General features: G+C 42.9%; 3 protein-coding genes across 12 annotated transcripts in view; 2 read left to right on the forward strand and 1 right to left on the reverse strand.

Annotated features, from left to right (window-relative positions):
• Positions 1-1,123: 1,123 nt before the first annotated feature.
• LOC115113004 (E3 ubiquitin ligase RNF157-like) lies at positions 1,124-42,158 on the reverse strand. 2 transcript variants are annotated; one of them, XM_029640166.2, is made up of 18 exons: positions 41,667-42,158; positions 39,014-39,132; positions 33,350-33,438; positions 32,943-33,092; positions 32,516-32,633; positions 32,246-32,356; positions 31,836-31,883; positions 31,545-31,616; positions 29,344-29,503; positions 29,002-29,114; positions 16,834-17,066; positions 15,216-15,318; positions 15,025-15,133; positions 14,712-14,920; positions 9,709-9,757; positions 7,477-7,584; positions 5,986-6,020; positions 2,033-2,120 (listed from the first exon to the last, which is right to left on the reverse strand). In XM_029640166.2, the coding sequence occupies exons 1-17, from the start codon at positions 41,752-41,754 to the stop codon at positions 5,986-5,988; spliced, it is 1,914 nt and encodes a 637-aa protein (XP_029496026.1). In that variant the 5' UTR covers positions 41,755-42,158; the 3' UTR covers positions 2,033-2,120. The 2 variants fall into 2 exon arrangements, with proteins under 2 accessions (XP_029496025.1, XP_029496026.1); XM_029640165.2 differs by lacking the exon at positions 5,986-6,020 and having other exon boundaries at positions 1,124-2,120.
• A 7,210-nt stretch (positions 42,159-49,368) lies between these two features.
• srsf2a (serine and arginine rich splicing factor 2a) lies at positions 49,369-54,727 on the forward strand. 6 transcript variants are annotated; one of them, XR_003861065.2, is made up of 3 exons: positions 49,369-49,877; positions 51,319-53,148; positions 54,153-54,727. XR_003861065.2 is itself a non-coding variant. In XM_029640171.2 (3 exons), exons 1-2 carry the CDS (start codon positions 49,516-49,518, stop codon positions 51,566-51,568), a joined length of 612 nt encoding a protein of 203 aa, XP_029496031.1. In that variant the 5' UTR covers positions 49,369-49,515; the 3' UTR covers positions 51,569-51,601; positions 53,055-54,727. The 6 variants fall into 6 exon arrangements, 4 of the variants coding, with proteins under 4 accessions (XP_029496031.1, XP_029496029.1, XP_029496027.1 ...); XR_003861064.2 differs by having other exon boundaries at positions 51,319-52,787; positions 53,055-54,727; XM_029640171.2 differs by having other exon boundaries at positions 51,319-51,601; positions 53,055-54,727.
• A 2,111-nt stretch (positions 54,728-56,838) lies between these two features.
• LOC115113006 (matrix-remodeling-associated protein 7-like) overlaps positions 56,839-72,089 on the forward strand; it is a 22,462-nt gene continuing 7,211 nt past the window's right edge. Inside the window, exon 1 of one of the 4 annotated variants that reach the window (XR_003861066.2) lies at positions 56,839-57,555. Coding sequence is in view for 3 of the 4 variants with exons in the window: in XM_029640172.2 (XP_029496032.1) it covers positions 57,151-57,555 (405 nt within the window). In the remaining variant the exon portion in view is untranslated. Of the gene's footprint in view, positions 57,556-61,023; positions 61,238-72,089 lie in introns of those variants that run through there. The other 3 variants (XM_029640172.2, XM_029640173.2, XM_029640174.2) reach the window with 3 other exon arrangements.

A 72,089-nucleotide genomic window follows, 5' to 3' on the forward strand; every position in this document is an offset into this window, starting at 1 on the left:
GGGATGTTAATGGACGTCCAGCGTGTCAGCGGTGGATGGGCAGGGGCTGCCACAGGAACTGAGCTTGGCTAGTTTTGTGTGTCTAAAAATAAAAATAAGGTCGTAATACAGTCACATTGGGTGAGCAGGTTTCTGGGTATAAACAAATTAAAAGGGCTGTATCTGTTCTTGTGTCATGCTATCTAAAATGGTATACAAGGCAGGAAGTTACTTGAAAGAATAGACCAGGCATCCTCAACTGACGGGATGTACCCGGGCCAGGTCGATTAGAAAGGCCTGCTCATTTTAGGGTGAGCGTTTGAAGGTATAAACAGTGATGAGGGTTCCTTTGAACAGTTAGCGAAATAGATGGATCTTTGGCGATGTGGGGTGAGTCTGTTTGTTTATTCCTCTTCATCGCGGAGCTGGAGATACAGCGAAGCCTGTTGAAACCCCATGGACTATCACACCAGTCGTGATGGATCTCCGTGTCGGCAGCAATCGCCATCCCATCCAAATTTCTTTTGGACCTCTTCGGGTAGTCGGGAGATTTTAGCTCATTTGTTTTGCTCTGGGACAGACAGGAGCCATGGACCCAACACACCTCCAGGCAGTGTAAGGGTTGTCTATTTGACCAAGAAAGCTAGAGTGATGGAGTGCTGCATCAGATGACCTTGGCCTCAGCCTGTGGTTGGGACCCAATTGAGATCAAATCTAATTTTAGAATTTAACCAACATGACTATCACAGCATTTTTTGTTTTTCAACATGACCCAACACCTCCAGGCAGGAATACAACAGGTGTAATAGACCTTACAGTGAAATGCTTACTTACAAGCCCTAAACCAACAATGCTGTTTTAAGAAAATACCTAAGAGTGTGCAAAGCTGTCAAGGCAAAGGGTGGCTACTTTGAAGAATCTAAAATCTAAACTATATTTTGATTTGTTTAACAGTTTTTTTACGACATGATTCCATGTGTTATTTCATAGTTGTTTACTATTATTCTAAAATGTAGAAAATAGTACAAATAAATAAACATCCTTGAATGAGTAGGTGTGTCAAACTTTTGACTGGTACTGTATAATCATCCACATAATAAACAACACATTTTTGCTTAAACAAATAAAACACAAGAACATGTGACAAAATTACCAGGAGAGCTTTACCCTAAAAACAACATCAATTGTTTTTGTAGGGTGGTGTATGTGTTGGGAAAGGTGTGCAAGGGGTACATGGGGTAGTTCAGAGGTCATTCCTCTATAGTTAATAATCCCAAAACAAATCATTACATTCCCCTCTGAGTTACACATACTCCATCGGCATCGTACATTCTCCCGTCTCCTTTACAGTTCAGTATCTACCACCATTTTGGAGCAAATCAAGTCCTCCATTTTGGATCAAATCCTCCATTCACCACCACATACAGCCCGTCCAGTTTCTTAGCTAACAAGGATAATCCCATTCAGACCAGGTAGTTGTGGGAGGACAGAACACTGCTGAGTACAGTAGTGCTGCTTGGAGACATCAGAGCGCTGCATGCAAAACCACGGCCAGAGATTTCTGGTTCATGGACCGGAGTACACTGACCCCTGACTGGTTGGTTGTTAGAGGCAAGGGGAGGCATCTCAAAAGACGAACTCATGACACAAAACACAAGAAAGACATTATGACACATTGAGGGAGGGAATGGTCTAACTCTACCAGTCTCCTTCTTGGACTGTGGATTGGTTAAATCCTCGTCTTCAAAACTTCCCTTTTAGAATTAGCAACTGAGATAAACGCTCCTCCTCTTTAGTCCAGAGTGAAGAGAAGTGTGGGATGGTTGAGTGAGGACACTGCCTCAGGATGGATGAGGGACATGGGAGTTGGTTAATCAGGTGAGGAGATGCAGTAAGGAAGGTCTACTGCGCAATCATGAGGTTGCCTAAAATGAATAACATATCAGTGTGTGCTGTTATAGCACTGAGGTCGAAATTGGACGCGTGTGTGTGTGGTCAGCGGCGTAGTGTGGGAGGTATGTGTTTGGGACTCTGACTGTCCATTGTCTCCACTCTCTGCTCCTCCAGGTTGATATTACTGGTGGAGGCGTGGTGGGAGAGGGGCTCCAACACTGGCCTATATCCTCCCAGATACATCAGACCTGAGAGAGAGAGAGAGAGAGAGAGAGAGAGAGAGAGAAAGAGAGAGAGAGAGAGACAAAGAGCGAGAAAGAAAAAAGGAAAAAGAGAGAGAAAAATAAAGGATGTAAAATAAAAACAACATGCAAGGCCCTTGTGTTGAGGACTGCTCGCTGGTCTCTCTCCACCTAGTGGGCGATAATGGTAGTCTAAAGTCTGTGGCTGGCCAGTCTAACATGCTGACCAGACCGCTTGCCCGTGCGCGCCCGCCATCGAGTGCATGTTAATTTTGTCCACCCACACCAGACGTGATCAGGACACGCAGGTTGAAATATCAAAACGAACTCTGAACTATATTAATTTGGGGACATGTCAAAAAATCCTTAAACATTTATGTAAATTTAGCTAACTAGCTTGCTATTGCAAGCTAATTTGTCCTGGGATATAAACATTGGGTTGTTATTTTACCTGAAAAGCACAAGGTACTCTATTCCGCGGTTTTAATCCACAGATAAAAGGGTAAACCGAGTTTGTTCCGAGTAATCTCTACTCCTTAGGTTTCTTCTTTTTGTTTGGACTTTATATGGCAGTTGGCAACCAAGTTTAAGGTGCATTACCACAACCAACTGGACTGGATTGGGGACCTCAGTTCATCTTTCAATCACCCACGTGGGTATATGCTCCTAAAAACCAATGATGAGATAGGGGAGGCGGGACTTGCAGCGCATCAAGTGTCACAAATAGAACCAAGTTGTATTTTAGCGCCTGGCTAAGCAGACGCTAGTTGACGCCCTCGAGCAGTGTGGGTGCAATGATTGAATAACATGTAGAGTGGCAAGAAAAAGTATGTGAACCCTTTATAAATACCTGGATTTCTGCATAAATTGGTCATGAAGATCAGATCAAAATTTATCGAGGTCACAACAATAGACAAACACATCCTGCTTAAACTAATAGCACACAAACAATTATACGTTTTCATGTCTTTATTGAACACACCATGTTAACATTCAAAGTGCAGGGTGGAAAAAGTATGTGACCCCTTTGATTCAATAACTGGTTGACCCTCCTTTGGCAGCAATAACCTTAACCAAACGTTTTCTGTAGTTGCGGATCAGACCTGCACAACGGTCAGAAGGAATTTTGGCCCATTCCTCTATACAAAACTGTTTCAGTTCAGCAATATTCTTGTGATGTCTTGTGTGAACTGCTCTCTTGAGATCATGCCACAGCATCTCAATCGGGTTGAGGTCAGGAATCTGACTGGGCCACTCCAGAAGGTATATTTTCTTCTGTTGAAGCCATTCTGTTGTTGATCTACTTCTGTGTTTTTGGTCATTGTCCTGTTGCATCACACAACTTCTGTTGAGCTTCAATTGGCGGTCAGATAGCCTAACATTCTCCTTCAAAATGTCTTGATGAATTGGGAATATATTTTTCCGTCGATGATAGCAAGCTGTCCAGGCCCTGAGGCAGCAAAGCAACCCCAAACACTGAGGCTCCCTCCACCATACTTTACAGTTGGGATGAGGTTTTGATGTTGGTGTGCGGTGCCTTTTTCCTCCACACATAGTGGTGTGTGTTCCTTCCAAACAACTCAACTGTAGTTTCATCTGTTCACATAATATTTTGCCAGTAGCGCTGGAACATCCAGTTGCACTTTTGCAAACTTCAGACGTGCAGCAATGGGTTTTGGTCCGCAGTGGCTTCTTCCGTGGTGTCCTCCCATAAACACCATTCTTGTTTAGTGTTTTACGTATCGTAGACTCGTCAACAGAGATGTTAGCATGTTCCAGAGATTTCTGTAAGTCTTTAGCTGACACTCTAGGATTCTTCTTAACCTCACTGAGCATTCTGCACGGTGCTCTTGCAGTAATCTTCACAGGATGGCCACTCCTAGGGAGAGTAGCAACAGTACTGAACTTTCTCAATTTATAGACAATTTGTCTTACTGTGGACTGATGAACATCAAGGCTTTTAGAGATACTTTTGTAGCCCTTTCCAGCTTTATGCAAGTCAACCATTCTTAATCTTAGGTCTTCTGAGATCTCTTGTGTTCGAGGCATGGTTCACATCAGGCAATGCTTCTTGTGAATAGCAAACTCAGAATTTGTGAGTGTTTTTTACAGGGTAAGGCAGCTCTAACCAACATCTCCAATCTCTTCTCATTGATTGGACTCCAATTAGCTTTTGGAGAAGTCATTAGCCAAGGGGTTCACATATTTTTTCCAACCTACACTGTTAATGTTTAAATTATGTACTCAATAAATAATTTCTGTGTTATTAGTTTAAGCACACTATGTTTTGTCTATTGTTGTGACTTAGATGAAGATCAGATCAAAGGATTCACATACTTTTTCTTGCCACTGTATGTGCACAATTATTTTGCAATGCACGTGACTTGAGCAGTGTGGTCAGCATGTAACTGGTCATAGAGATGGGTGGTTAAAGTGAGGCCTGCTGGGCTGGATGCACATTCAATAAGGGACCAATCCCAACTTCAGAAATGTGCCCAAAACACTTTTACTAGACGTGTTTCTCAAGTTGGATTCGTCCCTGAAAAACAGGAGAGCTGCGGTAGCTAGATGCAGGGTTTTGTACCAGCCCAACACTGACTGCACCTGATTGAACTAATCAAGGTGTCCTTGAGGATTAGTCAAAATGGGTGATTGAGTGCTGGACTGAAACTAATATAAACTCTCCACACCATTTGACTCTCCAGGACCATGGTGATAGGTCACTGCTCTACATCATGCAGCTACTAGTGGTTAATAACAGGTAGTGCATCTCCTTTGTTTTGTTGAGGTTGAGTGAGAGGTTATTATCCTGACACCACACTCCGAGAGCCCTCACCTCCTCCCTGTAGGCTGTCTCGTCGATGTTGGTAATCAAGCCTACCACTGTAGTGTTGTCTGCAAACTTGATGATTAAGTTGGAGGCGTGCATGACCATGCAGTCATGGGTGAACAGGGAGTACAGGAAAGGGCTGAGAACGCATCCTTGTGAGGCCCCAGTGTTGAGGATCAGCGGGATGGAGATGTTGTTTCCTACCTTCAGCACCTGGGGGCGGCAAGGAGTCCAGGACCCAGTTGCACCCAGTTGAATTCCCAGTTGAATGCTTAGCTGTAGTCAATGAACAGCATTCTTACATAGGTATTCCTCTTGTCCAGATGGGATAGGGCAGTGTGATGACGATTGCATCGTCTGTGGACCTATTTGGGCGGTAAGCAAATTGGAGTGGGTCTAGGGTGTCAGGTAGGGTGGAGGTGATATGATCCTTGAATAGTCTCTCAAAGCACTTCATGATGACAGAAGTGAGTGCTACCTGGCGATAGTCATTTAGTTCAGTTACCTTTGCTTTCTTGGGAACAGGAACAATGGTAGCCATCTTGAAAAATGTGGGGACAACAGACTGGGATAGGGATTGATTGAATATGTCCGTAAACACACCAGACAGCTGGTCTGCGCATGCTCTGTGGACGCGGCTAGGGATGCCTTCTGGGCTGGCAGCCTTGCGAGGGTTAACACGTTTAAATGTTTTACTCACATCAGAGGAGAGCCCACAGTCTTTGGTAGCGGGCCATATCGGTGGCACTGTATTGTTCTCAAAACAGGCAAAGAAGTTTAATTTGTCTGGGAGCAAGACGTCGATGTCCGCGATGGGGCTGGTTTTCTTTTTGTAATCCGTGATCTGTAGACCCTGCCACATACGTCTCGTGTTTGAGCCATTGAATTGTGACTCTACTTTGTCTCTATACTGACGCTTTGCTTGTTTGATTGCCTACTTGCCATGATTAAATGCTGTGCTTCGCGCTTTCAGTTTTTCTAAAAGTGCAAAGTTTAGTGAACAATCTCTAACCTATCAGCTAGCCACAGCTATAGCCATACCTATTCCTCAATGTGCACAGGGCATGAGTCCACATCTGTCCATCCGAAAGAGAGATAGAGAGGAGGGGCATCGAAGAGGAGACAGAAAATATTAAATGATGGAATAGAGAGAAACAAAGAGAGAGAATAGAACACATTTACGGCACAGAGAATTAATCTGACAACAACCACAGTAGGGGGAGCGAGGTGAGGGGGCAGTGGGGGAAATACGTTGGGAGTTACAGGAATGGGAGGAGCTAAGGCTTCGTCTGCAATTATATTATAATATTTTTAAATTTAGGCAGAGTCCTTAAAGATTGACTTCCTTTTAATACACATTTTTGAGAGTTAACGACGTGGTCTCTTCATTGAAAGAACAGACATCCGTTAAAATAGGGAATGCTCTCAAGTAGCCAGACCTCTAAATCTCTGCGTTCACTCTGCGGCCTGAGCTTTTTGATAAAAAGGCCGGAAAACAGGGACTAGTCGTTTGAGAGTTGGTGGCCACAGAAACAGCACCCATGTTAGAGTGCTACAGACTTAGAGAAACAAAGCCAAAGGGCAGTTTTTACACCTGTTTTTGGATACTAGTTGTTCTTGCCAAAACCAGCACCTGGATCTTGACAGACTGCACTGGGTTTTCTCTTGCTCTTTGCATAGAGAAAAAAGCCTTTCACTCCCCTTCCCTCACTGTAACTTGCTTCAGCACAGCAGAGAGAGGACATCAGGCAAGCGAGGGAGAAGCAAAGGAGAAGGAGAGATGGAGGGATGAGTCGCAGACGATAAGCAAAGCGGCTCAGAGCTGGCAGACACTGAACATGAACTTGGAACTCTGGGATGGAGCATAGAGAACAACCACACACCCACGCTCTCACACACACACATGCTCTCACATACACGCTCTCACACACAAATGTGAAGACACACACACTTTGTCACACACACAGGAGCTTTTTCTGGGAGGAGAGGAGGGAAGAGAATGCATAACTACCCACTACTGAGAAAAACAACAAGAACGAACAACAACCACGGCAGTGAAGGATGGGGGGATGATGAGAAGAAAGAAGTCTCCTGTTCTAACTGCTGAGAAATATACACTGTCTTGTGTTTGGTATGGATAGATCACCAATTACAGCCTCATTTATTTTGGGTCAATATTTTCTTCCTTCAATGTCACTGAATCTATTTCCTGAGCCATTTGAGATGAAACAACTCTAGTAGACTGACATTTTATGGGGTATATAATCCGAATATCTCCCCTCTTCACTTTCTCCATTTATAGTAATTCAAATCTTAGCTAGAAACATAGGAACCTCAGTTTTGACTAAAAACGGTCTCCCTCTCGCTCCACCCTCTCCATTGTCTCTCTACCCTGACTTCTGTTCCACTGTTTCTCCTCTCCATGATCCCTCGCTCCCTTCTTATTTCCTTTCACTGACATCCCCCCTCTCTACCCCGCCCCATGCCCAGTCTCAGCTTTGATTGGTCCATGTTCAGTAGGTTGCCACTCACCGGCGAATCGGCTGTCGGGAACCTGCTCATTGTCCAGCCCCCCAAAACAGGGTGTGTCACAGAGGGCGTGATTGTTATTGGCCAACTCTGGACACCTGCTCCGCACACCTGCAAGCGGGGGCAAAGGTCAAACAACAGTAGCCAGGCACAGCAGGGGGGAGGGAGAGGGGGTGTAAATGGGGGTCAGTAGCTTTTTGATGACTTTGCTTGTGTGTGTGTGTGTGTGTGTGTGTGTGTGTGTGTGTGTGTGTGTGTGTGTGTGTGTGTGTGTAAAAGAGGGCATGGGTGAGATCATGTGATGATAGTTAGCATGTGGCTCAGGCTCAGAGGATGCACACAGAGAAGCAGTGACACAAGCTTGCAAACATACGTCACATGCACATGAACATATAGAGAGACAGGATTCCTTTGGTTTCCTTATTAACTCATTTATTCATTGTTTGTTTATTGTTCACCACTCCACACATGCACACATCCACTACAACTGGACTGGAGAAAAATACATATTAAGAAGATGCATGGTGATTAAGATAATGTCACAAACAAACACACACAAAAGACACACAAACATGCAGACATAGTATTTAAACACACATTCATAAATAACACACACACACACTCTAACTCTGGACAAACAAACACACACATTCACACACACACAAACTCTGAGGACACTGAGAGGCAGGGTTAGAGATTCAATCCCAATGTATCTGACTTTTGAATGGTGGAATAGAGAAGGGAAAGCAGAGGAGGAGAGGTGGGGAAGCTATGACTCCAAACATATACACACAAAAAGAGAGAGGGAGAGACACACACACACAAATATACTGTAAACACAATTGCATATCAGATTGTGGAATCTAAGCAGTGCAATGCAGAGCACAGCAGGCAAATATACACAAGCATTGGCAAACCAACGACACACACACACACACACACACACACACACACACTAAACCAAATGCATATGTGCAAACGGATGATTAGTGATGGTTTCACCGATGGTCAGTGTTGTAACACTTTTCGGATAGTCCATATGTAGATGCTCTAACCCTAACCCTAACCCTAACCCCAACCCCTAACTCTAACCCCAACCCTAGCTCTAACCCCAACCCTAACTCTAACCCTAGCTCTAACCCTAACCCTAGCTCTAACCTTAACCCTAACTCTAACCCTAGCTCTAACCCTAACTCTAACCCTAACCCCTAACCCTAGCTCTAACCCTAGCTCTAACCCTAACCCTAGCTCTAACCCTACCTCTAACCTTAACCCTAACTCTAACCCTAGCTCTAACCCTAACTCTAACCCTAACCCTAGCTCTAACCCTAACCCTAGCTCTAACCCTAACTCTAACTCTAACCCTAACCCTAGCTCTAACCCTAACTCTAACTCTAACCCTAGCTCTAACTCTAACCCTAACCCTAGCTCTAACCCTAGCTCTAACCCTAACTCTAACTCTAACCCTAGCTCTAACTCTAACCCTAACCGTAAGCTAGGCAAGCAGTTGCTTATCAACAGGTAGTTTGTTGATAGTATGACCATTGTTCGAGCATCTACAGACGGAAATTCAGGTCTAGCCAAATAAAGTGTGACCAGTATTTTAGCCTACATGATCATTTACAATAGAGAGAATCTAGCATGGCACCCCTTAAAACACCCTGCCACCTCACCAATAATGAGCTTTATATGGTAGTTTACAGGATAGGGTGCTGTAACAAGGTAGTCAGTCACTAAAAGGACATGTTAGAAAGGACAAAAGTGGAAATATTGTAAGAAATGATGAGCGAGTAAACCCAGAGGCATTTTTTACTTAAATATTTATAGTAATTTGAATTCAAAGTCAATGAAAGGTAATTACTACTTAAAATGTATATGTGGTACTGACTCAAAACTAAATGAGAAGTATAATAACAAATTAACTTTTTCCCAGCATGCTCTACTGCAGGTATATTTTTTGGAAATGTTTTTTAATATCTGTGTTTTTGCATGTACATTTTGTGATGACAGCACATTGGAGTTTACAGTGCAGTGTACAGGTGATATTTGTTCCCCAATGTAGGGCTTAGGCAAGGAGTTAGTTAGGGTGAGGCTTTAAGTTAGGATTAGTGGGTAACATTGTATTAGTGCTTAGACTGCCACGTACTTCTGTCCTTTCCAGCATGGCCAGATAGTGAGGAGGGTAAAGCAGAGAGAGGGGTCAGAGGTGAGAGGTCAATGAGAGGTCCTATTTACCCTGCTTGTGGAAAGGGGAGGGGCAGTGTTCCTCTGTGACATCATTTCCCTGTGAGAAGGAGAGAGACAGATTCATGTTGTGTTGTATTGTATTGTATATTTGATATGTTTAAAAAAAATCTATAGCCATTCCTATAGTTTAGGTACAATACGATATATGTAACTCTGAATCCTGCTCTTCTGACACAGTGACTGAGAAGTTATGTTCTTTTGGCTCTATGGGTAGTTCCTTCACTATGAGGAAACACTAAAACAGTACAGAAATGCACTAAGAAAAAATAAGGAACAGCATGTCAGAAAGCTCAATGTGAAGGAAGAACCCATAGAATCAAATCCCTTCTGGGAAAATTGGAACACAAACAACAACACGAAGAGCTACCTATGGATAAAGATGTATGGATGAAATACTTCTCCAACCTTTTTGGCCATTTAACAAAGAACCAAGAACAGAAATGTATACATGATAATTTATGAATCAGTTATTAAAAAGTACTACCAGAACCCATTGGATTCTCCAATTACATTGGATAAGCTACAGGACTAAATACAAACCTTCCAACCCAAAAAGGCCTGTATGTTGATGGTATACTGAACTAAATGATAAAATATACAGACCCCTGAATTCAAATGGGCTATTCTTAAACTCAATATTATCCTCAGCTCTGGCATCTTCACAATATTTGGAACCAATCCACAAAAGTGGAGACAAATTTGACCCCAATGATTACCGTGAAATCTGCGTCAACAGCAAAATCTTCTACAGTATCATCAATAGCAGTGAAAACAATGTCCCGAGACAATGTCAAATTGGCTTCTTACCAAAATACCGTACGACAGACCACATATACACCCTGAAAATCCTTACAAATAAACAAAACAAAAGCGCATTTTTCTAATTTAGTTTTTTTTTTTTTATTAGTTTTGACTCAATTTGGCATGAGAGTCTGATGTACAAATTGATGGAAACTGGGGTTGGAGGAAAAAAATATGACATTATATAATCAATGTACACAAACAACAAGTGTGTGTTAAAATTGGCAATAAACACACAGATTTCTTTCCTCAGGGCCATGAGGTGAGCCAGGGATGCAGCTTGAGCCCACCCTCTTCAACATTTATATCAATGAATTGGTGTGGGCTCTAGAACAGTCTGCAGCACCCGGCCTCACCCTACGGGACTCGGAAATAAAATGTCTACTGTTTGCTGATGATCTGGTGCTTCCGTCCCCAACCAAAGAAGGCCTACAGCAGCACCTACAGTCCTGTGAAAAAGTATATTTGAGATTCTTCAAAGTAGCCACCCTTTGCCTTGATGACAGCTCTGCACACTCTTGGCATTCTCTCAACCAGCTTCATGAGGTAGTCACCTGGAATGCATTTCAATTAACATGTGTGCCTTCTACAGGAGAATGTCAGGCCATCCGTCTGTGAGCTGAAGCTGAAGCACAGCTGGGTCAAGCAGCAAGACAATGATCCGAAACACAATAAAATCTGCATTTATTTCATTTATCAATGAAAATGGATAAAAAGCAACTAATTTGAAGTTTTGGAATGGCCTAGTCAAAGTCCAGACCTAATCCCAATTGAGATGTTGTGACAGCACTTGAAACGAACAGTTCATGGTTGAAAACCCACAAATGTCGCTGACTTAAAGCAGTTCTGCATGCATGAGTGGGTCAAAATTCCTCCACAGCGACGTGAGAGACGGATCTACAGGAAGCATTTGGTTGCAGTCATTGCAGCTAAAGATGGCACAACCAGTTATTGAGTGTAAGGGGGCAATTACTTTCACACACAGGGGCATTGGGTGTTGCATAACTGTGTTTATGAAATAAATCAAATAAGTATCCATTTTTTGTTTGTTAAATGTAAACTCAGTTTCCCTTTATCTAATCATGGGTTTCGGTTGAAGATCTGATAACATTCAGTATCAAAAATATGCAAAAGTAGAGAAAATCAGAAAGGAGTCAAATACTTTTTCACGGCACTGTAGATCTTCTGCACAGATTCTGTCAGACTTGGGCCCTGACAGTGAATCTCAGTAAGACAAAAATAATGGTGCCCCAAAAAAGGTCCAGGTGCCAGGACAACAAATACAAATTCGATCTAGACACGGTTGCCCTAGCGCACACAAAGAATTATACCTACCTCAGCCTAGACATCAATAACACAGGTAACTTCCACAAGGTTGTGAATGATCTAAGAGACAAGGCAAGATGGGCCCTCTATGACATAAACTCGACATCCCAATTAGAATCTGGCCCAAAAATACTTCAATCAGTTATAGAATCCATTGCCCTTTATGGTTGTGAGGTCTGGGGTCCACTCGCCAACCAAGAATTCACAAAATGGGACAAACACCCAATTGACACTGCATGCAGACTTCTGAAAAAATATACTTTGTGTACAACGCAAAACCCCAAACAATGCATTCAGAGCAGAATTAGGACTATAGTTATCAAAATCTGGAAAAGAGCTGTTAAATTCCACGATCACCTAAAAGGAAGCGATACCCACACATTCCACATCAAAGCCCTCATATACAGATGAGAAGTTCTCATCTACCTAGAGAATTTCCCTCCGCCAGCTGGTTCCGGGGCTCTATTCACACACACAAACAGAACCCACAGAGCCCCAGGCCAGCAACACAATTAGACCTCAACCAAATTATGAGAAAGCAAAAAGATTACTATTTGACACACTGGAAAGAATCAACCAAATAACAGAGCAAATTAGAATGCTATCTGGCCCTAAACAGAGAGTACACAGTACACACTGAGACTGAAAATGATTGACTATGTACAGACCCAGTGAGCAGAGCCTTGCTATTGAGAGAGGTCGCCATAGTCAGGCCTGGTTCTGAAGTGCCCACTGTCCACAAAAGGAAACTGAGCTACACTTCCTAACCTCCTGCCAAATGTATGACCACATTACCACAGATCACACAGACCCACAAAGAATTTGAAAACAAATCCAACATTGATAAACTGCCATACCTATTAGGCGAAATACCACAATGTGCCATCACAGCAGCAAGATTTGTGGTCCGTTGCCATGACAAAAGGGCAACCAGTGGAGCACAAACATTCTAAATACCACCAATATTTATCTGTTTATTTATCTTCCCCCACTATTCGTACTACAACTATTTGCACATTGCTAAAACACTGTACATGGCTGATAAATATAACACTTGAAATGTCTTTATCTTTTTGAAACCTTTTTGAGTGCAATGTTTACTGTAAATTTTGAATAATTTTTTGTTTATGTTTAAATGTGTTTCTTGTCACTTTTGTGTATTGTTTATTTCACTTGCTTTGGCGATGTAAACATACAGTGCGTTCAAACAGACCCCTTGACTTTTTCCACATTTTGTAATGTTACAGGCTTATTCTAAAATGTATTAATCTTCTTTTCCCCTCATCAATCTACACATATCCCATAATGACAAAGAAAACAGGTTTATTCACTCTTTACTCAGTACATTGTTCAAGCACCTTTGGCAGTGATTATAGCCTTGAGTATTCTTGGGTATGACGCTACAAGCTTGGCACACCTGTATTTGGGGAGTTTCTCCCATTCTTCTCCGCAGATCCTCTCAAGCTCTGTCAGGTTGGATAGGGAGTGTTGCTGCACAGCTATTTTCAGGTCTCTCCAGAGATGTTCGATTGGGTTCAAGTCCGGGCTCTGGCTGGGCCACACAAGGACATTCAGAGACTTGTCCCGAAGCTACTCCTGCTTTGTCTTGGCTGTGTGCTTAGGGTCGTTTTTCTGTTTGAAGGTGAATCTTTGCCACAGTCTGAGGTCCTGAGAGCTCTGGAGCAGGTTTTCATCAAGGATCTCTCTGTACTTTGCACCGTTCATCTTTGCCTCGATCACGCTTAGTCTCCCAGTCCCTGACACTGAAAAACATCCCCACAGCATGATGCTGCCACCACCATGCTTTACTGTAGGGATGTTGCCAGGTTTCCTCCAGACGTGACACTTGGCATTCAGGCCAAAGAGTTCAATCTTAGTTTCATCAGACCAGAGAATCTTCTTTTTCATGGTCCAAGAGTTTTTAGGTGCCTTTTTGAAAACTCCAAGCGGGCTGTAATGTGCCTTTTAATGAGGAATGGCTTCCGTCTGGCCACTCTACCATAAAGGCCTGATTGGTGGTGCTGCAGAGATGGTTGTCTTTCTGGAACGTTCTCCCATCTCCACAGAGGAAATCTAGAGCTCTGTCAGAGTGACCATTGGGTTTTTTGGTCCCCTCCCTGACCAAGGCCGTGCAGCCAGCTCTAGGAAGAGTCTCGTGGTTCTAAATTTCTTCAATTTAAGAATGATGGAGGCTACTGTGTTCTTGGGGACCTTCAATGCTGCAGAAATGTTTTGGTACCCTTCCGTAGATCTGTGCCTCGACACAATCCTGTCTCGGAGCTCTACGGACAATTCCTTCAACCTTATGGTTTAGTTTTTGCTCTGACATACACTGTCAACTCTGGGACCTTATATAGACAGGAGTGTGCCTTTCCAAATCATGTCCAATCAATTTAATTTAACACAGGTGGACTCCAATCAAGTTGTAGAAACATCTCAAGGATGAGCAATGGAAACAGGAAGCATCTGAACTCAATTTCAAGTCTCATAGCAAAGGGTTGGAATACTTATGTAAATAAGGTTTTTCTGTTTTTTTATTTGTAATACATTTGCAAAAATGTCTAAAAACCTGTTTTCACTTCGTCATTATAGGGTATTGTGTGTCGATTGCTGAGGAAAAACATTTATTTAATAATTTTTAGAATAAGGCTGTGACGTAACAAAATGTGGTAAAAGTCAAGGGGTCTGAATATTTCCAAAGGCACTGTACGTTTCCAATGCCCATACATCCCCATTGAATTGAATTGAGAGAGTGAGAGACAGAGAGAAAGAGAGGGGGGTATTCTATATCACAACAAGCCATTTTTCTAGGAGTACCCCACTCTCTCCTCTCTCATCCCCCTGTTCCCCCTCATATTTCTCACCTCCCCGTCCTGCTGTGAGGGTCCCCGGCTCTCCATGGGTGCGTCCTGGATCTTCTCCCCCTCTGTGTCTCCCCCCTCCACCTCTCCCTCCGGTCCGGAAAGGTAGGAACCAGACATGGAGGACAGGGTGTCAGTGCTGATCTGAGAGTGCTGGCTGTGGGAGAAAGCCATGGACATGACTGACTGAGCCAGGCTACTGCTCACTGGGTCTGTGTGGGAGAGAGAGAGGAGGAGACAATTAACAGTGTTTTATAATTTGACACATTGGACACATTTTCCATTGCCCACCCCCTGACAGCCCCAGCAGGACTACCTTCGGGGGAGGTGATGGTGGAGGAGAAAGGTGTTCCAGTACAGGAGGACTGGTCTATGGCTCCAGACGAGGATAGAGTCAGGTTCTCACTCTCTGAAGTTACACCACTCTGGAACAGAGAGAGTAAGGTCAAACATACACCGGACACAGACAAACACGCATACACAAACTGTGTCAGAATGTCAGTGTACCTCAAGTTGTTGTTTCCGGCGGCAGGCCTGAACCTCTGATTCACTGTGTTGTGACTTCTTTCCCTCCTCCCCTGGCAGCACTGAAGAATTCTGGGAGATAGACCTGACACATCCCACAATGCAACAGTCAGAATCATAAACACCACAGCAAACACTCTAACAACTCTCCCTTTGTCCGGACATAAAAACACTACATGAATAGTAGCAGGTGTCCATCTGTGGACACATGCTCGTTGAACATCTCATTCCAAAATCATGGGCATTAATATGGAGTTGGTCCCCCCTTTGCTGCTACAACAGCCTCCACTCTTCTGGGAGGTTTTCCACTAGATGTTGGAACATTGCTGTGGGGACTTGCTTCCATTCAGCCACAAGAGCATCAGTGAGGTTGGGCACAGATGTTGGGCGGTTACGCCTGGCTTGCAGGCGTTCCAATTCATACCAAAGTTGGTCGATGGGGATGAGATCAGGGCTCTGTGCAGGCCTGTCAAGTTCTTCCACACCGATCTCGACAAACCATTTCTGTATGGACCTCGCTTTGTGCACGGGAGCATTGTCATGCTGAAACAGGAAAGGGCCTTCCCCAAACTGTTGCCACAAAGTTGGAAGCACAGAACCGTCTACAATGTAATTGTATGTTGTAGCGTTAAGATTTCCCTTCACTGGAGCTAAGGGGGCTAGTTCGAACCATGAAAAACAGCCCTAGACCATTATTCCTCCTCCACCAAACTTTACAGTTGGCACTTTGCATTCGGGCAGGTAGCGTTCTCCTGGCATCAGCCAAATACAGATTTGTCCGTTGGACTGCCAGATGGTGAAGCGTGATTCATCACTCCCGAGAAGACGTCCAATGGCGGCAAGCTTTACAACCACTCCAGCCGACGCTTGTCATTGCGCCTGGTGATCTTAGGCTTGTGTGCAGCTGTTCAGCCTTGAAAACCCATTTCACGAAGCTCCCAACGAACAGTTCCTGGGCTGACGTTGCTTCCAGAGGCAGTTTGGAACTCGGTAGTGAGTGTTGCAACTGAGGACAGAGACAATTTTTTCAGCACCCTGCGGTCACGTTCGGTGAGCTTGTGTGGCCTACCATTTTGTGTGGCCTACCACTTCACCGCTGAGACATTGTTGCTCATAGACATTTCCACTTCACAATAACATCACTTATAGTTCACCAGGGCAGCTCTAGCTGGGCAGAAAATTGACGAACTGACTTGTTGGAAAGGTGGCATCCTATGACGGTGCCACGATGAAAGTCACTGAGCTCTTCAGTAAGGCCATTCTACTGCCAATGATTGTCTATGGAGATTGCATGGCTGTGTGCTCGATTTTATACACCTGTCATTAATGGGTGTGGCTAAAATAGCCAAATCCACTAATTTGAAGTGGTGTCCACATACTTTTGAATATATAGTGTATTTTCTATTAGCTAAAACTTTAAAAGTCATAGGAAATTAATTCCTATTCAAATGTTTTCAGTATGTTTGCATCCCAAATGGCACCTTACTCCCCATGAAGTGCACAACTTTTGAACAGACTTTAGGTCAAAACTAATAAACTTTTAGGGAATATGGTGCCATTTGGGACACAACCTATGTCTCCAGGTGTTTGCTCCACTTACTTGGAGCCGCTCTTCTTCAGTTTGAGTCCCTGGCTTGAGGTGGAGTGGTCCAGGGGGGACATGGAGTGTGCCGGGGAGGGGTGGGTCTCACTGCTGTAGGGGGGCAGGGTCCCCGAGATGTGGCCCCCAGAGAGGTCCTGCAGAGGGGGGGCAGAGGGAGACACACTCAGGGGCCCGTTCAGAGCCTCCAGGAGGGACACGACCTCATAACCTGGGGGAATGTGATCCGACACCTGGGGAAGGGTGGGGGGAAAGGAGAAAGATGAAGGATGGGACAGGGGTAGAGGGAACGAAAAAAGAGATGAGCTTTTATGTTGCTATACGCCAGCGGTCACCAACTTGTCGATCGCCAAACGATTAAATCTTTTCGTGTTGCTCTGTTGGCGGGAAGGTGCACTTCATTCAGAAGCCCTCCCCAACCGGGTAGGCAAAGTGTTCCCATTTTGGACCATTTCATCTGTCTGAAAAGACTAACTCCACCTACCCTGTGGACCGGGAGATCTGTGGCTAAATCGAGTGCGCCTACTGCCCTGGCCAATCGGATAGCTAAAATCACCATGCCTACAGCTGTATATACAGTTGAAGTCGAAGGTTACATACACTTAGGTTGGAGAGCTAACCATGTCTTGCTCCCAGACAAACTAAACAACTTCTTTGCTCACTTTGAGGAAGGACAATGCTCGCTTTGAGGACAATAGAGTGCCACCGACACAGCCCGCTACCAAAACCTGCGGGCTCTCCTTCACCGCAGCCAACGTGAGTAAAACATTTAAACGTGTCAACCCTTGCAAGGCTGCCGGCCTAGACGACATCCCTAGCCGCATGTGCAGACCCGCTGGCTGGTGTGTTTACGGACATATTCAATCAATCCATATCCCAGTCTGCTGTTCCCACATGCTTTAAGAGGGCTGCCATTGTTCCTGTTCCCAAGAAAGCGAAGGTAACTGAGCTAAACGACTTCTGTCATCATGAAGTGCTTTGAGAGACTAGTCAAGGATCATATCACCTCCACCCTACCTGACACCCTAGACCCACTCCAATTTGCTTACCGCCACAATAGGTTCTCAGATGACGCAATCGCAATCACACTGCCCTAACCCATCTGGACAAGAGGAATACCTATTTAAGAATGCTGTTCATCGACTACAGCTCAGCATTTAACACCATAGTACCCTCCAAACTCATTAACCTCAAGACCCTGGGTCTCGACCTCGCCCTGTGCAACTGGGTCCTGGACTTTCTGACGGGATGCCCCCAGGTGGTGAGGGTAGGAAACAACATCTCCACCCCGCTGATCCTCAACACTGGGGTCCCACAAGAGTGCGTTCTCAGCTCTCTCCTGTACTCCCTGTTCACCCATGACTGCATGGCCATGCACGCCTCCAACTCAATCATCAAGTTTGCAGACAACACTACAGTGGTAGGCTTGATTACCAACAACGACGAGACGGACTACAGGGAGGAGGTGAGGGCCCTTGGAGTGTGGTGTCAGGAAAATAACATCACACTCAAAGTCAACAAAACAAAGCAGATGATCGTGGACTTAAGGAAACAGCAGAGGGAGCACCCCACTATCCACATCAACGGGACAGTAGTGGAGAAGGTGGAAAGTTTTAAGTTCCTTGGCGTACACATCACGGACAAACTGAAATGGTCCACAGACACAGACAGTTCGGTGAAGAAGGCGCAACAATGCCTCTTCAACCTCAGGAGGCTGAAGAAACTTGGCTTGTCACCAAAAACACTCACAAACTTTTACAGATGCACAATCGAGAGCATCCTGTCGGGTTGTATCAAAGCCTGGTACGGCAACTGCTCTGCTCACAACCGTAAGGCTCTCCAGAGGGTAGTGAGGTCTGCACAACGCATCACCGGGGGCACACTGCCTGCCCTCCAGGACACCTACAGCACCCGATGTCACAGGAAGGCCAAAAAGATCATCAAGGACAACAACCACCCGAGCCACTGCCTGTTCACCCCGGTAACATCCAGAAGGTGAGGCCAGTACAGGTGCATCAAAGCGGGGACCGAGAGACTGAAAAACAGCTTCTATCTCAAGGCCATCAGACTGTTAAACAGCCATCACTAGCATTGAGTGGCTGATGCCAACACACTGAATCAAATCTCTAGCCACTTTAATAATTAAAAATGGGATGTAATAAATGTATCACTAGTCACTTTATATAATGGTTAGATATCCTAATTTACTCATCCCATATGTAGATACTGTATTCTATACCGTCTACTGCATCTTGCCTATGCCGTTCAGCCATCGCTCATCCATATATTTATTTATCATCCTTATTCATTTCTTTACACTTGTGTGTAAAAGGTAGTTATTGTGAAATTGTTAGATTACTTGTTAGATATTACTGCATGGTCGGAACTAGAAGCACAAGCATTTCGCTACACTCACATTAACATCTGCTAACCATGTGTATGTGACCAATAAAATGTGATGTGATTTGAGTCATTACATTTCATTTTCCAACCACTCAACAAATTTCTTGTTAACAAACTACAGTTTTTGTCAGTCGGTTAGGACATCTACTTTGTGCATGACACAAATCATTTTTCCAACAATTGTTTACAGACAGATTATTTCACTTATACTTCACTGTATTCCAGTGGGTCAGAAGTTTACATACACTAAGTTGACTGTGCCTTTAAACAGCTTGGAAAATTCCAGAAAATTATTTCATGGCTTTAGAAGCTTCTGATAGGCTAATCGACATAATTTGAGTCAATTGCAGGTGTACCTGTGGACGTATTTCAAGGCCTACCTTCAAACTCAGTGCCTTTTTGCTTGACATCATGGGAAAATCTTTTTTAAAATCAGCCAAAACCCCAGAAAACAAATTGTAGACCTCCACAAGTCTGGTTCATCCTTCGGAGCAATTTCTAAATGCCTGAAGGTACCACGCTCATCTGTACAAACAATTGTACGCAAGTATAAACACCATGGGATCAGACAGACGTCATACCGCTCAGGAAGGAGGTGCGTTCTGTTTCCTAGAGATAAACGCACTTTGGTGTGAAAAGTGCAAATCACTCCCAGAACAACAGCAAAGGACCTTATCAAGATGCTGGAGGAAACAGGTACAAAAGTATCTATATCCACAGTAAAACAAGTCCTATATTGACATAACCTGAAAGGCCGTTCAGCAAGGAAGAAGCCACTGCTCCAAAACCCCCATAAAAAAGCCAGACTACGGTTCGCAACTGCAATTGGGAACTTTTTGGAAAAATGTACTCTAGTCTGATGAAACAAAAATAGAACTGTTTGGCCATAATGACCATTGTTACTTTTGGAGGAAAAAGGGGGAGGCTTGCAAGCCAAAGAACACCACCCCAACTGTGAAGCACAGGGGTGGCAGAATCATGTTGTGGGGGTGCATTGCTGCAGGAGGAACTGGTCCACTTCACAAAACAGACGGCATCATGAGGTAGGAAAATTACGTGGATATATTGAAGCAACAGCTCAAGACATCAGTCAGGAAGTTAAAGCTTGGTCGCAAATGGGTCTTCCAAATGGACAATGACCCCAGGAATACTTCCAAAGTTGTGGCAAAATGGTTTAAGGACAACATAGTCAAGGTATTGGAGTGGCCATCACAAAACCCTGACCTCAATCCAATAGAAAATGTGTAGGTAGAACTGAAAAAGTGTGTGCGAGCAAGGAGGCCTACAAACATGACTCAGTTACACCAGCTCTGTCAGGATGAATGGGCCAAAATTCACCTAACTTATTGTGGGAAGCTTGTGAAAGGCTACCCGAAACGTTTGACCCAAGTTAAACAATTTAAAAGCAATGCTACCAAATACTAATTGGGTGTATGTAAACTTCTGACCCACTGAGAATGTGATGAAAGAAATACAAGCTGAAATAAATCATTCTCTATACTATTTATTATTCTGACATTTCACATTCTTAAAATAAAGTGATGATCCTAACTGACCTCAGACAGGGAATTTTTATTAGGATTAAACGTCAGGAACTGAGTTTAAATGTATTTGGCTAAGGTGTATGTAAACTTCCGACTTCAACTGTATACAATACCAGTCAAAAGTTTGGACATACCTACTCATTCAAGGGTTTTTCTTTATTTTTACTATTTTCTAATAATAGCAAATACATCAAAACTATGAAATAACACATATGGAATCATGTACTAACCAAAAAAGTGTTAAACAAATCCAAATATATTTTAGATTTTGTAGCCACCCTTTGCCTTGATGACAGCTCTGCACACTCTTGGCATTCTCTCAGCCAGCTTCATGAGGTAGTCACCTGGAATGCATTTCAATTAACAGGTGTGCCTTGTTAAAAGTTAATTTGTGGAATTTCTTTCCTTCTTAATGCATTTGAGCCAATCAGTTGTGTTGTGGCAAGGTAGGGGTGGTATCCAAGATGGCGTAGCAGTCAGACGTCGTGTCGTGTCCCTTGTATATATCGTTTTTTTTAAAACATATTTTTCTTTGCATATCTTTTAAAACATTTTGCTAAACCTCAACTTCTAAATACTCTCCTGCAACCCGCCTCACCCAATGTAGCTATTTTTTCTAAAGTAGGGTTTATATTTACTTAGGATCCGGAACCCCTCAACTGAAGCTAGCCAGCTAACTACCAGCTATCACTACCAGCAAACCATTGCTAGCGGTCTTCAGCTAACCGGTCATCAGCTAACCTTTAGCTCGGAAAGCTCTCGCCAGTTCGAACAACGCGACTCTAACCAGAGCATAACGGACCTATTATTTTTTTATCCCCGGATTCCCACCGCAAACGGAACATTTTCAGCTGGATCTTCACAACTAGCTAACTAGCTAACCGCAACCCCGGATGATTACTCCTGGCTAGCGTTTCCACCCACTTAGCTTGAAGCTAGCCCGGCCAGAGCTCCTGTGCTACCTCCGAAGCATACTCCTGGGCTACAATATCCGGACCCACGACCGGTCTATCGATGTCACCGCATGAAGAGGCATAAACAGACTCACCCCATCGCGACGCCCACCAAAGGCTAACTTTCTAGCCCTTGCTATCTCCTTGCTTGCTAATTCGGCCTGCTAACTGCTAGCTTGTTTAGCCCCGGTCCGCTAACTGCTACCTTGTTTAGCCCCGGCCTACTAACTGTTAGCTTGTTAGCACAGGCCTGCTAACCGTCTGAATCGCCGCGTCCCAAACACTCACTGGACCCATATTTACTTTCAATCTCTTTTCGATTTTTAATTTGTTTATACCTTCCGGTAACCTGCCTCACCCAATGTGATATGGAATTGCTATTATTTTTAGAACACACTCAAGAACCTCCAGAAGCTAACCAGCTAACTAGCTACAAGCTATTTAGTCATTGTTAGCCACTGCTAGCGGCTTTTTTTTTGGCACAGCCAGACAGTTTTCTTTTTACCTGGATAATACTCGCCAGTCCAGCTTCCCTGCCCCATCCACCGCTGCCCCCTGGACACTGATCACTTGGCTACATAGCTGATGCATGCTGGACTGTCCATTAATCACGGTACTCCATTCTGCTTGTTTATGTTTTATCTGTCGGCCCAAGCCGCACTCAGGCTCTGTGTGTAGTTATTCCGACCCTCTCTGGCTAGTCAACGCCATTTTACCTGCTGTTGTTGTGCTAGATGATTAGCTGTTGTTGTCTCACCTACTGTTTTAGCTACTGTTTTAGCTAGCTCTCCCAATTCAATACCTGTGATTACTGTATGCCTCGCTGTATGTCTCTCGCAAATGTCAATATGCCTTGTATACTGTTGTTCATGTTAGTTATCATTGTTTTAGTTTACAATGGAGCCCCTAGTTCCACTCTTCATACCCCTGATACCTCCTTTGTCCCACCTCCCACACATGCAGTGACCTCACCCATTACAACCAGCATGTCCAGTGATACAACCTCTCTCATCATCACCCAGTGCCTGGGCTTACCTCCGCTGTACCCGCACCCCACCATACCCCTGTCTGCGCATTATGCCCTGAATATATTCTACCATGCCCAGAAATCTGCTCCTTTTATTCTCTGTCCCCAACGCTCTAGGTGACCAGTTTTGATAGCCTTTAGCCGCACCCTCATTCTACTCCTCCTTTGTTCCGCGGGTGATGTGGAGGTAAACCCAGGCCCTGCATGTCCCCAGGCACCCTCATTTGTTGACTTCTGTGATCGAAAAAGCCTTGGTTTCATGCATGTCAACATTAGAAGCCAAACAGTTCGAACTACTAATTTTGAAAATTACTCTCTCCAGAAATAAGTCTCTCACTGTTGCCGCCTGCTACCGACCCCCCTCAGCTCCCAGCTGTGCCCTGGACACCATTTGTGAATTGATCGCCCCCCATCTAGCTTCAGAGTTTGTTCTGTTAGGTGACCTAAACTGGGATATGCTTAACACCCCGGCAGTCCTACAATCTAAGCTAGATGCCCTCAATCTCACACAAATCATCAAGGAACCCACCAGGTACAACCCTAAATCTGTAAACAAGGGCACCCTCATAGACGTCATCCTGACCAACTGGCCCTCCAAATACACCTCCGCTGTCTTCAACCAGGATCTCAGCGATCACTGCCTCATTGCCTCTATCCGCTACGGAGCCGCAGTCAAACGACCACCCCTCATCACTGTCAAACGCTCCCTAAAACACTTCTGTGAGCAGGCCTTTCTAATCGACCTGGCCCGGGTATCCTGGAAGGACATTGACCTAATCCCGTCAGTTGAGGATGCCTGGTCATTCTTTAAAAGTAACTTCCTCACCATTTTAGATAAGCATGCTCCGTTCAAAAAATGCAGAACTAAGAACAGATATAGCCCTTGGTTCACTCCAGACCTGACTGCCCTCGACCAGCACAAAAACATCCTGTGGCAGACTGCAATAGCATCGAATAGTCCCCGCGATATGCAACTGTTCAGGGAAGTCAGGAACCAATACACACAGTCACTCAGGAAAGCTAAGGCCAGCTTCTTCAGGCAGAAATTTGCATCCTGTAGCTCCAACTCCAAAAAGTTCTGGAACACTGTGAAGTCCATGGAGAACAAGAGCACCTCCTCCCAGCCGCCCACTGCACTGAGGCTAGGTAACACGGTCACCACCGATAAACCCATGATTATCGAAAACTTCAACAAGCATTTCTCAACGGCTGGCCATGCCTTCCGCCTGGCTACTCCAACCTCGGCCAACAGCTCTGCCCCCCCCGCAGCTACTCGCCCAAGCCTCTCCAGGTTCTCCTTTACCCAAATCCAGATAGCAGATGTTCTGAAAGAGCTGCAAAACCTGGACCCGTACAAATCAGCTGGGCTTGACAATCTGGACCCTCTATTTCTGAAACTATCCGCCGCCATTGTCGCAACCCCTATTACCAGCCTGTTCAACCTCTCTTTCATATCGTCTGAGATCCCCAAGGATTGGAAAGCTGCCGCAGTCATCCCCCTCTTCAAAGGGGGAGACACCCTGGACCCAAACTGTTACAGACCTATATCCATCCTGCCCTGCCTATCTAAGGTCTTCGAAAGCCAAGTCAACAAACAGGTCACTGACCATCTCGAATCCCACCACCAGGTACTTCTCCGCTGTGCAATCTGGTTTCCGAGCCGGTCACGGGTGCACCTCAGCCACGCTCAAGGTACTAAACGATATCATAACCGCCATCGATAAAAGACAGTACTGTGCAGCCGTCTTCATCGACTTTGCCAAGGCTTTCGACTCTGTCAATCACCATATTCTTAACGGCAGACTCAGTAGCCTCGGTTTTTCGGATGACTGCCTTGCCTGGTTCACCAATTACTTTGCAGACAGAGTTCAGTGTGACAAATCGGAGGGCATGCTGTCCGGTCCTCTGGCAGTTTCTATGGGGGTGCCACAGGGTTCAATTCTCGGGCCGACTCTTTTCTCTGTATATATCAATGATGTTGCTCTTGCTGCGGGCGATTCCCTGATCCACCTCTACGCAGACGACACCATTCTATATACTTCCGGCCCGTCCTTGGACACTGTGCTATCTAACCTCCAAACGAGCTTCAATGCCATACAACACTCCTTCCGTGGCCTCCAACTGCTCTTAAACGCTAGTAAAACCAAATGCATGCTTTTCAACCGTTCGCTGCCTGCACCCGCACGCCTGACCAGCATCACCACCCTGGATGGTTCCGACCTAGAATATGTGGACATCTATAAGTACCTAGGTGTCTGGCTAGACTGTAAACTCTCCTTCCAGACTCATATCAAACATCTCCAATCGAAAATCAAATCAAGAGGCGGCTTTCTATTCCGCAACAAAGCCTCCTTCACTCACGCCGCCAAACTTACCCTAGTAAAACTGACTATCCTACCGATCCTCGACTTCGGCAATGTCATCTACAAAATTGCTTCCAACACTCTACTCAGCAAACTGGATGCAGTTTATCACAGTGCCATCTGTTTTGTTACCAAATCACCTTATACCACCCACCACTGCGACTTGTATACTCTAGACGGCTGGCCCTCGCTGCATATTCGTCGCCAGACCCACTGGCTCCAGGTCATCTACAAGTCCATGCTAGGTAAAGCTCCGCCTTATCTCAGTTCACTGGTCACGATGGCAACACCCATCCGTAGCACACGCTCCAGCAGGTGTATCTCACTGATCATCCCTAAAGCCAACACCTCCTTTGGCCGCCTTTCGTTCCAGTTCTCTGCTGCCTGTGACTGGAACGAATTGCAAAAATCGCTGAAGTTGGAGACTTTTATCTCCCTCACCAGCTTCAAACATCTGCTATCTGAGCAGCTAACCGATCGCTGCAGCTGTACATAGTCTATCGGTAAATAGCCCACCCATTTTTACCTACCTCATCCCCATACTGTTTTTATTTATTTACTTTTCTGCTCTTTTGCACACCAATATCTCTACCTGTACATGACCATCTGATCATTTATCACTCCAGTGTTAATCTGCAAAATTGTAATTATTCGCCTACCTCCTCATGCCTTTTGCACACAATGTATATAGACTCCCCTTTTTTTCTACTGTGTTATTGACTTGTTAATTGTTTACTCCGCTGACTCGTCCGGCCCCCACGCCTCGACCGGGACGTCAGGCTCGCTCGGGTGGCGCCCCTAGAAGGGGGAGTACGGTCACGCCTGCTCCTGCTCCCCTCTCTGGCGCTCAAGGGCGCCAGGCTGCTATCATTACACACACCTGTCACCATCATTATGCGCATCATTGCTTCATTGGACTCACCTGGTGCCACGGATCTCTCCGTAACTTTTATTACGCACACCTGTCCCCTATTCCCACTGATTAGTACTTGTATAAGTGTGCCCTTTGGTTTCCATTGGGCTGTCGTTTATTGTTACTATGTCCGTTGGTGCGTGTGAGTACCTGTGTTTTGGCTTTTTTGTTTTTTTTTGTGTGGATTGTGCAGATGATTACAGGTCTCGTCCCGTGTGTTAATCATTGTGCGCATGTGTTATTTATTTGAGGTACTCCTCACTCTTTTGTTTTGGGTTTCTACCCTGTGTTTTGTTACGTGTTTGTATGGTATTCGTCCCAGTGCCTTTACACAGCACACCGTACTTTGGGCTTAATTTAAATAAAATATTACGTAGTCCTGTGCCTGTCTCCCGAATCTCTTCATACCAACGTGACACCTGGACTTCTTCACTTTGTTGATTGCCCCCTCTATATCTGTCTGCTCCTCAGTTTGTTCCCCATGTCAGCATTAATGTTGTTTTGTTGTCCCTGTCCGTGTTTTGTTTCATGTTCGTTATTTATTAAATGTTCACTCCCTCTACTTCCTTCTCGTCTCCCAGCGTCTGTCCTTACACAACCCAATTGATATGGTTTGGGATGAGTTGGACTGCAGAGTGAAGAAAAAGCAGCCAACAAGTGCTCAGCATATGTGGGAGCATTCCAGGTGAAGCTGGTTGAGAGAATGACAAGAGTGTGCAAAGCTGTCATCAAGGCAAAGGGTGGCTACTTTGAAGAATCTCAAATATATGTTTTATTTGTTTAACACTTTTTTGGTTATTACATGATTCCATATGTGTTATTTCATAGTTGTGATGTCTTCACTATTATTCTACAATGTAGAAAATAGTAAAAAATAAAGAAAAACACTTGAATGAGTAGATGTGTCCAAACGTTTGGATGTTACTGTATGTATATACACTGCTCAAAAAAATAAAGGGAACACTAAAATAACACATCCTAGATCTGAATGAATGAAATATTCTTATTAAATACTTTTTTCTTTACATAGTTGAATCTGCTGACAACAAAATCACACAAAATGATCAATGGAAATCAAATTTATCAACCCATGGAGGTCTGGATTTGGAGTCACATTCAAAATTAAAAGTGGAAAACCACACTACAGGCTGATCCAACTTTGACCATGGTGCTTGCCTACGGAGCTGTGAGGGGAACGGCACCTCAGTACCTCCAGGCTCTGATCAGGCCCTACACCCAAACAAGGGCACTGCGTTCATCCACCTCTGGCCTGCTCGCCTCCCTACCACTGAGGAAGTACAGTTCCCGCTCAGCCCAGTCAAAACTGTTCGCTGCTCTGGCCCCCCAATGGTGGAACAAACTCCCTCACGACGCCAGGACAGCGGAGTCAATCACCACCTTCCGGAGACACCTGAAACCCCACCTCTTTAAGGAATACCTAGGATAGGATAAAGTAATCCCTCTCACCCCCCTTAAAAGATTTAGATGCACTACTGTTCCACTGGATGTCATAAGGTGAATGCACCAATTTGTAAGTCGCTCTGGATAAGAGCGTCTGCTAAATGACTTAAATGTAAATCTTAAATGTAATGTCCTTAAAACAAGTCAAAATGATGCTCAGTAGTGTGTGTGGCCTCCACGTGCCTGTATGACCTCCCTACAATGCCTGGGCATGCTCCTGGTGAGGTGGCGGATGGTCTCCTGAGGGATCTCCTCCCAGACCTGGACTAAAGCATCCGCCAACTCCTGGACAGTCTGTGGTACAACGTGGTGTTGGTGGATGGAGCGAGACATGATGTCCCAGATGTGCTCAATTGGTTTCAGGTCTGGGGAACGGGCGGGCCAGTCCATAGCATCAATACCTTCCTCTTGCAGGAACTGCTGACACACTTCAGCCACATGAGGTCTAGCATTGTCTTGCATTAGGAGGAACCCAGGGCCAACCGCACCAGCATATGGTCTCACAAGGGGTCTGAGGATCTCATATCGGTACCGAATGGCAGTCAGGCTACCTCTGGCGAGCACATGGAGGGCTGTGCGGCCCCCCAAAGAAATGCCACCCCACACCATGACTGACCCACCACCAAACCGGTCATGCTGGAGGATGTTGCAGGCAGCAGAACGTTCTCCACGGCGTCTCCAGACTCTGTCACGTCTGTCACATGTGCTCAGTGTGAACCTGCTTCCATCTGTGAAAAGCACAGGGCGCCAGTGGCGAATTTGCAAATCTTGGTGTTCTCTGGCAAATGCCAAACGTCCTGCATGGTGTTGGGCTGTAAGCACAACCCCCACCTGTGGACGTCGGGCCCTGATACCACCCTCGTGGAGTCTGTTTCTGACCATTTGAGCAGACACATGCACATTTGTGGCCTGCTGGAGGTCATTTGCAGTGCTCTGGCAGTGCTCCTCCTTGCACAAAGGCGGAGGTAGCGGTCCTGCTGCTGGATTGTTGCCCTCCTACGGCCTCCTCCACATCTCCTGATGTACTGGCCTTTCTCCTGGTAGCGCCTCCATGCTCTGGACACTACGCTGACAGACACAGCAAACCTTCTTGCCACAGCTCGCATTGATGTCCCATCCTGGATGAGCTGCACTACCTGAGCCACTTGTGTGGGTTGTAGACTCCGTCTCATGCTACCACTAGAGTGAAAGCACCGCCAGCATTCAAAAGTGACCAAAACATCAGCCAGGAAGCATAGGAACTGAGAAATGGTCTGTGGTCACCACCTGCAGAACCACTCCTTTATGTGTCTTGCTAATTGCCTATAATTTCCACCTGTTGTCTATTCCATTTGCACAACAGCATGTGAAATTTATTGTCAATCAGTGTTGCTTCCTAAGTGGACAGTTTGATTTCACAGAAGTGTGATTGACTTGGAGTTACATTGTGTTGTTTAAGTGTTCCCTTTATTTTTTTGAGCAGTGTATATCATTTTTTTAAAGTGTTTGTATGTGTACATATTACCGAGTGTTCCTCTGAGTCAGGGGTCTGGCAGGTGATGACGGGGTTAAATCTGGCAGGAGAGAGAGGACTCAGCTTCTTCTTCATGGCTCGGATCTGCAGCAGCGCCCGGAATGCTGAAGATGCATTATAACATGCTTAAGTATTGATGTGAAGGTCTTATGCAGCATTATAGACTCACAGAGTCTGCAGATAGGGCAGCAGTTAGCCTGATAACTGAGCATGTATCACTGTAGGTATTGCTATGAAGATCCTAAGCATCTAAAAACTATTGCTATGAAGGTATTAGGAATGCCAACATATGGCTTACAAAGGTCTTATGTAGCATCATAGACATAAACTCACGCAGTCTGCAGATGGGGCAGCAGTTGGCCTGGTAGCGGAGTGTGTCTGCACAGGCATTGCAGAGACACAGGTGTCTGCAGGGCAGGATGAGTGTGTCGCGGACATCCGACAGACACACCACACACTCCGCACTGTTATCACTGATCTCATCATCCACAACCTGGGGCCAACATAGTCAATCAATCAATACATAATTTACATTCACAAAGCAGTATGGTAGCTTGAGCAAGCAATATTGTAAAAATAATTGAATTCCTTTGCATATTCATAGGAAACAACTTTGCCAGCATTATCATGTCATAAAATAGCCAGATGGAAATGTCATTAGCTAGCCAAGTTTGTCAAAAATAGCTAGCAATGCTAACGTTAGCTGGCTAAAATCCGGTGGCCTCAGCTCAATCTTAGCAAGCTAGCTAATGTTATACTGCATATAAAGTCAATCTGGAGACATCAAAATGATGACAAAGGGGTTTCCTACTAGTTATTTGCCTTCCTTTGAATGTCATTGTATTTCAAAGCCACTGTAATGAACTTTTGATGAAATCTTCTTCAGCGCTAATTGACAATGTATTGAGTAGAATGCTCAGTCGGTCATCAGTCCAAAACGAATGTTCAAAACAATATTGTGACGAAACATGCAACTTGAATGAATACTCTAACCAATTCTACAGAGAGTGATTTGGAAAGTTTTTATCAAAAAGCATTGTGGTCACTACACTGTAACGTAAAACTGTAAATGATACGGTAATTTTGGGTATAATCAACAGTAAAATACTCTGAAACGTTTTAGTGCAGCATACTGTAAATTATGGTGCATTGTGGGAAAATGTTGTGGAATTGCTGTATTTCGATTGGTACTCTAATTCTACATCACAGAAGACAGTACTGTACCATATCTTTGGAATGACAAAAATCTTTTGACCACTAGTGGATACATGATATAGCTTCTGGCTCATTAACATATTTTGAGGGGCACCTTGTAAGAGGCTATATTTATTGCACCCGTGAGAGAGAATACAGTTCGAATTGATCTCCTATGTGGTTATAATGCCCCATTTAATGATACAAGGGGAAGAGTTACAGGGTGTGTTGAGTGGTGGTGTCCTGTCCTCCCAGGCTGTTGGTCTGGTGTAGGACCAGATATAATTAAATTAGGGTGGTGGGTTTTTAATGATGGCAGGGTAAGTTTTTTCCTTATTTTGTGTCTTAAAGTATAATGAATATATACACCTGTCCTGTTGGTGGTGGTAATGAGAAGAAGAAGAAGGGCATGGGTTCCCAAACTTTTTCACTTAGGCCCCCCCTTCTAGCACTGGGGAACATCCCACCCCCCTGTGCTGGTGTGTGCCAAGTCTATTTCTATGGGCACAAGCACTGTTCTTGACTCAAGTTGTTCACATCCCTCTTTAATTTTCTTATAATGCTATACATTTTGCCATGTCTAATGTGTATTCGTGTGATATTTGAGTGACAGGAACATTACTACAAAATCTATGGCCTACAAAAACTAGCTAAAAAATGTTAGCAGACATGGGCTAGTTGATCGGAACATTTCTGATAAGTTATAAATAGCTCTCTAAGGTATGCAAAGACTGACATGATAAGAGGAAAACTGATGATGCACTACTCATGAGTATGATGCATCCCCGAATCCCCCTGCCGCCCCCTCGCCCCTCCTAGCGGGCACGCCCCACAGTTTAGGAACCACTGGTATAGGGGAAAAATTGGAGTGGCAACAAGTCTTAAACCTTAAATGGTTGAGCATTTTGCCATGTCCTTTTGGTCTGTTTTGCCCTGTAGTCACTACCAGTTTGGAAGCCTTTGTGAATGCCTCTAGAAGTGCAAGTGATATAAACACCAAATATTCATGAATAAACCTGCTGTAATGTGTAAACACTTCACCTAGCAGCCAACCTGCTTGCACCAATCCCTTGTAATTACAGTAAAATACTGTGAAAAGCAAACTCCTCCCCTCCGTTCATTCATTCATTTATTCCGATGTACTTCTTTTTTTACAGTAAGATAAGGTCAATTTTACAGTATTGTACTGTGCTTTGATATCCTATTTATATTACAGTAGGTGAACTGTAATATGACACACATCATTTTACTTGCCACTGAGCTGCCTGTAAGCTACTGTCAAATTCATAGGAACCCCTTTACAGTGTAGTCCCTAAACAACCAAATTCTCAGCTGTGTACCTTTGATTCTTGGCTGTTGTACTTGTTCTCGATGCCGTAGATCTCTTGAAGAAGGTAACTCACTCCATCTACCTGGAGAGGACAGGAAACATGTTGGGGATGAGAGAGAAGGTTTCAGTATAAAACATACCAGGAATGATAGTGAAAGGGGGAGCGAGAGATTGGAAGAGAGAGGGGAAAGAGAGGTAAGCAAGGCAGGAAAAAGGGATGGTAAGGTACAGTTCAGAATGAGATGAGATGAGAGCAGGAGGAGAGAGAGAGAAGAGGAGAACTTGGTGGAAACAAACTCACCACTTGTTTCTGCTTCAGAGGTTTGACACAGTAGCTTCCGTCCATGTGCTGTGGAACAAACAGTAGATACTTAGCCAATGCTTATACCAGTCCAGTCCCACTGGACAAAGACATCAGTTCAACGTCTAGTTTTGATTGAAATTTTATTGGGTTGTCAACTAACATGAATTCAACGTGAAATCAACATAACATTTAACCACGTCACTGGGTTTTAAAAGTTGAATGAAAAAAAGACAAACATTCCTCAAATTCCTTTAAGTTAAGTATGTGTTGAAATGATGTGGAAACAACGTTCATTCAACCAGTTTATGCCCAGTGGGATGCTTTTAAATCCAGAGTCAACTGCATCTCAAAACATGATAGACAAACTTTAAATTAATTGAACACACATCCGATTCCAAGCTCCTTACCTTTTCAAAGGTGGCCAGGAGGACATGGGAGTGACCCATGTGATCTTCCCCCTCGTCTACTGTCGCTTGAATGACCATGGGAAACACATCCTTATCCATGTCAAACAGCAACTTTTAAGACGGAGGGAGAGAGAGAGAGAGAGAGGGAGAGAGGGTGGAGGAAGAGAGAGAAAAGAGGGAGATAAAGATAGGTTAAACACTGAAACACACACACACACACATACTTCCTACTAATATGAATAAACACACTCACACACACACAGCCCATACCTCCTCATCGGCCCACTCTGACAGGTTGACGGAGTGCGAGGGCAGACAGAACTGCTGACAGACTCCTCTCTTAAAGTGCACCATTTCTGACTGGAGAGAGCTGTCCTGAGGAAGGTAACTATAGGAGATACACACTCTTAGAAAAAGAAGATGATATCTAGAACCTTAAAGTGTTCTTCAGCTGTCCCCATCAAATAACCCTTTGAAGAACCCTTTTTGGATGCAGGTAGAACGCTTATGGTTCCAGGTAGAACACTTTTGGGTTCCAAGTATAACCCATTCTACATGTTACCCAAAAGGGTTCTACCTGGAACCAAAAAGGGTTCTCCTATGGGGACAGAGGAAGAACCCCTTTGGAAGCCTTTTTTTCTCAGAGTGCAGAAAGATAAACACACAAGCATGCACACACACGCACACACAGACTTACATTGGCACTCCGTTGTGGAACTCCTCTATAGCTTGATAGTAGATGGTGATGGCCACCTGTGTGTCAGCATCGAAGGTGAACTCTATGTTGTAACAGGCTTTGCTTTTCCCTGCCACTTCCTCCCCTGGCAGCTTCAGGCAGTCAATACACCTGCCATACCACACCGAAACACAGATAGCATCATCTACACACCGTTACAACTAGCATAGTAAGAGTAAAGGGAGTAATCACAGGACCCAGAACAAAGCTTGCGAAAGCCTCCGGCCAGCTACTCGACTTGGTTCTGGGGGGAATAAGTGGAGATGTTGGACTAGTGCAATAAAACACAGGCTAAGTGTAAGTGAAATAATAATAGTAAAAGGGATATAAATTACAAATCAATTGTGTGTTTTGTGAGAGATACTCACCGTACAAGCCTCAGCGTATCCTTACGGATGTTTATAAGGCTTCGTAGCGTCTTCACTGGCTCCTGAGGTGGTGGGGCTGCATAGGGGAACTGTAAAGGAACCAAACACAAAAGGTCACATCAACAACAATATCAACAACAACAAAAGGGTCACATGATCTGATTTACTAATCCCCAAGCCCTTGATCAGGTGTGTTGGTGCTGGAAAGCTTGCCTACTATCTGCACACCCTATCTGCATACCCACTTAAAACATTAGATATCTTTTCTTTACACAATTGTTTTACTGTACTTTGCACAATCTTTGCACAAACCGTGTTTTTATTGCTGACTCTGTGTAAGAAGGAAGTTGAGTGGGTCAGACGCTTAACTATTTCATTGACATTATTCTTTATTCTTACTGGCACTGATCTTCCTGATACCGGGCTATTAAAAAAAAATGTTTAAAGTTCAGTGATCTGGATCTGTGGTTGTTATACTGTACCTGTTTTAGAACAATACACTTACTGTGCACTTAAGTCATTTTGGATAAGAGTCTGCTAAATGACTGAATGCACTGTAAAAATGTGTATAGAAGAACCTTTGAAACCCTATTGAACATGCCGTCTAGTAGGAATGGAGGATGTGGTTAGATACCTCCACAACCCTCTTCTGGGACTAAGGGGAGGTGTGTGTGTGGTTTACAGGAAAGGTTCCTGATGGGCCCAGATGTGTTATTATACTGAATACTGTACCATTCATTAAAACACACACACACCAGGAAAATTCTGCTATGGGATCTGTAGAGTAGGAACAAGGCTGTTTTTCAGTACAGGGAAGACACACGCATTCATGCACACACTCACATAAACACTCCCTTCCATCTCTCTTTGCAGTCTGAATATGACTTTATTACAGCAGTCAACTGCTGTTAAATCCCCAATATATTAGGCCTGAGTGTTTATAGCTGTCGAGGTCTAGCCACACACACGGGCACACATAATATAGGCTATACATATCTAGTGCAGGGGGACTAGACCTATGCTGCAGATCACAGTTAACAACTCAGGGACATATGAGAGAAATGTACTGAGTGGGGTAGGGAGATGTGGTTCTGCATTGCCATCTGCTTAGAGAGGGCAGTATGACTTATATAGCGAGAGAGAGAGAGAGAGAGAGAGAGAGAGAGAGAGAGAGAGAGAGAGAGTTTGAACTGCTTTGGCTGTAAGATATTATGACCCCACTCCTGAAAGGTAAGATCCTCTGGAGCATGGATGTGCTTTCTGTTCCCCTCATAAGAATATAGTTGAACGGCCCTGTCATAGCCCTTCTATGGATAGCCTTTCCACTCCCTATTTAATCTTGCAACTGACTGGGTTCGAACCAGGTCTTCTGCATATCACAAGACTGTCAGTCCACTATGTTAGCCCATATGGATTAGTTCAGGAAGCTAACAGAAGTCTTCAAATCTCCAGCAAGGTTCATCGAACCCCCTCGGTTACAATACACCCCCCTTTGACCTCCCACTCAGAGATCACGGCACCAATATAACTGACTGGGTTCTAAATCAGACCTACTGCACAACAACACTTACAGTGGTAGACAGAGTAGTCTCGTAAATACCAGACTGATTATCACGTGTAGTGAACCATTCATGTAAGCTCGGGGGATTAGGCCGCTCGCAAGGCTATGAGGTGAGCAATCTTGGCTGAGACATGTAGACGTGTTAGTTTGGCTAATGAGGGTCTAACCCAGGTCTCCTGTGCACCAGATAATGCAACTTTTCAGGTCTTTTCAGACAAGTTACTCATCACATGAATGTGGTTACCGAACTACCTGTGTTACACTTCTCCCCCCTTTTACCTCCTCCTTGAAGAGACCAAACCTAACAAGGCGAGACCCAAATGCAGACACATGAGGCAGATGGTTGGAGTCTTACAATGTTTATTAATCCCAAAGGGGTAGGCAAAAGAATGGTTGTGGAAGGGCAAAAACCAGATCAGAGTCCCAGAGGTACAGAGTGGCAGACAGGCTTATGGTCAAGGCAGGCAGAATGGTCAGGCAGGTGGGTACAATGTCCAGAATCAGGCAAGGGTCAAAACTGGGAGGACTAGAAAAAGGAGAATGCAAAAAGCAGGAGAACGGGAAAACCGCTGGTTGACTTAGAAACATACAAGACGAACTGGCACAGAGGCACAGGAAACACAGGGATAAATACACCGGGGAAAATAAGCGACACCTGGAGGGGGTGGAGACAATCACAAGGACAGGTGAAACAGATCAGGGCGTGACAAAACGAAGTCAAAGGACCAATGTTTAGGGTTTTAGCTCAACAGGCTAACACATTCTTAAGCCAGTCAGTCACATGTTAACCTTATAATATCTACAATAAATCAGCCCATTCCGGCCCATTCTTCACCTTGAGGCCCCCATACCGGCCCATTCTTTTCCTTGAGAACCCCATTATTAGCCAGATAATTTAAATTTTGCGCAAAAAACTATGTTAGACAGGCCCACTGGGATAAAAATGGACCAGCCTACATGTCCATGTCCTCCCCTGCTTAAAACTAGACTGTGTAACACAAACTAACACGTTTTCAGGTCTCAGTCAAGGCTTGAAGACTTGCATTAGTGTAGCAGATGGGGATCTGTGAAACTCACTCCTCAGCCTGAAGTGTCACCCCTTGCGCAATTGAAGAAGGCCTTTTTTAATAGTAGGATGAGTTGGAATGCTTCAGGAGGGTGTTTTCGAGGAAGAAGTCCTTAGTTCGAGTCTATATATGAGCTGAATAAGGGGGAAGCGGTACTTGTTAAGCAAGCTGCATGCCGTCCTTTACATGAACTTCCTGAACGTATCCCTCCCTATAGGCTTTAGCTAAGTGTACTAACACAATCTTGTGAGATACAGGAGACCTAGTTCAAACCCAGATCAAAGTTAAATAGGGAGTGGAAAGGCTATCATTAGAAGGGCTATGACAGGGCATTTAAACTATATTCTAATGGGGGTCAAATTTAGTTTTTGTGTGAAACTCCCTTCTAAGGCATCCTGCCATCATCATAGAGGGAAACAGAAGGCATGTCCATGTTCCGGAGAGTCTTAGATTTCAGGAATGGGGTCATAGTAGTTCATAGCCAAAACATTTCAAATGCTAGAGCCAAATTCATTGGAAGAGCATTTATTCAACATGCCACATTGGCTTCAGAAACCGCCATCAGTTTCTGTTTACCAAAGGATACGTTTGATTCTATGTGCTGTTCTCTACCTTTCCTGGCTGGTAAAGTACCAGGTGTCGTCTCTGGTTTTGAACCTGAATTTAAAGAACTGAATTTGAAAACTGAATCTGAATGCATCTGAGAAATTGAATGTATGAAACTCTGATAAACTTGGAATTATAGTTTGTAAACGTAATACACAGACAATTAATGTAATATCTACCATAATGAAATTGAACAGGCCTATATACAGTGCCTTGCGAAAGTATTCTGCTTACTTGAACTTTGCGACCTTTTGCCACATTTCAGGCTTCAAACATAAAGATATAAAACTGTATTTTTTGTGAAGAATCAACAACAAGTGGGACACAATCATGAAGTGGAACGACATTTATTGGATATTTCAAACTTTAACAAATCAAAAACTGAAAAATTGGGCGTGCAAAATTATTCAGCCCCCTTAAGTTAATACTTTGTAGCGCCACCTTTTGCTGCGATTACAGCTGTAAGTCGCTTGGGGTATGTCTCTATCAGTTTTGCACATCGAGAGACTGACATTTTTTCCCATTCCTCCTTGCAAAACAGCTCGAGCTCAGTGAGGTTGGATGGAGAGCATTTGTGAACAGCAGTTTTCAGTTCTTTCCACAGATTCTCGATTGGATTCAGGTCTGGACTTTGACTTGGCCATTCTAACACCTGGATATGTTTATTTTTGAACCATTCCATTGTAGATTTTGCTTTATGTTTTGGATCATTGTCTTGTTGGAAGACAAATCTCCGTCCCAGTCTCAGGTCTTTTGCAGACTCCATCAGGTTTTCTTCAAGAATGGTCCTGTATTTGGCTCCATCCATCTTCCCATCAATTTTAACCATCTTCCCTGTCCCTGCTGAAGAAAAGCAGGCCCAAACCATGATGCTACCACCACCATGTTTGACAGTGGGGATGGTGTGTTCAGGGTGATGAGCTGTGTTGCTTTTATGCCAAACATAACATTTTGCATTGTTGCCAAAAAGTTCAATTTTGGTTTAATCTAACCAGAGCACCTTCTTCCACATGTTTGGTGTGTCTCCCAGGTGGCTTGTGGCAAACTTTAAACAACACTTTTTATGGATATCTTTAAGAAATGGCTTTCTTCTTGCCACTCTTCCATAAAGGCCAGATTTGTGCAATATACGACTGATTGTTGTCCTATGGACAGAGTCTCCCACCTCAGCTGTAGATCTCTGCAGTTCATCCAGAGTGATCATGGGCCTCTTGGCTGCATCTCTGATCAGTCTTCTCCTTGTATGAGCTGAAAGTTTAGAGGGACGGCCAGGTCTTGGTAGATTATGCAGTGGTCTGATACTCCTTCCATTTCAATATTATCGCTTGCACAGTGCTCCTTGGGATGTTTAAAGCTTGGGAAATATTTTTGTATCCAAATCCGGCTTTAAACTTCTTCACAACAGTATCTTGGACCTGCCTGGTGTGTTCCTTGTTCTTCATGATGCTCTCTGCGCTTTTAACAGACCTCTGAGACTATCACAGTGCAGGTGCATTTATACGGAGACTTGATTACACACAGGTGGATTGTATTTATCATCATTAGTCATTCAGGTCAACATTGGATCATTCAGAGATCCTCACTGAACTTCTGGAGAGAGTTTGCTGCACTGAAAGTAAAGGGGCTGAATAATTTTGCATGCCAAATTTTTCAGTTTTTGATTTGTTAAAAAAGTTTGAAATATCCAATAAATGTCGTTCCACTTCATGATTGTGTCCCACTTGTTGTTGATTCTTCACAAAAAATACAGTTTTATATCTTTATGTTTGAAGCCTGAAATGTGGCAAAAGGTCGCAAAGTTCAAGGGGGCCGAATACTTTCGCAAAGGCACTGTAAATATATATAAATGAATTGGAATATTCAATTGAATTTATATATAATTTTTAAATTAATGCAATATTCATTAAATTCCACTTCAATTCATGAAATACAAGTTCAATTTACAAATTCAATGATTCAATTTATACATTACAAATTTAAAAACATGACATTTAAATTCAATTTCCTAATACAAATTCAAAATGATGAAATTCAAATACAATTCCTGTTGTCACTGAAATCCCTCCATACCACACCCCCAGTCACAGAATTCTATGGTATTCCCCATGTCCATACAGCAGAGATGATGAAAATTGCGATCGGAGGTATTTGGAACAAAACCTGCCGCCCAAATGGTACCCTATTCTCTATATTGTGCAATACTTTTAAACAGAGCCCATTGGACCCATAATTAGACCGACAGTATTGTAGCTGGAGACTTAGAAGCTAGTGTAGTGTAGTGTAGTGTAGTGTAGTGTAGTGTAGTGTAGTGTACTGTAGAGTACTGCAGTGTACTGTGTAGTGTAGTGTAATGTAGTGTAGTGTATTGTACTGTATGGTACTGTGTAGAGTCCTGTGTAGTGTAGTGTAGTGTACTGTGACAATCCGTACCACCACTGGTCTGGTTCCCAGAAAGTTGAGGTCGGTGTTCTCTCCGAACAGGTATCCCTCGGGGTGGGTGGAGTCAAACTTCTCCCCGCCCATGATGAAGTGGCTGGCAAAGTAACTTCCTGCGGGGAACAGGAAGAGGAATTGAGCAAACCTGATCCTAAAGATTCCACCTCCTCATATACACAGAAGCCCAATTCTGTTTCTCCCCTTTTACATGGACAGAGGACAGTTACAGGAGCTCATTGAGCTAGGTCAAGGTGTTCCAACCCTGGTTCCGGGGAATAGGTTGAGTAGACATTGCCTCTAACCACTGATCTTAGATCAGAAATATCTTAACCACATATTTTAGAAAATATGCATATAATACATCTTCCAAATGCAACGTCTGCCTACGCCCACACACATTGTCTCAATTATTTATTTTTATTTTTAATTCCCTCAAACACCAAATTAGGTTTAGCCAATCATTTGATCTCCATCAGTTTCGTGGGAATATGCATTTAGATATTCTTGAATGATCTCAGCCTACAGTGTAGGCCTAACCAGTGGTGGGCGCTGATTGGCTGAATACCCATGGTGGATGGAGTTGTCAAGAAAGCATTAGGACAGAAATATGATGCCAAGTTTTCAAACTACCAGTAGTTTCTTTTTGAAGATGTATAAAGCAATCTGTGCATTTGAACAGCAGCATGAATACTCATATTTCACTTTTGGATGTCATAAACCGAATGACCATTTCTGCACATGCTGCCACTGTTTTGAACAGATTAGAACATACTATTGACCATTTAGAAAGAGCAGCCAGCTCATGAACGCATGCAGATGCAATAAATGAAAACACATTATTTTACTGGGAATAGCTAACATAATGTCACAAAGCATGATGCGCTAGCCAGTTCACTTTCATTCTGAAATAGCTTCATATTTCCGAGTTAGAGCGATATTAGTTTAGATAGACTTGAAATTGCTGCTTATCAAAGGTAGATAACTAGTTCATTTCACCCAGAAAATGTACCAAACTACCTCTCAATGTTTCTCAAAATTACTGCAGCTCGCTAATTAATTTGATCATGCTTTGTGATTACAACCGGTTTTATGCTGTTTTAATCCACACAACACGTCTCCCTGTCACCTACAATAGAACATGATGAACACCATGGCATAGTAGAAACAATCAAATTGGCCCACCACAGTCATGCTTTTTTTGTCCTACCAGATCAGCGATGAGAAGGTTCTAGCTTGTGTATCCCTCTATCATTCAACTCTTGTTGGATGTAGATGTCCAGTTTATCAGGTCCCAGACTCCCATAACTGTTATGATGATTTATTTACAAGTGAATTACAATTAGCTTTTTGCTTTAGCGCCATCTGTAGCTGAATGAGCAGATCTAGTTTCATGTGCGGAAGAAAGCCGTCTGGAGCGAAAGACTCATTGGGAGACAATTGAGCGCTCCAGTACAGTCCATTTACCTTGTGCTGTTGAAATGTATGCTATGAAATCCTGCAATTTCATTGAGGCAATTCCCACTCTTAGCAAGTCACTGAGGGGCACAATAGTACGTTTGTTTTTATCAACTGAGTGTACAAAACATTAAGAACACCTTCTTCATATTGAGTTGCACCCCCCGTCCCCTTCTGAATCATTGTACCATCTCAACCGCTGTGAAATATATTTTACATAACGAAAAATATTATATTTTCAGCTGTTTGAAGCTGGTGTACATAACTAAAAGTAAAAGATGCAACAATTTAAGAACGAGAAGCATAAAAATAGTGCACATGAAACAAATCTACCGCTTCTAAGATTTGCTTCAATGCGAATGATATGTATATAACACATTCTAATGTGAATTTGGTAAGGGTCACTCAAAAAGTTACATATTGCAGCTTTACATTTTGGCGCATATTTATTTTTCACTCAAGTAATCAACCTAAATCTCATAAGAAATGTGTGTGTTTTCGCTTCAATAGTAACGTTATAATATGCTATTCTATTCAGTTATGTTATGTAGAATACAAATAAAACATTATGTGACTTTACAGACATTGATTCAGCTTTGATCTAGACCTAATGGAGCACCATAGTGAGAGGTGTCTGAGCGACGCTTGTGTGCGCTGCAGCAGCAGTACACCCCTGCACACTGCAATCTTCAGTTGGCTCCTTTTTCCTATTTTAATTGGAATTGTAAAAAATGAATGTGGTATAATGCTTTTCAGCGTCATTCTGCTGGGGGGCTGGTGGTCAGGCTGATACTGACCGACCAACATCACATAGGCCTCGTGTTTTTCCATGTGTGTTTCAAACATGACAATTATATGATTGGCACTCTGGTAAACATCCACATTTAGCCACCCTAGCACTGAGGCCTATAGGTGCGGACAGGATGCAGGGCATACGGGGTATCGGACACCTTGTACTCTGATGTAATGATTGTGATTAATCATTATATTTAAATAATAGATCATACAAATAAGTCATAGGCCTATAATTATCTGAATATTAATAAATAGGCCTTATAATATCCTAATAACATATCCCTATGTCTTTTTTCCCAAACCGAGAAGGCAGATATAGGCTGTCCTGGAATATGCTGTGGGTTGAGTGGGATCGCTCCTGTTAGGCTACTGTCGTCTATGGGGAACAGGCACCTACCAGATTTTGGTGGATAGCGGTACACAGAGGTGGACGGTATATCGACCTCTTCCACTCCAGCGTTCTGTCTGCTGGTCAAAGCTCCCATTTCCACAGAAAACAAAAGCTCAAATTAACGAACATAACAAGAAAACATTCGCTATTCTCTAAAACCCCTTTACCCCCTTTCATTTAATCCAGTTCGTGCTGCCATTTCCATTTTTTAAAATCTCGGTTTATGTCCTTGGTTCCCTGCCGGTGGCAGCTATAGCCTGGTTGTGCTCGTTCTGGGATTAGTTGTTGTTCTTGTCTGCTTTATCCAAAACCCAGTGGGGTTGGTGTTGTCGCCAAAACCGATCGATAGTTTGTTTTCTGACAGAAAAGCAGTAGTATGTGTAAGGAATTGCTATTTCGTATGCAGGTGACTAATTTACTGCTAATTACATGGCTACAACTCACAGTAAAGCCTGTGGGGTCCCCTACAGGATAGCTCCCACATTACACACATAATCTCCCTTTTTCTTAACCGAAGAAGATCGAACGATGACGGACAGACAACTGAGCCAATGGCGGAAGACTACAGACTACAACCAGCTGAACCAATCCGGAGATCCGATCTTCCTAGGGTCAACCTACTTTCTGTGACGTATATAAGAGCTGTGCTGACTGTTTACGCTCTCTCTGCCTGCCGTTCCACACGAACTAACGGAAGAGCCGTAATTACGTTGTAATACATATTTTCACTCTGAATAAACTGTTTACTTGTCATACAATTTACCACTTAGTCTGAATCGATCCTTGACCGGCTCACCCATCTACATATCCAATTGCTAACATATGCACCCCTTTAATAGCAAAGCAATTTATCCATTCACTTCATGACGCATTATTCTCTCCAATTCAGCGCGTTTCGGGGGAAAACGAGGTCTCTCACTATGTATCACTGTCAGGGCCGGCCCTAGCCTTTTGCAGGCCCTAGGGTCCCTCACGTCGCAGCTAAAACATTTTAGTGCCCCCCTCTTGACAGAGGAGATAAATAATTGAAGATTCCTGATATAATTAGGCGTAGAGAAATTTCGGCAGTTTTTAAGCTAATTTATTTTACAGTACAGCTACTGTAGGGAAGAGCCAGGATGAAAGTACCATGCCCATTTTCACAAATTACAAGAAACTAGAATTTTGTATTGAGGCATGCACGTGCCTAATACAGAAGATGACCTCCCTGCAAGATATCAGCATGCTGTGTCAACATTTGAAGGTTGTTTTAAGCAAGGTAAAGTAAAAAGAATGACCCAGAATTGTTTTTCAGTTGTAGAGTTGTGTTTCTTTTATGTTTCCAAACATATGTTATTTTCTTAACCCATCTAGTGACTGACAGCATAGGTTTGAACTATTGTGCTAGATAGTCTTGGATGCTTGCAAGGAGAAGTTTCACAGTGAGAGGGGTGGGACGGAAGTAACAAAATGTTACTTTTGCCCCGCAATAACTTAGAATGTGTTTTCATTTGTGTTTCACTTGTTTATTGACAGAATATTGACAGGACATGCCCAGAAATAGGGTCAAAACAACAGACAGAGCAAGGTTTCATCCAGAGACCTACAAAAGAGCTTCCCAGAAGTGCTGGTAGGAGTCCAGTCAGTCAGGGGTGCAGCAAAAGCACATGGTGTGTACCATGTTACACTCTAAAGATACTGTAGGAGGTTGAAGGATAGTCCTAATGCCCGAATGCCAGCCTACAGAGCCCACAACAAAGTATTTAGTGAGGAGCAGGAGAGGAGTCTGAAGGTGTATCTGTTAAGGGCTGCAGATATTTACCTAAAGAGGTAGTCTTACACAATATAAATGGCCCAAAAGTGCAAACTCACAATTATAATTATTTTTTAATTATGTTTAAAAGGATAAATGTTTTTTTTACTTTTTTTTTTTAAAGAAATGTTGTGTTTGTTATTTAGGTAAGGAAATGTACATATCAGCTTGCCCAACGCTATCGCTTCAAGTATCCTGAGACCTGCGACACCAAGGAGATGTCCGGGAAGGATTGGTTTACTTCTTTCCGCCAAAGGCACCCCAGCTTCTTCATCCGCCAGCCACAAGCAACAAGTCTGTCAAGGGCGACTAGTTTCAATCCAACAAACCGCTCCCAGTTCTTGGAACTGAACGACACCATCTATGACTGTAGCCTATTGCCGCTTTGATGACTTATGATTGGCCAACAACAAGCAACACGCTCCACTCTCATGAAAAGCAAGAGAAGCAGCATAAAATATAAAATGTATCTCTTTCTCTGCAGCAGTCGCATTTGGATCTGTGCGGGCCCTTCCAGTCAAGTCAGTTAAAATTACACAATCCCAAAACCGTGACAATCATATCAGATTCGACCCAGACCCGTAACATTATTTAGAATTCAGGATCCAGACCCACTCGGGTCCCGGATCGGGTCTCGGGTATTCGGGTACAGGTGGATCCATGAAGACCTCTAGCAGCAGGTCCAAGTCCAATCCACCTCTGAGGAACACTTGCTCCGCACTGTCCCAGGTTCATCGATGTTGGACTTCAGCTCTGAGTCTGTCCGACCTTTTCCCAAGGACGGGCCCAGGAATGATGTGATAAAGGGCAGAAGGAGAAGATCGACTGCCATCCTCACTGATACACCTGTTACAGTAAGTGTGCCATGGAAGATGAGAAAATAAATTAAGTGAGACCAAAGGCCAAACCAAAGACCAAGCACAGCTTGAATGAGTGTGGCAAGGGTGCTCAAAAGAGAGCTACTAGTGCCATTAACAATGTCACATGTCTCATCTAAAAGGATTTTTTTGGCTCTGTCACACCCTGACCATAGTTTGCTTTGTATGTTTCTATGTTTTGGTTGGTCAGGGTGTGATCTGAGTGGGCATTCTATGTTGGATGTCTTGTTTGTCTATTTCTATGTCTGGCCTGATATGGTTCTCAATCAGAGGCAGGTGTTAGTCATTGTCTCTGATTGGGAACCATATTTAGCCTGGGTTTCACTGTGTTTGTGGGTGATTGTTCCTGTCTCTGTGTTTTGCACCAGATAGGGCTGTTTTTTTTGGTTTTCCACGTTTATTGTTTTTGTTAGTTTATTCATGTCTAGTGTCTTTATTAAAAAACATGAATAACCACCACGCTGCGTTTTGGTCCGCCTCTACTTCACCTAAAGAAAACTGTTACAGGCTCCTCCACGCCAGGGAGGTCTGGGTGCAGTGCCTGTTCTGCTTGGGAGGTCACACGAAGACTGCACTAAAAAAGAGCAGCCCATATATCTCTGACACTTGTAAGGAAGAGTAGAACAAACAAATGCAAGGGTTAGCTAAGGTTTTTTGTTCTACAGTGCTTCTATAATTCTTTTTTGAAATGGTTATTGTTCATGCACCTCTTATTGCCCTTTCTTTACTGCTGTTTAACCTGGCAGTACTTTTCCATTTAGGTCTTAACTAATTAGGCCTACCTTGAATAATTCTGACAAGAAAAGCTTGAGCGCAACTGATTGGTAAGGCATGATGGATTCGGGTAGAACAGTCATTGAAAATGATGAAAAACATCTCCTACTCTGTTGCCATGAAAGTGAATTAGGAAATAATGGTTAATATAGCTATAATGTGACCCATTTTAGTCTGATTCATATTGTAAGGCAACATGTGGATGTTAACTCATGGTTAAATTTCATATATATCGAACCTATAGCAATAACATCTGCTAAGCACGTGTATGTGACAAATATTATTTGATTTTATTTGATTACTCAAATCAACACACATGAAATTATGGCTGATAGTACATTTGTTGAAGGTAATATTATTACAAACCAGAAATAAGAGCCCAGACAAGCTCTATCAAACTCTGAGTAAATAGGAAAGATCTAAACGTGTTACTTCTATCCCGACTCTACCCTAATCTATTTTACCGTAACAAAAATGTTACTGCAATCTAATTTACAGTACCAAGTCAGATACTGTAATCTAATTTCCAGTTCTAATTACAATTACAGCATATAATTGTAATTACCAAATGCCATATAACTCAGTTGAAAGGTTTAAAGACATTTACATTTTGGTTATTTGGTGGGTGCTCTTGTCCTTCGCAATTTACAATTGGTGTATTCAACCAAGGTTAATTAATAAAACACAGATCACTGTCATAGCAAGTAAAACCTCTTTGTAACCATTACTGAAAATGTTGTTTAAGTTAAGGATACACTGGTATTCAAAATAATTTGAAGGTATGCGTCAAAATCGCACAGCAGTGTACTTCAAAGCCGTGTGCCGAAGCCTGTATCACTTTATCAGAAGCACGTGATCAATGATGTCTGAAGCTTTGTTTCGTCTAACAACCACCTGATTGGTTTGGTATAGGTTTCGGTAGAAGACAAAAAAGCTACGCTGTGCATGCGCTATGGAGTGTGGGACATCATCTATAATAATTTGGCTGCTCTGAATTCTTTTGACATGCAGGTGCCACTAGTGTAAACTTTGTTGATCATACTTCTGTATACTTCTGGCCCTTCCTTGGACACTGTGCTATCTAACCTCCAAACGAGCTTCAATGCCATACAACACTCCTTCCGTGGCCTCCAACTGCTCTTAAATGCTAGTAAAACCAAATGCATGCTTTTCAACCGTTCGCTGCCTGCACGTGCACGCCCGACTAGCATCACCACCCTGGATGGTTCCGACCTAGAATATGTGGACATCTATAAGTACCTAGGTGTCTGGCTAGACTGTAAACTCTCCTTCCAGACTCATATCAAACATCCCCAATCCAAAATCAAATCTAGAATCGGCTTTCTAATTCGCAAAACAAAGCCTCCTTCACTCACGCCGCCAAAGTTTTACTAGGGTAAATGACTATCCTACCGATCCTCGACATCGGCGATGTCATCTACAAAATGGCTTCCAATACTCTACTCTGCAAACTGGATGCAGTTTATCATAGTGCCATCCACTTTGTTACTAAAGCACCTTATACCACCCACCACTGCGACCTGTATGCTCTAGTCGGCTGGCCCTCGCTACATATTCGTCGCCAGACCCACTAGCTCCAGGTCATCTACAAGTCCATGCTAGGTAAAGCTCCGCCTTATCTCAGTTCACTGGTCACGATGGCAACACCCACCTGTAGCACGCGCTCCAGCAGGTGTATCTCACTGATCATCCCTAAAGCCAACACCTCATTTGGCCGCCTTTCCTTCCAGTTCTCTGCTGCCTGTGACTGGAACGAATTGCAAAAATCGTTGAAGTTGGAGACTTTTATCTCCCTCACCAACTTTAAACATCTGCTATCTCAGCAGCTACCCGATCACTGCAGCTGTACATAGTCCATCGGTAAATAGCCCACCCAATTTACCTACCGCATCCCCATACTGTTTTTATTTATTTACTTTTCTGCTCTTTTGCACACCAGTATCTCTACCTGCACATGACCATCTGATCATTTATCACTCCAGTGTTAATCTGCTAAATTGTAATTATTCGCCTACCTCCTCATGCCTTTTGCACACAATGTATATAGACTCTTTTTTTTTAATAAAAAAAAATTCTACTGTGTTATTGACTTGTTTATTGTTTACTCCATGTGTAACTCTGTGTTGCTGTCTGTTCACACTACTATGCTTTATCTTGGCCAGGTTGCAGTTGTAAATGAGAACTTGTTCTCAACTAGCCTACCTGGTTAAATAAAGGTGAAAAAAAAGCCTCAAGTAAAGAACCTATTTTCAACACAAATGTCTGGAAAGCCTCAATGCTTCAGGAAGCTTTGTTTCCCCACCACTAATGAATACTAGGTGTTTTATATCACTTGCACTTCTATGGGCCTAAACAAAGGCTTTGAAATTGGCTGTGATTACAGGGCAAAACAGATCAAATGGTCATGGTTAAATATTCAAACCATTAAACGTTTAAGACCTGCTGCCACTCGGATCAGTCCCCTATATAAATGTAATTGTTCGGGAACTACTACACATATCACTTAAATTGGTACAGGACTCTCAACAAATATGGCCACTTACAAAGCATGCCTTAAAATATGTTAACGAATCAAAAAAAATGTAGCTTACATGGGCTAATTGAGTGACTGCAGTGACTGATATAACAAGAGAAAACTGCTGATACACAACCACATTTCAAAATTGCACCTTGTGTATTCTAGTATTCTAACACTCAACAGTACATTGAGACTGCCAATTGAGTTCCTAAATATATATATTTTTTACTTTGTTGAGGCCGTGGGGCCCTAAGCGGTCGACTCGACTAGGGCCGGCCCTGAGCACCATATAATGTTCCACATATTTTTGTTCCTTCTCTCCCATTTGTATGGCTGTGCTGGGATGCTGATGGCAAGGTTGAAGATTACATATATTTTCGACCAAGGCTGATGGCTATCTGTGCTGACTGTGCTCATGCTCTCCATGCTCTTCTTGCCCCAAAGAACAAATCTAATGGCTACCCATGACGTCATGCACAAATCTGGACAATGGGGTCTGCTATGGGTTTTGCTCAGTACAATTCAGCAGGCAAGCAGTTCCCACTGGACCTTCCCCAAACGTGGGAATGAATCACTGCCATGCTACAGCAGATGATGGCTTAATAATGCAATGCAAAGTTGCGTAATTATATTTATCTATCAAGTCAAATGTATCTTTTACATTTAGAAAGAAATAGATAAACAATCAACTTAGGCAACACAGAAATATTGATAGGCAATTTGACAATAAATGTATAGGCCTGTTTTGTGTTAGAACATGATACACACTGGTGGCATCCCAATAGCTAGTCTCGTGTAGCCAAACCTCCAAAATCAACTTTTTTGTCTCCTCATACAGTAGTAATAAAGGCCCAGTGCACTAATTCTGTTGAAAACAATATTTTCTAAAAAACTCAAACAAATTTGTATTCTGATTTATCAGGGGGGGCTTCGGTACCCGCACTTCTCGTGGCTATGGTTGTTGGGGAAGCCTAGATCACAAAGTGCCTATGTAACCGATGTGAAATGGCTAACTAGTCAGCTGGGTGCGCATTAATAGGTGACGGTGACGTTGAAGTAGTTGTTCCCCTTGCACTGCAAGGTTCGTGACTTTTGTGGAGCGATGGCTAACGACGCTTCTGAGAGTGGCTGTTGTCGATATGTGCAAGAGGGTCCCTGGTTCGAGCCCAGGTAGGGGCGAGGAGAGGGACGGAAGCTATACTGTTGCTCCTTTCCAATAAATATCGAGGGTCTTATTCTTTATGCGGATTTTAGAATTTTCGCATGAAAATCTCTTGCCAATTGGAAGAAAACCTACTGTAGCTAGAGTTACACGAACCAGACAGTTTTCACAATTATATGCAGCAACATATCATAGTGAGACTCCAAGTTTACTTCGATATGATGGTTATTATATAAGTATTTGCGCATAAGGCGTTCCACTACCATTTCTCGAATCATGCATTTTACTGACACAAAAAGATCCCACCACGTCTAACGAACAAATCATCTGTCAGTATTTATAACATTGTAACGAAATTGACTGTTTCCATCACAGCTGCCGGGATTTTTTTTTTTTTAAATATGGTATGCTTTACTGGCATAAAAACTGGATGGAAACGTGGTTTCTGTTGTTATTTTAATCTTGACCGTCACCGTCAGTTAACTGTTCTGCCACTCCAATCCGCTACGGCGCGCTGTAGTTCCAAGAGGGAGTAGTTATTAACCCGTCTACCAGCCAACACAAAAAGGAAGCTCCTGAGCCGCCATTTCATGTGCGAGCAGCTAAGTGAACGGGGTGAGTTGAGCATACAAATCAGCAAAACAAAAACAAATTTAGTCTACAAAAACGATTTTAATCTTCGTCTGGCTATCTCATTTTGAGGAGCAAAGATGAGCTACGGAAGGCCTCCGCCCGATGTCGAGGGTATGTCCTCGCTCAAAGTGGACAATCTCACGTACCGGACCTCGCCTGAGACCCTACGCCGAGTTTTCGAGAAGTATGGCCGGGTGGGAGACGTGTACATCCCCCGCGATCGGTACACTAAGGAGAGCCGTGGTTTCGCCTTTGTGAGGTTCCACGATAAGCGCGACGCTGAAGACGCGATGGACGCCATGGACGGGGCCTTGCTCGATGGGCGGGAACTGCGAGTGCAGATGGCGCGATATGGCCGTCCACCGGACTCCCACTTCGGGCGCCGAGGCGGCAGTGGACCCCCAAGGAGGCATGGAGGCTACGGGCGCAGGAGCAGAAGGTAAGCTCTGATTCCAGTTTTAGTTAAATTTAGTAAAACATTGTAGTTAGCCAAGTGTACCTAACAATTCTAATATTGATGTAACTACAATATACTGGCCAATTTCAGCTACATGTGCAATGGTATTTACTTTAGCTAGCTAGTTTAACTTTTTATAGTTAACGTAGCTAGTTGGTAGCAAATAGGCCAGCTGATGGCAAATTAGGTATTTCATTTTACCAATCCAAAGGCAATGTATTCAGCGGCTATAGACATCCCCGTGGACCGATTTTGTAGATAAAATATTCACCATTCAGGCTGCAAATGTGTTGATTTCCTCAACTCTATTTAATGGCGAGAAGGCGGGTAAAGAGGAACTAAAACCTTTGTGGCCTGAATGGAAAATGTTCTGTAAAAAAGACCGCGGGGGATATAGCCAGCTAACTTAAACTCACCCCATTCCGTACAAATGTGCGCAACCGCAACATTCAAACGAGGCTACAAAGAAAACGAATGGGACTGTAGTGACTGTGTTGTCTTCAAAATCGGGGGTGTGAACTAGGTTTCTATTCAAGTGTTGATCGACATGGTAATGGCTCTATAGTATTGGGGAAAAGTTGAAAAAAACGGACCCTCTGTTACGTCTAGACGTGTCATGTATTAACGTACACCACGCATAAAACAACTATTTCGGTCTTACAATCGCTCTCCACCAGGTGTAGCACTTCTCTCATCCTTTAAAAACAAGAAATGGACAGTGACGGGGTAAGGGGAGGATACCTAGTCATTTTTGTCATCGTTGCATGCAATCAGCATTCTCAAAGCCGCTGTTTACTTCTTAGATCACTTTAGCACCGCCCTAAAAACCCGACACAAACCTTCAAATAGGTATGTAATGACACATTATATAAACTCTTTATAGTGTTTTATTTACATTTTAGAGGAGATAAGGTTGGACAGATCGAGTGAAAAAAAGCAATTTTCCCACATCTCTCCATCTCACCGCACATTAGTTCGCTTCCCCACCCGCCATTTTTAAAAAGACCCGACGGGGCTCATCGCCTGCTTGAATTATGCCAAAACAGGCATTGTTTAGGTCATGTAATTGATTCTGTTGGACAGGGGAGAAATTGTGCTTTACAATGGTATTGCCGTTACAGTTGATCTGGAAGTATTGTGTTTTTGGGGCGCTAAAATAAGGGCAATTGTACGGACAAAGGTGATGTACGAGTTTACGTGAGTTTACATTACATAACTTTCCCATTGGATGGTAAGATGAAGCAACGTGATATCGCTATTTGCCAGCCTTTGGGCTAGTTAGCTAGCTACTAAGTTATCAGTTGAGTTTGCAAGCTGCCATCGAAAAATCAAATTAGTCAATAAAAAACAGACTTGTATGAACCAAGTTGCGGTTATTTTTATCTAACTAAACATTATTACATTTTCTTCTGACCCTCCCCAGTCGTTCAGGCAGCCCCCGTCGGCGAAGACACAGTCGTTCCCGAAGCAGGAACCGCAGTCGTGGCCGGGACTACAGCCGCTCACGGTCTCGTTCCTACTCCAGATCCCGTTCCAAGTCCCGCACACCCCGCAAGAGCAAGTCCCCATCCCGATCAAGGTCCCGCAGCCGCACCCCGGCTTCTAACAGAGGCTCACGGTCGAGGTCCAAGAGCATGCCCAAATCCCCCGAGGACACCGGAACCGAGTCTTAGTAACAACAGTTCCAAGCCAGACCCAGTAAGACGGTACACAGGGCATGGGAGAATGGGGGTGACTATCAGACAGCCACATATGTTTGAGTTATAGGATGCCGCATTGCGGCTGTCCTGTTATGGCGTCTGTGAGAGCATGTGCAGTGCCATTGAGGCCATCTCCATACATTTTTATTCTACTATGAGTTGGTAAACAAACTGAACGGTTGGTGATTTACTGCCACCTGCAGTTATGGAATGTTTGCTCACTAGTATACTTAATTTGCTGTTGACCTGGATGAAATTATGTGATCCTTAAACCATAGGAAGTCCCTACAAAGTGACTACAAAGTGATTCCTCAAGGGTGTTGCCCATGCTAAAATTGGCTTCTGGGCACTAGTCTGTCTATGGTTTGAATATAGTTTGCTGAATGTAGGGCACATAATTATGTAAGGAACCATTATAGGAACTCTATGGTAGGACAGGTTAAATTCAAATGCAGTTGGACAGTGTTCTGCAACCTTAATAGTCCTTTGAATATTAGTGTTTAGTAACCAGAGTTGCAGTGTAACAGTCAGTACTTCAGAATCCTGACCCTGGAATTTTACTTGGTGTTGTAGAGGAAACTGGAAATGTAAGTAGTGTACAAAACAAATGTTAAGTTGTGTGTAGAACGTGCAAGCGACACAAAGTAAAGTCAGGAAATAGAGATGGATACCTGCAGTGCACACTGAATGTGCCCACAGATCTAATCAACCGTGTGTGGGTGTCTGCCAATGTTTTACCCCCAAATGGTCACATCAGCTAACAGTGGTTTGGGGTGGATGTTATCTGCAGGTCAGGGGTATAGTTGGCCAAACTTGTTTACAACATTTATAAAATGTGCCAGGGCTTATATCATTTTTTTTGAGATGGGGTATATTTATTGCGGGGTGCTAAAATCAAACATTCGTTTACCTAAATGTGGAATTCTCTCCTCCAAGCTGCGGTGTCCTGTTGTCAAACCGAGAGGGTGTGGCAGATGGCAGTGTAAGAGCAGTTAGTGTGTTGTGACGCGACCTGCCTGAGGCTGTTGGTGGGGGGCGATGGCGGTTGCTATGGAGCAGGTCGTCACTGGCGGTGTGGTGGTCCGTGCTGTCAGTTGGTGAGCTACTGTATGTTCACAGGACCACCAACAGAATGCTGCTGGCTGTACCGCTCTGTGTCTGGTCTCACTGGTGCAGGAGGGAGGACCCCAAGGTTTGTTGTCCAATAAATGCCTGAGTAAAAATAAGAACAAATTGAGTTGTGGGTGGGGGGGGGCCTTGTAGTGAGAAGACATCCCACGTTGTTAGGAACTCTGTTCTATGCTAATAACGTGGACAACTGACGAGCCCTCAATGGAATGGTTAAAAGGGGGTGTTTTCTATCCGATTTTAGATTGAGAACAGTTGATTGTCTAGTTGTGTCAAACTAGCAACCTACCCTTCGACCTCCACTAATGCAGTGGTCTTGTTTTCTTTCCAGATGTCAGACGATTGAGACTTCTCGGTGGACGTCGACCAGAGCTTAAGTCTGCCGGTGGACACCTCTCTACGCCTAACAGAATACTGACCAAAAGGTTGTGACTTGGTCTAAAATGTTTCAGTTGCCCAGAAATAGACTACTATATATTTACCAATGCGTGTAATGCCGTTGACTAGAGTGAAGGACATGTTTTGAGGTTAATTGTATTTTGTCTCATTGTTAGTGCAGGTTTGTTGCATATTAATTTGATTTAAACTTTTATGAAGTAGCCCCTCTTTTTTTTAAATTAATTGAAGCCCTTATTTAGTAGTCTAATTCTCTACAGAACGATTCCCGTACTGAGTTACTGCTGTTCTTCTTTTGGAGAGTTGAATTTAGCAGAGTTACTCTAAACCAGCAACATGTAGAGAGAAACCATATAAGCCAAAATTGTATAAAAAATATTTAATATTTTTTATGTAATTCGCTAACCTAATTAGGAGTTTTATTTTTATGTATGCATGTATGTACACTGAGTACACCAAACATTAGGAACACCTTCCTAATATTGAGTTCCACCTCCCTCTTTGCCCTCAGAACAGCCTCATTTCATGGGTGAATGGACTACATGGTGTCGAAAGCGTTCCACAGGGATGCTGGCCCATATTGACTCCAATGCTGGCCACAGTTGTCCAGTTGGCTGGATCTCCTCTGGGTGATGAACCATTCTTGATACACAGGGAGAGCTGTTGAGCATTAAAACCCCAGCAGCTTTGCAGTTCTTGACACAAACGTGTTCCTTGGCACCTACTATCATACCCTGTTCAAGGGCACTTAAATATTTTATCATGCGCATTCACCCTCTGAATGGCACACATACACAATCCATGTCTCAATGCTTAAAAATCCTTCTTTAATCTATCTCCTCCCCTTCTACACTGATTGAAGTTTATTTAGCAAGTGACACCAATGAGGGATCATACTTTCACCTGGTTAGTCTGTCATGGAAAGAGCAGGTGTTCTTAATGTTTTCTATACTCGGTGTATATTGTTGATTAAAAAAAGTGTCTCTGGTATGCATTTACTTAATCCCCTCTTGTGTCATCTTTTGTGCACTAGGCGCAGTTGTGTAGCAGTTGAGTATTGCTGGTTAGCTGTTAAGGTGCGATGCAGTGCTGATGGTGAGGTGGCAGTGCAGTGGCTGGCGGGGGTGTTGCGGTGCCCGGTGAGTGCCCGGTGCAGTTGCCGCCCTGCTATCGACTTGGTGCTGCTGCCGTTTGCCTGGTTCTGGTCTGTAAGAATAAATCAATCACTGCTGTGGTGGCAGATCTGATCATCCCATCTCTCTCCCTCTGTTGTCTTATGGTCTCTTACCATTGTTGATGTACCAATACTATTCTCTTCCTCCCCTCTTTCTCCATCCCTAGCCTGGTGGAACCAGTCTGATCATTGTATTATCGATCAGACTGGTTCCAACAGGTTAACTATCCTTACCCCCCCCCCAACTGTGCTTTTGTCCTCTGTTGTGAGCTGGTTGTATCCATTGATGGAAGAGTCTGTTATGGCTCAATAGATGAGGGTTGGATAAAGGGCATCCCACTAGCTTGATAAATTAGTCTCTGTATTCTTTTGTGAACCCTCGCAAGATGTCTTGTAAATGCTCCAGGTGAAGGCTAATAAAAATGTCGAATTAGTTTTGTTGTGGACTGTTATTTGAGATCTTGCGAGAGCCTGGTCTATAATGGCAGCTTTGCTCCTTCAAAGTTAGCCAAGACACAAATAAAATAATTGTTATTGAGCCAATACATTTTTTTGTAACCATAATCCTTGAGTTAATAAAGCCGAATACAAACATGGTCTCTTGGGTAAGGTGAGAGCACCAACCTGAACATCCGTGGTGGGGAAAAGTACCCAATTGACTAAAAGTGGCAGACCACGTGTAACAACACCTGCCCAGGATCGGTACACCTGAACATCACACCAGGTACAGGATGGCAACAACAACTGTCCAAGTTACATCAGGAACGCACAATCCCTCCATCAGTGCTCAAGACTGTCTGCAATAGGCTGAGAGAGAAGCTGGACAGTGCATGTAGGCCTGTCGTAAGGCAGGTCCTCACCAGACATCACCGGCAACAACGTCGCCTATGGGCACAAACCCACCGTCGCTGGACCAGACAGGACTGGCAAAAAGTGCTCTTCACTGACGAGTCACTGTTTTGTCTCACCAGGGGTGATGGTCGGATTCGTGTTTATCGAAGGGATGAACGTTACACTGAGGCCTGTACTCTGGAATGGGATTGGTGTGAAGGGTCCGTTGTGATCTGGGCTAGTGTGTCACAGCATCATCGGACTGATCTTGTCATTGCAGGCATTCTCAACACTGCGTTACAGGGAAGATCTGACATGACCCCAGCCGTTCTGTGCGTGATTTCCTGGAAGACAGGAATGTCAGTGTTCTGCCATGGCCAGCGAAGAGCCTGGATCTCAGTCCCATTGAGCACGTTTACAAACGAGGCTGCGGGCTCAGGCCATTCCCCCCAGAAATGTCCGGGAACTTGCAGGTGCCTTGGTGGAAGAGTGGGATAACATCTCACAGCAAGAAGTGGCAAATCTGATGCAGTCCATGAGGAGATGTACTGCAGTCTGTTACTTTGTTCAGGGACACATTATTCCATTTGTTAGTCACATGTCTGTGGAACTTGTTCAGTTTATGTCTCAGTTGTTGAATCTTGTTATGTTCATACAAATATTTACACATGTTAAGTTTGAAGAAAAAAAAAACAGTTGACAGTTGACAACTCTGACAGAGTTTTAAAAGTAAAATCAATAAATATTAAGTTACCCAGTAAAAAGCACTACTTGAGTAAAAGCCTAAAAGTATTTGCTTTTAATACAACTAAGTATCGAAATGTAATTGCTAAAATATACTTTAGTATCAGAAGTGAAAGTATAAATAATTTAAAATACCTTTATATTATGCAAACTAGATGGCACCATTTTCTTGTTTATTTTTTAAGTTACAGATTGTCGGGCACACTCCAACACTCAGACATAATTTACAAACGAAGCATTTGTGTTTAGTGAGTCCGTGTTTATTGTGTGAGTTGAACCATTGTTCTGTCCTGCTAAGCATTCACAATGTAATGACTACTTTCGGGTGTCAGGAAAATGTATGGAGTAAGAAGGACCAACCTTCCTGTTCAAGTGAGCACAGCACAACAGTGAGTCCAAAAATATGTCTTGTATGCTGTTGCTTAAAGCCTGCTCCAGAGCAGGTGAAGGTTCACCTTCCAACATGACAACGCAGGAGTGGTTTCCGGACAAGCCTCTGGAGAGACCCGAAATAGCTGTGCAGCGACCCTCCCCATCCAACCTGGCAGCTTGAGAGGATCTGCAGAGAACATTCGTAGAAACTCCCCATATACAGGTGTGCCAAGCCTGTAACGTCATACCCAAGGCTGTAATTAACTGTTTCGCTGCCAGAGGCTCCACTGATAGCCCGATGTAGCGGGGCAATACTTCAGTAAGGTGTCGGGACAGCTTTATGTAGGCCATAACAGTTTGTGGGCACCATTATAGTGCAATTCGTGTTGTGTAGTTGCTTTGCTGGCATGCAATACTTACATGCTAAAATCGCCACGGGTCACAAGTGTGCTCACTTTCCACTGATAGGATTACCTGTAAAGCACGAACTAAGTGAGAATCTTAAAATGTGATGGTCACCCTATTTATCCTGTCTTTGGTGCCACTTGGGTGAAGCTTACCTAAAGTATTAGCTATGGAGGCGTGGCCTTAGGAAATTACGTTTCGTTTCGAGGCGTGTCAAGGCGATCAAAGTACAGTACATTTTTTCTCCCACTACTGTCTCGGAGCTACAGTGAACACGGTTGTCGGCAGGCTAATATTACAGCAACAAAGCGAACGGGATGCAGGGTAGGCAAACCGACTGACAATCGCATGAGTGAGGATACCCGGGAGAGGCTTTTTTAACGGTATTTCTCCGGTATAGGCTGTAGAGCCTACATGTTTTATAACAGCCAAAAATAGAAGACAAAGGGACAAACGGGTCATATTTTGCTGGCTCGAAAAGTCGACTCGCTTTCAGTCTGCAACAATGGATTTAAGTTTTATATTGCCTGCTATTCTTTTCACGCTGTTCGCTATTATTCTGGTGACAGCATTGTTCAGCACCAACGATACTTATACTGTCTTGTCCTCTGGCTCTGCTGCATCCAAAGCGGATCACTCAGGGGAGGGATCTTTGGCGCAGTCCGGGAGAGAGGATGTGAAAACGGGATTAGCTAAATCAGGACCGTCGGTAAATCTTACGGAGAAACAGGGGACAGCAGCAGGGCTAACCTTAACGGACAAATCGGAGGAGGACAGTGAATGTCGATCTGTCGGAAAAATAATGGATCCGATGGCAGCGGACAGAAGGACAGTTGAGGAGGAGGGGCTGCCCGCTGCAGAAGTTAGGACCCATGCTGCTCACGAGAAAAAGGTGAAATCTGGCATTATGGTAGGCTAACATAATGTGCAGTATATAATGTGCAGTGTATATGCCTAACATTTTTCATCAGGTTTGGGGAGTAGCGGATTACAATAAAACTAGATGTATTCCGTTACATTTAATCCGATTACATATATTTGAAAACATTACTTCTAGGATTAATTTTCAATTCAGAAGGGATGTTTGCGAAAAAAATAGTTGACACTTATTTTTTTCTGAATTGATAGGTTTTTATCCATGTCGTGACATATTTTAATGGGAATACTCTAGAATCCACATAAGAAAATATGTGAATTTTCCAACCAGTGGTGTTTTCACCAAATATACTTTTTGCTGATAAAAATCTGTGCTTGATGACAGTGCACACAAATTGTACTTTTTCAGTTGAAGTTTTCATGCATCGAATAAAAATCTAAAATGCAATATGTTTCCATCCCATTTTCAACTCTTCCTATAGTTTTGTCCAAAGAAACGGTTGCTTTAAAAAAAAATGCCTACTGTGCAGTATAGTCTACACATTATGAGATTATTATGGACAGGAGCGAGGTTATTTTTATTTGTCAAAGGGCAGCCAAACATCGATGATCATGTCACCAGAATAAGATCCTCGATATGTATTCCATTCAATTGGTAACAGATTTTCATGCAAGTATAAAAAAATCGGTATAAAACAATATGCTAATTTTCTCACCAGAGATGTGTTTCCATCAAATTGACGTGTGGATAAAAGTCTGTGCGTGATGACGTAGTGCACATAAAAAATACATTTTGCGGTTAAATTCCCATGTAACTAATAAAAAAATACAAATTAAATGTTGCCATCGCATTTTCAACATTACTAACGGTTTTCTCAAAAACAACAAAAAATGAGTTATAGCGAGCGTGTCTACTCTGGTATTGGCAGGTGTGCTCTAGCCAACAGCTCACATAAATAGTGCGGATAAACTACCAACATGATGAGATTATTATGGACAAATTAGTCAAATTATTTTTATTTGTCAAAAGGCAGCCAAGCATAGATGATCATGTCACCGGAATAAAACCCGTTGATATTTATTGGAAAGGAGCATCAACCTCATCATCTTGCACTTTCACCACCCCTTGAAAGTTATTTAATCTGTAGCCTAATAAACTGTATGCTTTCCCGAGTTCTAGTGGACATTTCTCGCATAATTCATTTTACCGAAACAAAAAGAACCCACCATGTCTAAAATATTTATTTTGTCGACATTTGGAACGTTTACCTACAATTTTCTGTTTCTTTCAGGCCTATCATGACATGTTTTATCCGAAAACTACGTTACTCATAAAAAGGTTGGATGGAGACCTGGTTAGTGATACCAAATTAATTTGATAGATCGTGGGAAAATAGCAGGTATGGGTTTTTGTAGGCTACAGCCTGTCTTCCAATGGTGCGATTGCTGTCGGCATCCAAAGATTATCCAATTTTAATAAACACTTGGAGGTAAAGACAACAGCAGTGTTGTAGACTACCGGCGATACGGATATAATTATTATTGATATCTACATAGCACATTGATGGGAATTACACTGCTGCTCTCTCATTTAACTATTTGCTCCGTACCGATTGTGGTTGTTGTTGATGGCTGTTCACAAATGTATATGTGTATTTTAACCCAATAATGGTTAAATTGAAGAAGATTAAGCTACCTATCAATCATTGTTTTTGCGACCAGTGGACAGCCAGTGGAACAATGCACTCTTGCAACAGCCGCAGTACGGATCCCAAACTAAGGAATAAAAGTTTAAGGGAGTTCCTCTCTTCTGAACTGAACTGTGTTGTAGTGTTCCAAAAACTTGTTTAATTTAAGAAGTTCACGAGTAGGGCTTTTCTAATTCGTACTGATTCCCCACCCCCCACAAAGTCCATAGGCCTAACTGCATATGCGCAAACTCGCGCACTTTTGATAGACTTCCACAGCTGCAAATGATCGAGATATCAAAGTGTCACAAACAAAAAAGTTAACAATAGGCCTATAGCAAATGCTGCACATGGCATTAATTGTTCATATGCAAATAGCACTTTTCGGTAGTGCTCAATGCATGCCATTCCAAAAGCAGCATTTATTTTTCAACTCGACGCAATGAGCTCAATCAGTCCTCCATGACAACAAAATAATAAAATAATCTGATTTTCTGGCTGTGCCAGCTACTGGCCGCTCTGCAGAACTGCCTCCAGAAAAAGATTCATGACGAAAATCGCTAGCCTGCGCCTCTTAAGGGAAAAGTAATCAAAGTAATCAGATTATGTTACTGAGAATGTAATCCACAAATTATGTTGCTGATTATAATTTGGACAGGTAACTCGTAACTGTAACGGATTACATTTAAAAGTAACTTACCCAACCGTATATTCAAATATAATATAATTTATATATTATATTAGTCACAGAATACATTTTACATGACTTTTTAGTCATTTAGTAGATGTTCTTATCCAGAGCTAGTTACATGAGACAACAACACATTACAATTGTATAAAGTACAGATTCCCTCAACAGAATACACCACTTCTCTCCTTGGTCAGGTAGGTATTGCATGTAATGCACATTATATGCAGCTTTCTGGACCAATAAGTCAACACTGTTTGCTACACAGCCAACTCAATGGGCTTGTTCACAATTGCAGCTGACAGTGCAGGCGACTGTCGACTGACTGATCTAGAAAGAACCTTGCATCATAAATAACTCATTATTATTTGTAGATCAGTCACTCACAATTTAACCATGATACCTTACGGTTTTGATCCTCTTGAACACGGCCATTGACAATGGGCGCGTTCGAGAGGATCACTATTGTCAAGTCGGTGACCACCTTCAAAAGTGTGTTGCATTATGTTAAAAATAGTACGACTTGTGCCTACATGTTGACTGCATGAACTTCACATAAATCGTGATCAAAGGTCATGATGTTTTGACTGCAAGTTTCTGCAGTTGATCTTCACCAACTTCATACTGCAGCCATCGCCTGCATTGTGGGAGGCTCTATTGTCAATCAATCATTAGGGTGTTTTTGTTTGACCCACACGGATGTGACCAAAGACATGACTGAAACAGGAACCAACTTCATGTAGGCTTTACAGTGGATAGCCTATATGCAAATAAATATGATATTTGAGGCTCTCTCTCAGATTGTACAATTTCAGTGTGTGAGTGTGTGATATGGGGGTTGGTGCCATGTTTAATTTGGCATTATAAAGAAAACCACATTAGTGTCTGACTTTTGGCTGCCGCAGATGCACCTCCACTGACTTCACCCCTCAACTTTTATCTACAGTCGTTTGCTTTCACCTTACCACTCAAACGCACACATTCTCACACTGATAGGCTACAAGAGCCTTGGCCAATACATCACAAATGTCACATTTCTATGGTAGAGTAAATCACCTCTGAGTCATGTCTATGCCGCTAGTAACCTAGCCTACAAGCACGCCTCAATTATTTGCTGAAGTGCACAGTGGGTGGCAGTCCAGTATGGCTGACTGGATGAACCATCACCATAGATACTGAGAAGAAACCATAAAGGTGTGAAACACTGGGGTGTCAGCACCTTGGAGATGTTTGACATACTGCACGCCAGCACAGAGGGAGGGAGACTACCTAAGCCTGTGATTGTGAAGGTGACACATGGGGAGAGTCAAGTGCCAGGTCAGCAGCCTGCCGAGAGAGAGGTAATGAAATGGGGGAGGGGAGTGAGGAGAGGATGAGACTATATTTTGTCAAGCCGAATATTGTCATGAAAATAGCTGCCGGTCTTGTGGTAATTGACCATTAATTTGAGTCATTTAGCAGATGTTCTCATCCAGAGTGACTTACAGTAGTGAGTGCACACATTTTCATATTGGTCATATAAGCTCGATCCCTGCAATGTCTCATTGAAGATCTAGATAACTTTTCTGGACTCTGGACTAAAACCTAATTATGATAAGTGTACAATATTACGTATTGGATCTTTATAAAAATACAACTTTTACATTACCTTGCAGTTTACCTAAAGAATGGACTAACGGTGAAATAGACACACCTGTTATTCATATCATAAAAGATAGAAATGAGCTCTCCACAATACATTTCAATAGAAAACTAGTATTAATAGACAAGTTCCTGCAACCTTGGAGAAGTAAATACGTCTCTGTTTATGGAAATATTACACTGATGAACTCCTTAGTCATATCTCAGTTTACTCACTTACTTAGCCTACTCCTGATGACCAGTTTTTCAAATAATACGAGCAAAATATATTTTGTTCTATCTGGGCTGCTAAACCAGACAAAGCGGTTTGAGATGATTAAATATAAAAGCACTATACTTCTCTATAAAATCTTCACTTACACAAAAGTTTTACTTGAAACCTAAATGGTTCTCAAGTAGATTACTAAGAAAAGCTCATCCATTGTTTAAAAATGACCTTTTTGCCTTTGTGCAGATTGCCATGTCACATTTTCAATTAATTGAAGATTAAACGTTTTTCAAAGTGTCTCTTTTTCGAACAAGCATTGCAGAGATGTTTACAATTTAAATTTCATCCCCCTGAAAAGATAGAACAAATATTATAACAAATATTATGGTTGAACTCAAATATGCTGGTTGATAAAATACCTGTATTTATGGAAAAGTTTGTTTGAAAAGGGTATTTTGTTTTAAAATCATGATGTAAATTGGAATGGTAGAATTACGTCTTTCATGGAGTTATCAGAATTGTATGGGAAGGTCTGCTCAATCCAAGATTACAACCAATTGATTACAGAATTACCACAAAAATGGAGGAGGCAGGTGGCAGCGGGAGGAGGTAGGGAATTGGTCTATCTGCCAAATGTAAACAATCAAAACTCGCTGAGGAATAAAAATAGATTTTTGATGTACCAACTCCATGGTACAGGGTGTATGAGTTGATATATAAAATTACGTAAGATTCAAGACTTCGTGCCTTTCAGCTAAAATTATTGTACAGAATTCTTGCCACCAACAAAATGTTGAATATTTGGTGCATACAATCATCAGAGCTCTGCATATTTAGACCATTTGTTATGGTATTGCCCTAAGGTAGCCTGTTTCTGGTCTCAAATTCAGGAATGGCTGAAAAACACTACAATAATCTAAAATTGACCCTAGAAATCTGGAGAGACCGGGTCAGTCAATTACTAATATACTAATAATCTTAGCAAAATTATTTATCTTCAACTCACAATCTGTGGATTCAATTTGATTAGATAGATTCCAATTGTATGTTAAACATCACAGCGTAGTTGGAAGATATATGGAGCATAGAAATCTGAAGAGGGTGGCCAACAGAGATATGTGGGATGGGTTGAGGGAAGGTGAGGGTTGGGAAGTGGAATTGGAGACAAGTGGGAGTGGAGTTGCTAGGTGGGGGATTGAATGACTGTCAAAGTTAAAAGTCAAATAAAAAAAAATAAAAGTCAAATAAAAAAAAGTAAGTAAATGATACTGAGGGGCAACATTGTTACATCTAATGCCTGTTTTTGAATTTGTCCCTTTTTATCCCCAATTGTTAGTAGCTACTATCTTGTCTCATCACTACAACCCCCGTACGGGCTTGGGAGAGACGAAGGTTGAAAGTCATGCGTCCTCCGATGCACAACCCAACCAAGCCGCATTGCTTCTTAACACAGCGCGCATCCAACCCGGAAGCCAGCCGCACCAATGTGTCGGAGGACACACCGTGCACCTGGCAACCTTGGTTAGCGTGCACTGCGCCCGGCCCGCCACAGCAGTCGCTGGTGCGCGATGAGACAAGGATATCCCTACCGGCCAAACCCGGACGACGCTAGGCCAATTGTGCGTCGCCCCATGGACCTCCCAGTCGTGGCCGGTTACGACAGAGCCTGGGCGCGAACCCTGAGTCTCTGGTGGCACAGCTGGCACTGCAGTACAGCGCCGTTAACCACTTCGCCACCCGGGAGATCTAATGCCTGTTTGCCCGAGGCTGATGCCGCGCAGGTGTTTGTACGCGTGTACACATGCATATACACACACTCGCATTCAAATGTGCACACATACACACATGTAAATAGTGCCATACATGCACTGAAACGTATTCAGTTGGCCTTGCTGTTATGATTTTTTTGTTGTCCTTGATGTCTTTTGTTTTTGCATTGTTGATTTCTGTTTTCCTTTGTTTTTCTCCTTTTTGTCTTTTGTTAATTTTGTTGGTTGTTGGTGCATTGGGGGGCGGTGGCTTGGGCCGGTGGCTGATAGGTCGCTGGTTCGGTCCCCATTTTGACCTTGTGGGAGATCTGTCGACGTGCCCTTGGGCAAGGCGTTGACCCTGGTTGCTTCTGTGGGTCGCTCTGGATGGGCGTCTGTTAGATGACTGAATGTAATGTAAATGTTTAGCGGCTTCACTGCAAGTAGATTGTATGTTTTAATATTAATATTACTAACTCTATTTTATCAATGTACCAATCGGGCTTCAGGAAGAAGCATAGCACAATTACAGCAGCCATGAAGGTTTTAAATGATATCACTGAAGCCATTGACAAAGAACAGCACTGTGTCTCACTTTTTATTGATCTCTCTAAGGCTTTTGATACAGTTGATCATGTTATACTAAGGCAGAGATTGTCGAGTGTAGGTCTTTCGGAGCATGCAGTTGCATGGTTTGCTAACTATCTGTCTGATAGAACTCAGTGCACTCAATTTGATGGGCTTATGTCTGTAAAATATTCTGTCTTGAATGGTGTGCCCCAAGGCTCTGTACTTGGTCCTCTCTTATTCACTATTTATATAAATGATTTAGACAAAAATGTCCAAAATGCACACATTAATTTTTATGCTGATGATACTGTTATTTACTGTTGTGCCTCGTCTCTTACAAAAACTTTCCAGAACATGCAAACTGCTTTTTATACTGTTCAACATACCTTGTGTCAATTGAAGCTTATCCTCAATACTGAGAACTAAACTAAGGCTGTTTTCTAATGCAAGAAATAGACCTCTGAACCTTTCACCTATTACTACCTGTCAGGGCAAGGAGATTGAGGTTGTAACCTCATATAAATATCTTGGAATTTTAATTGATGACGGCCTCTCTTTTAAATTGCATATTCAACAACTTACAAAACAATTGAAGCTGAAATTGGGATTTTATTTTAGGAATAAGGCCTGTTTTTCTTTTGAAGCCAGAAGGAGGCTAGTATCAGCTACATTTATGCCTTTACTAAACTATGGGGATATTTTATATATGAATGCTTCCGCTCAGTGTTTGAGATCAATTGACACCCTTTACTATGGCACTTTGAGATTTATTTTAAACTGCAAAAACCTTACGCACCACTGCACTTTGTATACCAGGGTTGGCTGGCCTTCTCTAGTCACTCGTAGGCTCAGTCACTGGTATACTTTTATTTACAAAGCCATTTTGGGTTTACTACCTTTTTATTTGTGCATTTTTATTGTTCAGAAATGTGGTGGGTACTCTCTTCGTTTGCTGGACTTTATCCTGCTAACTGTTCCAAATGTCCGAACTGAATTTGGTAAAAGGGCTTTTATGTACTCTGCGCCATCGTCTTGGAACACCTTACAAAATACTTTTAAACTGGAAGAACTTGTCCCGATTGGTGTTTTTAAATCACTGATGAAGGATTTTGAGTCTGATTCCCTGACCTGTCAATGTTTTTAAATTGCTGTTTTATACTTGTGAATTCAATGGTTTTTTCTCGATTACTTGTAGTTTTTCATGTTGTCTGTCTGTATCTTTTTTGTAATGACTCGGTGCTGCCTATCTTGGCCAGGGCGCTCTTGAAAAAGAGTATTTAATGTCAATGAGCCCTTACTGGTTAAATAAAGGTTAAATAAAATATAAAAAATACTAATTAAACATCAGTGGTGACCCGTCATTCAGGGCATTTTGGGAAGAGCCCCACCTGTTTTGAGCCGTACCTGTTTAGCAAAATACTATACATATTTATATTTATATACTGTACATATTCGCCACTTGGGTGCTGCCATAGATTTACATTAGAAGTGCCCGTCCAAGAAGGCACAAGGTCATTGACCACAGATAAAATTACATCAAATCACGTTATATCTACTGTAGCTTTTAGACTGATCATGTCAACATCATACTTAAAAAATCTTAGCAAGCTAGCTAGCTAGACAAACAGTCATCATCATGAATCACGTTGACAGTCTACTGGCAAATACTTTTCAATCCTTGTCATATAAAGATAAATGATATACTGATAAAAATATATATAAACGCAACATGCAACATGTAACAATTTCAATGATTTTACTAAGTTACAGTTCATATAAGGAAATCAGTCAATTAAAATAAATTCATTAGGCCCTAATCTATCGATTTCACATGACTGGGGAGCAAGCCCCAGCCAATCAGAATGAGTTTTTCCCCACAAAGGGGCTTTAATACTCCTTAGTTTCATCAGCTGTCCGAGTGGTGGTTTCAGACCATCCCGTAGGTGAAGAAGCCAGATGTGGAGGTCCTGGGCTCGCGTGGTTACACATGGTCTGTGGTTGTGAAATTAACATTAAATTATCTGGCAACAGCTCTGTTGGACATTCCTGCAGTCACTATGCCAATTGCAAACCTTGAGAAATCTGTGGCATTGTGTTATGCGACAAAACTACATTTTAGAGTGGCCTTTTAATGTCCCCAGCACAAGGTGCACCTGTGTAATGATCATGCTATTTAATCAGCTTCTTGATATGCCACACCTGTGAGGTGGATGGATTATCTTGGCCAATGAGAAATGCTCACTAACAGGGATGTAAACACATTTGTGCACAACATTTGAGAGAAATAAGCTTTTTGTGCATATGGAACATTTCTGGGATCTTTTATTTTAGCTTATGAAACATGGGACCAACACTTTACATGTTGTGTTTATATTTGTGTTCTGTATAGATAAAACGTATTGGTGCTCATCGGCCATAAATGTTACAAAACAAGTCAGAAATCACAAATTCAACAGTAAGTGGTTTGGAAGGAATCTGTGGCTAACCGATGCAAAGCAATCACTATTTGGTGGAGGTCTGGTTTTAAGGATTTGAAACATCTGTCTGAAAGGGTACCTTTTCCAACCTTAAAAGGATAAACATTCACACTTAACACCGTGGCCAGATTGAATACATTCAGCATGATTTCAGCCATGTTCATAACAACTGAGAACTCAGAACTTTGACTTTGGTGCTTTCAAGGCAACTGGGAACTCGCATAAAAAAACGAGCTCATACTGGGAAAATACGTTTTGAACGGTCATCCAACTCTGAGTTCCAAGTCAGGAACTCAGGTCTCTTTCTAGAGCTCCGACTTTCCGACCTGAAGATCACTGACGTCATGATTCAACCTCGTTTTTTCCTGAGTTCCCAGCACCATAAATCCAGAGAATGCCAGATTTTGATGACAAAGTTTGTCCACAAGGACAACCGTGCCACCTTCCTGTTCAAGTGAGCTCAGCACAACAACGACGAGTCCAAAAATAGGCCTACTCCTTGTATGCTGCTACATAAATGATGTAATATACCAGGGATATACAGTGCCTTCGGAAAGTATTCAGACACCTTGACTTTTTCCACATTTTGTTATATTACAGCCTTATTCTAAAATGGATTACATTGCCCCCCCAAAACACACAGGACAGGATAAATAGAGTGATCCAACACGTTGCAAGCTTCTCACTTAGTTGGTGCTTTACAGGTAATCCTATCAGTGGAAAGTGAGCATACTTGTGACCCGTGGGGATTTTAGCATGTAAATATTGCTGGGGCAAACGCATGCCAGCAAACCACTACATAACACTAAACAATACATGAATTGCACTATAACGGTGCCAAACGGTGGCCACAAACTGTTAGGGCCTAGATAAATCTGTCCCAACAGCGGCACTTTCCTTTAAGCACTATGGAGTATATTATTACACCGGCTACACCTTGCTATCAGCTGAGCCTCCAGTGGCAGCGAAACAGTTCATTCAGCCTCATTTACTGCGTTTAAAAAAAAACATAGCTAATATGTCTGAATTGATTAAATACATACAGTGCATTTGGTAAGTATTCAGACCCCTTACAAAAAAAGATAGCAAAAAAGTGCAGTAACTGCAGTCAACTGGTATTTTGTACACAGTAAATGCAGAATAACTGCATTGTACTGCAGTTGAGCTGCAGATATACTGCACTCTAACTGCAGTTACACTGCAAAATTACTGCAGTAAAAAAAACTGTTATTTTGGATGCAGTATTTGCTGCAGTTATACTGCACTCTGAATGCAATCTTTTTTTGTAATGGACACCTTGACTTTTTCCACGTTGTTTTTTCCCCCCATCAATCTACATACAATACCCCATAATGACAAGGCAATAACAGGTTTTTCATTTTTTCAAAATTATTAAAAATAAAAAACAGAATAATCACAGTGTATTCAGACCCTTTATTCAGTACTTTGTTGAAGCACCTTTGGCAGCGATTTACAGCCTCGAGTCTTCTTGGGTAGGACGCTACAAGCTTAGCACACCTGTATTTGGGGAGTTTCTCCAATTCTTCTCTGCAGAACCTCTCAATCTCTGTCAGATTGGATGGGGAGGGTCGCTGCACAGCTATCTTCAGGTCTCTCCAGAGATGTTTGATCAAGTTCAAGTCTGGGCTCTGGCTGGGCCACTCAGAGAAGCCAGTCCTGCGTTGTCTTGGCTGTGTACTAAGGGTCGTTGTCCTATTGGAAGATGAACCTTGGAAACCTCCAAATTTAAGGAATGTTCTTTTTTCCCAAGGTTCCTCTTTGTGGCACCTGACCATACGACTGAATAGTAGTCCAGGTGTTGAAAGTCACTAAGTTCTTCAGTAAGGCCATTCTACTGCCAATGTTTGTCTATGAAGATTGCATGGTTGTGTGCTTGATTTTCTACATCTGTCATCTGTGGCTGAAATAGATGATTTTAAAGTAAGAATAATATAATTGAACTTAGCTGAATAAGATCAAAAAGGATATTTTATTTTATTCCTGAGAATAAAAAAGTATGCAATTGAAGTGGCTCTGTTGAGCGTAAAAGAGATCATTTGAAACAGGTCCTATACACTAGACCAGGGGTGTCAAAGTCAAATGGACGGAGGGCCAAATAAAAAAATCAGCTACAAGACGAGGGCCGGACTGTTCGAATGTTCATTGAAAATTTTTTAAATGACGCATATAGTCTAGTGAACCTAATTGAACCTACTGAAAACCTAACAAATATATTACAATATGATCAGATAAATAAAGCAATATTTTCTTATGGCTCTGTCAGTAATCTTTAATTTTCAACAGACACAAAAGACAAATTTCCTTTATATAAATATCCCCATAACATGAACATTAAATGAAAGAAACCGGTATTCAAGGCACCATCAGTAGACTATATTTTCTATTTTAGCAAAAGTGGGCTAAATTTACTTCAAAGAAAAAACAATAATAGCAATTTTCTATCATCCACTCAACTGAAATATTTTTAAAATATAATTGGATTGAAATACAAAAAAATAAAGTGCAAAAATCTATTAATCAAAAACAACACTTTGTTTAAGGAGAAGTAACATGCAGTGAAAACAAATATTAAATTTTAACTTTTAAACTTGAACTGAGTAAAAACTCTAAATATGTGATTGCACAGTAATGTTCACTTGTTTGAGGTTGAGGGTGATACTTGGTGGTGTCCCATCTTTTCCACAAGTTCATCAATGTTCGGGGTAAGGCTCTGAGCTGAAGAAATCCTCAGAATTGAGTGGAGGTGTTCAGCAGTAAGTCGACTTCTGTGTGATGTTTTGTTCAGGTTCATCAAAGAAAACAGTTGTTCACACAGGTATGTGCTGCCAAACATAGACAACGTTTGAGCAGCCTGGATGCGCAGCTGGGGCATTGTGCCGGGAGGAAACGGGCGAACTCCGCAGCACCCACTGCCGCATATTTTGCCCTCAGTGCATCATTGCATTGAGGTCAATCAACTCCATTTGGAGGTTTGGTGGTGAGCTTTCCACGTCAACAGCAAATGGGTTACCGAGCAGTTCCAACCTGCTTTTTGTGCTTCAAAGTCAGCAAATCGGCGCCGAAAGTCAGCGGCAAGCATACCTATTTTATCAGCCAACTGTGTGCTCGGGAACGCACTGGTAGAGAGCTTCTCTTTCATGGTCTGGCAGCTGGGAAAGTGGCTCAAATTTTCTTTCCGCATCTGCGTCTCCCACAGAGTCAGTTTGGTTTTAAATGCCTTCACTGTACTGTACATATCAGAGATGACACGATCCCGACCCTGCAGCTGCAAGTTTATTGCATTCAGATGACTCGTAATGTCACACAGAAAAGCCATTTCACACAGAAACATTTCGTCTCGGAGTTGTGTTGTGTCTTTCCCTTTGCTGTCCAAGAACAGACAAATCTCCTCACGAAGCTCGAAACATCTTTGAAGCACCTTTCCCTGGCTTAGCCATCGCACCTCTGTGTGATAAGGCAAATCACCATGCTCCGTTTCTAACTCCGTCAGAAATGCCTTGAACTGGCGGTGATTCAAACCTTTGGCTCTGATAAAGTTAACTGTGCGCGTGATGATGCTCATTACATGCTCCATTTTCAAGGCTTTACCGCACAACGCTTCCTGGTGTATGATACAATGATAAGCTGTCAGCTCACCTGTCGCGTTTTCCTCTTGCATCTTTTCCCGTATCTTCGCCACCAGTCCGCTCCTGTGTCCACACATCGCAGGTGCTCCGTCGGTTGTCAAACCCACGAGTTTTTCCCAAGGCAGCTCCATCTCATTTACACATCTTGACACCTCTTCATACAAATCATGCCCCGTAGTTGTGCCATGCATAGGACGTAAAGCCAAAAACTCCTCTGTCACGCTTAGGTTGGAGTCCACTCCGCGGATGAAAATTGACAACTGGGCAATGTCAGAAATGTCGGTGCTCTCATCCACAGCCAAGGAATATGCAATAAAATCTTTTCCCTTTTTCACAAGCTGCTCTTTTAGATTGATGGACAACTGGTCTACTCTCTCGGCAATGGTGTTTCTGCTCAGACTCACATTTAAAAAGAGTTGCCTTTTTTCTGGGCAAACTTCGTCAAAACTTTAATCATGCAGTTTTTGATGAAATCCCCTCCGTAAATGGCCGGGCTGATTTAGCGATCTCTTCTGCCAAAATAAAACTGGCCTTGACAGCAGCCTGGCCTTGTGATTTGGCTTTTTGAACAGAGCCTGTCGAGATTTGAGGCCTCGTTTTAATTCCTCTGCCTTTTGTAGCCTTTGTTCCATGTCCATATTCTTGTTTTTGTCCGCGTGTTTCGTTTCATAATGTCGTCTCAGATTATACTCTTTCAGTACCGCCACACTTTCTCCACACAGAAGACACACAGGTTTTCCAGCTACCTTCGTGAACATATACTCCGACTCCCACCTTGTTTGAAACCCCCGGTTCTCAGTATCCACCTTCCGTTTTGCCATTTTTGATGGGTATCTGAAAGTTAATTTTACTGTGATGCTGACGACTGCTGTGCCAATAAATATTGAAATGAAGCAGCCTACTGCTCGGTGCGTCACCTTTGCATTGTGGGAAATGTAGTATTGGTGCGTGTAAAAGATCTGCGGGCTGCCGGCTTGCTGCGGGCCGGTTCTAATAATAAATCAAGATCATCCCAGGGGCCGTAAAAAACCTTCTTGCGGGCCGGATGTGGCCCGCGGGCCTTGACTCTGACATATGTGCACTAGACGAAGAGTTATTTGCCCAATTTGAATTATACAAACCTTAGAATGTCTTGAATATATAAACATATATGGGCTGCAAAGATTATAGCCTATTGACTATTTGAAAAAGTCGCAAAAAGCTTGCTCTCTGTTCCTTGGCTAAATCAAATCAAATTTTATTGGTCACATGCAGATGTTAATGTGAGTGTAGCGAAATGCTTGTGCTTATAGTTCCGACAATGCAGTAATATCTAACAAGTAATCTAACAAAGTAATCTAACAAATTCATAACAACTACCTTATACACACAAATGTAAAGGGATGAATAAAAATATGTACATATAAATATATGGATGAGCGATCGCTGTGCGGCATAGGCAAGATGCAGTAGTAGATGGTATAGAATACAGTATATACATATGAGATGAGTAATGTAGGATATGTAAATATTATTAAAGTGGCGTTATTTAAAGTGACTAGTGATACCTTTTATTAAGTCCATTTATTAAAGTGGCCAGAGATTTGAGTCTGTATGTTGGCAGCAGCCTCTCTATGTTAGTGATGGCTGTTTTAACAGTCTGATGGCCTTGAGATTGAAGCTGTTTTTCAGTCTCTCAGTCCCAGCTTTGATGCACCTGTACTGACCTCGCCTTCTGGATGGAAGCAGGGGGAACAGGCAGTGGCTCGGGCGGTTGTTGATCTTTTTGGCCTTCCAGTGTAGCTACGGCTGTACATTCATTCTGTTCTTTCATCAAGTGATCATATTTTCACCCATGAGACTATTCTCAATTTAATATTGTCTTTACTAATATGTAAAATGTGTTTCGATTTAGAATGGCC

This window comes from Oncorhynchus nerka, linkage group LG28, assembly GCF_034236695.1.
Source record: "Oncorhynchus nerka isolate Pitt River linkage group LG28, Oner_Uvic_2.0, whole genome shotgun sequence".
NCBI lineage: Eukaryota > Metazoa > Chordata > Actinopteri > Salmoniformes > Salmonidae > Oncorhynchus > Oncorhynchus nerka.

Coding starts and splice junctions, on each gene's coding strand:
- LOC115113004 (XM_029640165.2), bottom strand. CDS start 41,754: ATGGGAGCTTTGACCAGCAGACAGAACGCTGGAGTGGAAGAGGTCGAT. Junction 29,504..31,544: donor ACAACAGCCAAGAATCAAAG/GTACACAGCTGA, acceptor TGTTGGCCCCAG/GTTGTGGATGATGAGATCAG. Junction 14,921..15,024: donor CACCATCACCTCCCCCGAAG/GTAGTCCTGCTG, acceptor TCTCCCACACAG/ACCCAGTGAGCAGTAGCCTG.
- srsf2a (XM_029640167.2), top strand. CDS start 49,516: ATGAGCTACGGAAGGCCTCCGCCCGATGTCGAGGGTATGTCCTCGCTC. Junction 49,878..51,318: donor TACGGGCGCAGGAGCAGAAG/GTAAGCTCTGAT, acceptor GACCCTCCCCAG/TCGTTCAGGCAGCCCCCGTC.